The sequence below is a fragment of the Aspergillus japonicus genome (assembly GCF_003184785.1).
Source record: "Aspergillus japonicus CBS 114.51 unplaced genomic scaffold BO86scaffold_10, whole genome shotgun sequence".
Lineage (NCBI taxonomy): Eukaryota > Fungi > Ascomycota > Eurotiomycetes > Eurotiales > Aspergillaceae > Aspergillus > Aspergillus japonicus.
Window position 1 is genome coordinate 569,440 of NW_020291647.1, and position 63,128 is coordinate 632,567.

General features: G+C 51.8%; 21 protein-coding genes across 21 annotated transcripts in view; 10 read left to right on the forward strand and 11 right to left on the reverse strand.

The window, feature by feature from the left end:
- ags2 (alpha-1,3-glucan synthase Ags2) overlaps positions 1-494 on the reverse strand; it is a gene marked incomplete at its 5' end in the record, with an annotated part of 8,049 nt that extends 7,555 nt beyond the window's left edge. Inside the window, 2 exons of the mRNA XM_025675460.1 lie at positions 1-62; positions 141-494. The exon at positions 1-62 is cut by the window's left edge and continues 114 nt beyond it. Coding sequence (XP_025530077.1) covers positions 1-62; positions 141-494 — 416 coding nt within the window. The remainder of the gene's footprint in view (positions 63-140) is intronic.
- A 9,850-nt stretch (positions 495-10,344) lies between these two features.
- Positions 10,345-12,303, forward strand: BO86DRAFT_282698 (methylenetetrahydrofolate reductase (NAD(P)H) MET13; the record flags this gene model as incomplete). The annotated part of the gene is made up of 3 exons (XM_025667338.1): positions 10,345-11,168; positions 11,226-12,097; positions 12,155-12,303. Coding segments are annotated over 3 exons (1,845 nt in total), but the record flags the coding sequence as incomplete, so codon positions are not given.
- A 1,949-nt stretch (positions 12,304-14,252) lies between these two features.
- Positions 14,253-17,147, reverse strand: BO86DRAFT_408077 (putative NTP binding protein; the record flags this gene model as incomplete). The annotated part of the gene is made up of 1 exon (XM_025674318.1): positions 14,253-17,147. The coding sequence occupies one exon, from the start codon at positions 17,145-17,147 to the stop codon at positions 14,253-14,255; it is 2,895 nt and encodes a 964-aa protein (XP_025530079.1).
- Positions 17,148-18,031: 884 nt separating this feature from the next.
- Positions 18,032-19,437, reverse strand: BO86DRAFT_307636 (Nur1/Mug154 family protein; the record flags this gene model as incomplete). Its single annotated transcript, XM_025667744.1, has 2 exons — positions 18,032-19,117; positions 19,180-19,437. The coding sequence occupies 2 exons, from the start codon at positions 19,435-19,437 to the stop codon at positions 18,032-18,034; spliced, it is 1,344 nt and encodes a 447-aa protein (XP_025530080.1).
- A 273-nt stretch (positions 19,438-19,710) lies between these two features.
- BO86DRAFT_334086 (H(+)-transporting V1 sector ATPase subunit F) lies at positions 19,711-20,893 on the forward strand. Its single transcript, XM_025668844.1, has 5 exons — positions 19,711-19,865; positions 19,938-19,972; positions 20,036-20,069; positions 20,144-20,281; positions 20,375-20,893. Exons 1-5 carry the CDS (start codon positions 19,839-19,841, stop codon positions 20,513-20,515), a joined length of 375 nt encoding a protein of 124 aa, XP_025530081.1. The 5' UTR covers positions 19,711-19,838; the 3' UTR covers positions 20,516-20,893.
- On the reverse strand, positions 20,814-22,074 carry BO86DRAFT_387303 (ML domain-containing protein). Its single transcript, XM_025671552.1, has 3 exons — positions 21,663-22,074; positions 21,383-21,599; positions 20,814-21,313 (listed from the first exon to the last, which is right to left on the reverse strand). Exons 1-3 carry the CDS (start codon positions 21,872-21,874, stop codon positions 21,212-21,214), a joined length of 531 nt encoding a protein of 176 aa, XP_025530082.1. The 5' UTR covers positions 21,875-22,074; the 3' UTR covers positions 20,814-21,211.
- A 386-nt stretch (positions 22,075-22,460) lies between these two features.
- BO86DRAFT_387304 (putative peroxisomal 3-ketoacyl-coA thiolase (Kat1)) lies at positions 22,461-24,434 on the reverse strand. Its single transcript, XM_025671553.1, has 6 exons — positions 23,957-24,434; positions 23,797-23,892; positions 22,889-23,737; positions 22,770-22,834; positions 22,608-22,719; positions 22,461-22,544 (listed from the first exon to the last, which is right to left on the reverse strand). The coding sequence occupies exons 1-6, from the start codon at positions 24,059-24,061 to the stop codon at positions 22,506-22,508; spliced, it is 1,266 nt and encodes a 421-aa protein (XP_025530083.1). The 5' UTR covers positions 24,062-24,434; the 3' UTR covers positions 22,461-22,505.
- A 604-nt stretch (positions 24,435-25,038) lies between these two features.
- Positions 25,039-27,692, forward strand: BO86DRAFT_387306 (putative bifunctional fatty acid transporter/acyl-CoA synthetase (FAT1)). Its single transcript, XM_025671554.1, has 5 exons — positions 25,039-25,730; positions 25,790-25,945; positions 26,003-27,149; positions 27,228-27,377; positions 27,442-27,692. Exons 1-5 carry the CDS (start codon positions 25,445-25,447, stop codon positions 27,611-27,613), a joined length of 1,911 nt encoding a protein of 636 aa, XP_025530084.1. The 5' UTR covers positions 25,039-25,444; the 3' UTR covers positions 27,614-27,692.
- A 554-nt stretch (positions 27,693-28,246) lies between these two features.
- BO86DRAFT_387308 (MFS transporter) lies at positions 28,247-30,475 on the forward strand. The gene is made up of 6 exons (XM_025671555.1): positions 28,247-28,579; positions 28,645-28,679; positions 28,765-29,520; positions 29,579-29,703; positions 29,769-29,930; positions 30,003-30,475. Exons 1-6 carry the CDS (start codon positions 28,389-28,391, stop codon positions 30,327-30,329), a joined length of 1,596 nt encoding a protein of 531 aa, XP_025530085.1. The 5' UTR covers positions 28,247-28,388; the 3' UTR covers positions 30,330-30,475.
- Positions 30,476-31,831: 1,356 nt separating this feature from the next.
- Positions 31,832-35,277, forward strand: BO86DRAFT_446616 (sterol homeostasis protein ARV1; the record flags this gene model as incomplete). The annotated part of the gene is made up of 7 exons (XM_025676539.1): positions 31,832-32,081; positions 32,171-32,460; positions 32,524-33,100; positions 33,160-33,392; positions 33,833-33,904; positions 33,952-34,005; positions 34,058-35,277. 7 exons carry the CDS (start codon positions 31,832-31,834, stop codon positions 35,180-35,182), a joined length of 2,601 nt encoding a protein of 866 aa, XP_025530086.1. The 3' UTR covers positions 35,183-35,277.
- A 226-nt stretch (positions 35,278-35,503) lies between these two features.
- Positions 35,504-36,720, reverse strand: BO86DRAFT_357530 (V-type proton ATPase subunit E). The gene is made up of 4 exons (XM_025669706.1): positions 36,220-36,720; positions 35,987-36,070; positions 35,798-35,850; positions 35,504-35,699 (listed from the first exon to the last, which is right to left on the reverse strand). Exons 1-4 carry the CDS (start codon positions 36,228-36,230, stop codon positions 35,620-35,622), a joined length of 228 nt encoding a protein of 75 aa, XP_025530087.1. The 5' UTR covers positions 36,231-36,720; the 3' UTR covers positions 35,504-35,619.
- A 324-nt stretch (positions 36,721-37,044) lies between these two features.
- Positions 37,045-38,297, reverse strand: BO86DRAFT_307724 (BAR domain-containing protein; the record flags this gene model as incomplete). Its single annotated transcript, XM_025667748.1, has 5 exons — positions 37,045-37,077; positions 37,135-37,266; positions 37,323-37,884; positions 37,948-38,103; positions 38,263-38,297. 5 exons carry the CDS (start codon positions 38,295-38,297, stop codon positions 37,045-37,047), a joined length of 918 nt encoding a protein of 305 aa, XP_025530088.1.
- Positions 38,298-38,639: 342 nt separating this feature from the next.
- Positions 38,640-40,752, reverse strand: BO86DRAFT_387313 (uncharacterized protein; the record flags this gene model as incomplete). The annotated part of the gene is made up of 4 exons (XM_025671556.1): positions 39,706-40,752; positions 39,528-39,618; positions 38,994-39,467; positions 38,640-38,940 (listed from the first exon to the last, which is right to left on the reverse strand). Coding segments are annotated over exons 1-4 (1,282 nt in total), but the record flags the coding sequence as incomplete, so codon positions are not given.
- Positions 40,753-44,233: 3,481 nt separating this feature from the next.
- Positions 44,234-45,392, forward strand: BO86DRAFT_387316 (alpha/beta hydrolase). The gene is made up of 2 exons (XM_025671557.1): positions 44,234-44,764; positions 44,931-45,392. Exons 1-2 carry the CDS (start codon positions 44,384-44,386, stop codon positions 45,258-45,260), a joined length of 711 nt encoding a protein of 236 aa, XP_025530090.1. The 5' UTR covers positions 44,234-44,383; the 3' UTR covers positions 45,261-45,392.
- A 64-nt stretch (positions 45,393-45,456) lies between these two features.
- On the reverse strand, positions 45,457-46,890 carry pup2 (proteasome core particle subunit alpha 5). Its single transcript, XM_025671558.1, has 5 exons — positions 46,652-46,890; positions 46,582-46,594; positions 46,431-46,509; positions 45,956-46,299; positions 45,457-45,851 (listed from the first exon to the last, which is right to left on the reverse strand). The coding sequence occupies exons 1-5, from the start codon at positions 46,674-46,676 to the stop codon at positions 45,572-45,574; spliced, it is 741 nt and encodes a 246-aa protein (XP_025530091.1). The 5' UTR covers positions 46,677-46,890; the 3' UTR covers positions 45,457-45,571.
- Positions 46,891-47,173: 283 nt separating this feature from the next.
- Positions 47,174-50,007, forward strand: BO86DRAFT_357543 (gamma-tubulin-complex subunit SPC97; the record flags this gene model as incomplete). The annotated part of the gene is made up of 5 exons (XM_025669707.1): positions 47,174-47,555; positions 47,633-47,691; positions 47,773-49,620; positions 49,673-49,875; positions 49,926-50,007. 5 exons carry the CDS (start codon positions 47,174-47,176, stop codon positions 50,005-50,007), a joined length of 2,574 nt encoding a protein of 857 aa, XP_025530092.1.
- A 4,013-nt stretch (positions 50,008-54,020) lies between these two features.
- Positions 54,021-55,381, forward strand: BO86DRAFT_307713 (class I SAM-dependent methyltransferase; the record flags this gene model as incomplete). The annotated part of the gene is made up of 7 exons (XM_025667747.1): positions 54,021-54,140; positions 54,196-54,363; positions 54,418-54,483; positions 54,635-54,756; positions 54,832-55,070; positions 55,124-55,301; positions 55,351-55,381. Coding segments are annotated over 7 exons (924 nt in total), but the record flags the coding sequence as incomplete, so codon positions are not given.
- A 1,874-nt stretch (positions 55,382-57,255) lies between these two features.
- BO86DRAFT_357547 (KRR1 small subunit processome component) lies at positions 57,256-58,838 on the forward strand. The gene is made up of 3 exons (XM_025669708.1): positions 57,256-57,371; positions 57,466-57,738; positions 57,811-58,838. Exons 1-3 carry the CDS (start codon positions 57,312-57,314, stop codon positions 58,576-58,578), a joined length of 1,101 nt encoding a protein of 366 aa, XP_025530094.1. The 5' UTR covers positions 57,256-57,311; the 3' UTR covers positions 58,579-58,838.
- BO86DRAFT_15131 (uncharacterized protein) lies at positions 58,776-59,849 on the reverse strand. The gene is made up of 2 exons (XM_025666312.1): positions 59,679-59,849; positions 58,776-59,597 (listed from the first exon to the last, which is right to left on the reverse strand). Exon 2 carries the CDS (start codon positions 59,425-59,427, stop codon positions 59,014-59,016), a length of 414 nt encoding a protein of 137 aa, XP_025530095.1. The 5' UTR covers positions 59,428-59,597; positions 59,679-59,849; the 3' UTR covers positions 58,776-59,013.
- An 865-nt stretch (positions 59,850-60,714) lies between these two features.
- BO86DRAFT_408092 (uncharacterized protein) lies at positions 60,715-61,521 on the forward strand (the record flags this gene model as incomplete). The annotated part of the gene is made up of 2 exons (XM_025674319.1): positions 60,715-60,825; positions 60,949-61,521. 2 exons carry the CDS (start codon positions 60,715-60,717, stop codon positions 61,519-61,521), a joined length of 684 nt encoding a protein of 227 aa, XP_025530096.1.
- Positions 61,522-61,588: 67 nt separating this feature from the next.
- BO86DRAFT_15137 (nuclear transport factor 2 family protein) lies at positions 61,589-62,227 on the reverse strand. Its single transcript, XM_025666313.1, has one exon. It carries the CDS (start codon positions 62,147-62,149, stop codon positions 61,655-61,657), a length of 495 nt encoding a protein of 164 aa, XP_025530097.1. The 5' UTR covers positions 62,150-62,227; the 3' UTR covers positions 61,589-61,654.
- Between the last annotated feature and the right edge of the window lie 901 nt (positions 62,228-63,128).

Sequence of the window (63,128 nt, forward strand, 5' to 3'; positions counted from 1 at the left end):
GCAGAGTAGCCGTCCGATCCCCAGGGCTGATTCATCAATATAGTACCCGCGAGATAGATACCCTGTATTGCAACGTCAGTTCTTCTTGTGCCTCGAAGCAGAAAATACAGATTGTCAGTCGGTAGAAGAAGGCATCGAACCTTGATTCCCAAGCCTTGTAGGTAGTCCAACGTGTCTACCAGCCCAACCGCGTCACCACCATGGCGCATTTGAGTCGAGTCCAGGTCATGTTCGAAGAGGGTGCCGTTGATATTATCGTTCGTGGGGTCACCATTGATCCACCGGTCAATGAAGAGTGTGTAGAAAGGGAACCGCCAGTTCTTCGGAGAAGGTGTATACTTGTGGCCCGGCCATGACGGGGCTGTATACTCGGCCGGATTGGTCGTGTCGTTGTTCACGTTCAAGTTGTAGTCAACCAAGGATTCTTCATAGGGCCAGCCTGAGACTGTGGCTGCGAGCAGTGCTGCCACACAGCCGGAAAACCCCCACTTCATCGTCGACGGTTAATCGAATAAACCGTTTCCTTTTCCCGTTTGTTCTATATACTCGACATATGTCCGGAGCAATGAACAAGCCTGGTAAGAAGGAGAATATCAAGACAACTGCTCGGGTCGAGGGGTCTCGTGGCAGGGGGGGAGAGTCTGCTCAAAAGTATCGTAGCTTGTCTTCGTCCCTCTTTATGTTATTGGAAATCTATCCAAGAGTGATGATAGCGAATGAGAATTGAGAGATAAACAGGGAGGAGTGGCAGAGAAACCCACACTAGGTGCAGCTGCTGTGGCGGCAACGCAAGAATAGAATAAACATTTATGTGGAATTGAAAAAAAAAAGAAAAGGAAGAAAATGGCGAAGAGAGCAATATGCCCGAGTATATGTCCGATTTCTTGCAGGAAGAATAGATGTCCCAAGTGGATCTGTGAGAGGAAGCATGATTAACCATGATATACAGCCAGAGAGCGAGGAACCAATATCCAATATCGTCTGATCGAGGAAAAAGAAAGGAAGATCTTTACCCAGCAGACTCAAGCATCTGGCTGCTGCGGCTGCTTCCAAGCAAGCAAGCAAGCAAGCAAGCAATCAGCCAGCCAGATCGGCGGACATCTGGAGGGAGGCATTGCGGTGACCTGGATTGTGCTATGGGAGTTTGGGCCCATTTTCCCAGACCAGCCACCAGACTGGCTATGATGACTGGAGTCACATCATTCGTCATTGAACATGATTGAGTGCAGGAAGTCATTAGCTTTGATGGGAAGCTGGGGGGTGAGTCGTAGTGTAGTGTAAGTTAGTGGAGGATATGATCGGAGACACGAAGCGAGGACGAAGCAGTTTCGCCCGACTTTGTGTTCGGTCTGGATGTTGGTAGGTTGGTAATGTGTACCAGTAACTTTAGTAGTCGGTGGTTAAACTGTGCAGTGAGTAGGTAGAGTGTATGATATATGAGTAGTAAGGTACATGTACAGTAAAAGGCACCTAGTAGGCAGGTATGTAGTACTGTAGTACCGTAGGTCGCACTTGTCTGTAGTAGTATTGTAGTACTGTAGCTTTGTAGCTATACAGCTATGTGGTTATGTACTGTAATGTAGCTACAGTGGGGTATGTAAAAGTAAAACCGGTACTGGTAACCAAAACGGGCCGTTACCGAGCCCGTACCTTGCCTCTTTGGGGCCGAGTCGAAAAGTCAGTGCAGGTGGAGCGGAAGCGCAAAGACCACTAGCGCCATCTAGGCAGGGCGATCATTTTCAAGGTTCAACTCAACTTCTGTCAGACACACCTGAAATGGGAATCCAGAAAACCAGGCATTTCCTCTGATATATCAGATGCTTTATCCAAACTGGTCCCGATGCCTTGAACATGGACCTCGTTTTCACTACCCTCAGACCCCATCGTACATGCCGACCTCCCTTCGGTGTGTATACTTCGAGGACAATCTCATGCAAGATATAACGCACGAAGTGATAGTGCCTTTGATAGGACATGCCACCGGAGCTCACCCCAGTTCGTCTATCAGCAACTTTGCCGGGTTGTCGGTACGATAAGCTCACCCCGTTCGTTCAGAGCAAGGATAGGGATCTACGGAGTACATCCCACCTAGATGGCAGCGTCTCCTCACGACCGATCGAGAGTGTTCGATGCCTGCTGCCGATTCACAGTACGCGCGTTCAAGATTTGTTGTAGACAACAGCAAACGAACAATCCATCGATCCTTAGCTTTGTCTTCGAGTGCTCACCCCACCGAATTCAGTCAGACAGGCTACAAGTCACGTCGGATAACGTTCCACAAGGCAGTTCGAAAACCAAGACAGAGAGGCAAGAAGGAAAAGGTAACGACAAAACGGTAAACACAAAATAGATACATGCACGCTTCTGTCAAGCTGAGAGGGAAATATCGGCTTCTTCTGCTATAATTAAACTTCAATATATGCTGTCCACGCGGCGCAAACCTATCAGCAACAGCGACGTATCCACGCACCACTTTTTTCTTGCGACAAGTTGAAATTTCTAATCGGCAAGCCAATCGCGACTGTACGAAGCCTCCGAACATCATCTCACAATCTTACGCGATAGTGAGCTTCGTTCATCAAGGATTTTGCTTCCTAAATATTTCCTATCATCTCGCTGGCTTTTCTGAGTGGATAACATTCGTCTTCGGTGAGCTAGATCTCTGGGTACTGCATACTCGCCAGACAGCCATCGTGTAGACGGGGTAGCTCATAATGGTGTAACCGTTGCTCAACGGACATCCCGGGATGACCGAGAAAGAAGACGCGCAACTTGTATTGGTGATACGCCTAGGGTCATTGCTGGTATGCAAAGCCTCGGCTCGAGCATCAGTTACAATGTTAAGCAGATCCTAAAAGGCTTTTAGTGTTTTGGTCGATTTCTACAGATCAAAGCTCGGAGTAGTGGGCCCGTGTCAAGAAGCTCGACCATCAGCCACTGCAAGCGACTGCTACGAGCCGAACGTTGGAAGCGGTCGATCATGGAATTCACGGAGAGAAAAGCAATGACCTGAGAGCAGGAAGAAATCCATTTCCACGCGGTATCATCACCGAAGAGGGGGAAGTAGGAAACGGGGCGGTTCGAAACATGAGCACTACGTACATAGCGATATATATCGTATAAAATCGATCATTCTTGCTACGACGAACAACACCATTGTCCCTTGCTTGTCGACTTGAGAAGAGCAAAACAAGAACTGTGAGTACTTCGAGGCAGTGCTTCGTTTCCATGCTCCCTCGTCTATGAGCTAATGACCAGATATCTTCTACGTATGGTGGTAGTCAGAATATAGGTTCAAACCCTGCAAGGAGACTCAGCGGCGGGAGTCCCAGGAACCGGGCAAGGATTGGCTGCCCCTTTAGTTATCTGGTGGTAGTCGGTACGGAGGCTCCGATCCTTGTCAGTGAGGAGCATTTATGACGAATTGAAAAGCCCCTCGTCATTCTCCGTAGGCTTTAAGTCTACTTTGCGATCGCGGGGACTCTTAAGTTGTCGATTGGACCAGGATTGAGCGGCAACAAAATAGTATAGCATACTACACAGTGCAGTACAATAGTGGCCCTAAAATCAAGCGTCTTGGCCAGCGATGAAGGTCTTGTTCCAGGATTGATACGAATTTTCGTGTAACCCAGGAGCAAGGAAAACCCAATTGGGAGCGGGGGCAAAAAGTTTCCAAGGTTCAATCGAGAGCCTGAATGGCGCGTTATCAACTTCTTATAGTCTGGCCAAGCTGTGTATTGAGTTCCGGGTTCAAGGGCGGGATGCGGATGATGTGTCCAAAGTATGTCCCAAACGGTACCGTAGGAATTGGAATTCGCTCGGTTACAAGTGAGGTCGGAGATTTCTGACATCGGCCCATCTTCAAATATACTGTCTTTCCTTTCTCTCTACCCCCTTGCTTCGAAGTCGTTGGTTGCTTGCCTAATTTGTGGCGTTGGGACTTGGGACAACTGTCAAATCATAATGACATGTAACATGCACGGGTTCCACTTGTAGACCAGAACTCAACCGACTGCCCTAATGGGTACCTCAGTTTTGTACTTCGAATATCTGGTAACTATGGTATCGTAGATTAGTATATCATTGTGAGGGCAGTCCGAGTCCTGTGGAGTCACAGTGATCTTGTTAATTGTGTTTGCACGACAAGTCTAGCGAAGACGACTTGTCCTTCTATTTAAAGGCGGGTGGGGATACGAGGCTCAAAACCTCGGCGACCGTTAGCCCTAAAAGCCCAGCTCCGATCATCGCGGCTCAATTCGTCTATCTTAGGCTCTTATTGGATGATTAGCACTTTCATCTCATGTAGCTGGAGGAAAGCACCTTCCAGACCGCTTGTCGGGGCTCAGTACCACCTAGCTCTACTCTTGATATGAACCGTGATCAGCAATGTATGCAGCCTACCACCTCAGGTTTATCCCAGTTATCAGTAGTCTAAGCCCTCGCCTTATGCTAATGCTAGAAGTGTGATTCTCTCTTCCTTCCTTTGGTTTTGCTTTTGTCGAACATTCAGGAATTTTGCGTCATCGTGTTCAGTCAACAGCGCGGGCCTCATGGAGATACAGCGCTTGTTGCTCGTCAAGCCCGGATTGACTCAACGCTCAAAATCAAAATAGCCTCGGAACCCAGAATAACAAAACTGAGCCAGTTATATCTTCGAGCTGGATTGGTAGACCAATGGGAGCTTTTTCTCTCCTCATCAGGTAGGAAGGATTGGATTACACATTGCAGTGTTAGCACTGCACGGTAGAGGAGCTCGTGCTGCCCTTCCCATGCCCAGCCAAACAGTAGCAGGTCGCCCATACTCTGCTTCAATTGGGGCTCCCTATTGGAAAGTATTGTCCCATAGTTCATCCATATTGTGCGGAAGTGATTCCTTGCCAGAGACAGCAGTTCTGTGCCTCTCAAGCAAGAGCATGGTCTTTCTCCATTAATGTCCTAACAGCTGCTGTCAGGTTATCTATGGCTAAAGAAGCGGTCGGAACCTCGAATTCGATTCAGAGATCACCTCTCCATACCATAAAGTGACCAGGCGCAGTGGCAACCAAGAGGTCCTGTACGGCCATAATCGGTAACAGCTTCATCGCGTTTCCGAGTCCGGGACCAGGACTTCCGCATTGGGGTTTTATCGCAACGGTTCAACATGCGGTGTGATCAATGCTTATCAATAATTCCTGCACCTCAGGATTAAATTGCTGAGCGGTTGTTCTGCGGTTATGCGATATGCACAATAGTATAACGCCATCGGTGGGGAGGCGGGAAACTATTTAGCAGACTTTGCTGCTGCATTGCCGCTCCTGTGTAATGCGAAAGTTGCATTCGAGAGCTATGCTTATCAGTTCAAGATGAACTCTCAAAATAAACCAGATCACCCAGCGTGCAGGTGTCGGGTATGTCTCATAGGCACATGGTCGGGACCGGTGGAGTTTCGACAGTACGTATCATATGCATTGGCACTGCAGGCTCGCTGAGGCCTAGAGGGGTTTGATTTGGTCGAATGCGCATGAGCGTGAGCTTATATATCACTTTTAAGTGGATTTTACCAGCAAGATTATTTGGCTTAGCTGGTGATGCATATTGTCTGTGAAGCTCTCTTCTGGCCAAAGAGCGCGCTTGCCGAAAAGGCAGCAAAAGCAAGGCCCGATAAGGGGTGGTAGGAAGGTAATTCGCACCCTACCAAGACGTTCACTTCTTGATCAAAGTTGGTGTTCGGGGGCTCAGTTAGATGATCTTTCCGGCAAGTTGAAATACGGACAAGATGAGACTTCTAGGGAACTCTAATCACCCATGCATTCACCGCTACCGGTTCCTCGGATTCCCGAGAAAGAGCCATAGTGTGAATCCAGTGGCGGGCTTCGAGTGGGGCAAATCCTCATCTGCTCAGTGTCATTAGGCCTTTCTGTCTGTCTGCACAACATGGATCGACTGACTAGACATCAATTGCCGAGATGCCTGTTCGGGGATCAGTGCATATCGCTCGGACTTCAGCGATAGACTCCTGAGGCTAGGCTTCCAAGACACATCGCAAGTTCTGGCTATATCGTGTCAGTTGAGACGAAAATAGTGACAGAAGTAGGGATTGTCGCCCACATCGGAAAGAAGTACAGAAAGACGAGTTAGGAGAAGGAGAGCCGCCTGCATGGTAAAGTAGTCATTCCCAATGCTGGCAAATAAAGTTGAAAGATAGACTAGATTGATGATGGAGTAACAGAGTGGCCTCGACAGTCACACACTTCAAGGAACAAGATACCAGCGCTGGTGAGGGTCCTTGGAAAGAAATCCGGAGTGATTAGTGCGGGAGTACCGGACGTTACGTTCTGAAACCAATATACTGATTTGCGGAGTAGTGTGAACCCACGTCGGCCGAGTACAAAGTCAGAATGATAATGGCTCTCGACGGCAACTTGACAGACTTCATGGTAGTAATTGAGTAACTGTGGCTTGGAGGCGGATTTTTCCGTATGACTGCAATCGTGCTGCAGGATTCTGTTGTGACTCAAATGAGGGGATCTAGACAGGGATCATGAGAGCCTCTTCTCTTGAGTGACAATATAGCAGTCTGTAACAAGAGGGGAAACAAACGACAGCGGATTTAAACGGCAACCGCAGTCAGGGAACAGTAATACTATAGCTAGCTCTGTTGGTTCGATGTGGTCACGGTCTTACATGACACGCATCTGGCCAAGACCAGAGCTGCATAGCATGAGGTTATCTGGAGTCCCTGTTAGAGCAATAAGTGCTCAATCTATTGATCAGTTTCCGATCCAGACATATATTTCACAGGACTGTGGGGCCGGAACCTGGATTGATTATACCGGTAACTCGGGAGAGTGTCAACTTCGAACAGAAACGCGCAGCAAATTGAAAAAGACACAATATGAGAAGAATTCTTCTCACAGGTCTAATGACCGTCTTGTTGTGTGAACAAATCTACTTGCATTAGTGACAGGGCTTGGTGGGATACTGACACGAACCAAAGTCTAAAATAAGCAATGACTCGTCGGATACACCGAAAAAGCTGGAGCAGTCAGGCACAGAACCATGCATCCAAGTGCCATAACATATCGGAATGACCTGGCTGGTCTAGAATGGCTACGGCCGGAACAATCAGTGTCAGAGTATGCATGGCTGCAGCCATTGTAAGACGGCCCAGAGATTGAAAGAAGACACAAGATGAGACACAGCTGCTAGATAGAGCAGCGGGCGCATTAGTCATGGTTGAAAAGATCATAATGCTGAAGAAATGGAAGCGTAGACACAGTGTTCAACAGAAGAGGGAAGAGGCACTCGTGGGAAGCAGCCGGAGCTGAGATAGCAGCGGCGGTGCAATATCTGGCTGCTTCATTTATCCGAAAGGGTTTGATCCGGATAAACATGCACAATTGGGCTTGACACTATCAATGACAGTCGAGGTTAAATTCCTGCAATAAGGGCAGACCAGGTGGGGGCAAGAGTCCCGTGAAGGAGCCGAGGCTATTGATATTTGTGACCACATTATTACTATTTCTGCTGCTCTTGCTACCACTAATAGCAGTAGTGTTATCGAGATGGTGATGCTGACAGAGTCACCAGGATCGTAGCTACTAGCATTATTAGAGTCCCTTGTGTCGATGCTGCCATTGTTGCGGGTGTTATCATTTTTCTCTACTGTAGGGTGAGCCTCAGCATATTTTAAAAAGCGCCCAAGATATGAGTCTGAGTATATGCTTTAGTGTCCAGGTTGCTGGCTTTGTGAACCGCTGCAGCGTCATTAGACAGGAACCCCGATGGTAACTGTCCGACATATAGCCTCATAGGCGGCAGTGCAGTTGATAGAGGCTGGACGGTCTGCCACTGAAGAAGGCATGGTATGACTGTGATGGCTTCAGTGACGTGCACAGTGGTCATTGTCAGGAGAGAATTTGTCTTATGCTGAATAGTACAGGCACGAATGGGACTATAACCAAGGGAAGGGTATCCGGCCTCGAGACCATAACAAAAGAATTTCAGCCAACATAGCTAATCATGTAGGCAAAGAATTAGGCGACGAATGCGCTTCTTCTAATCGCGATGAAAGAGGAAGAGACGTGAACCCTCATATCTGACTGATTATCGAATTGGTACCATTGAACGCATAAAAATCTGGTTTATGCTCAGGCTGTAGTACCGTGGGTCAGATAGAGTTACCAATTTGATACTGAGATGTTCATCGCTTTGCCATACTCAGGCCCGATGCTTGAGATCGTACTAATTGAGACCCGAGAAGCCATTGCCAAATCTGCCGTTGTGCAATTAGAAGCCAGTCGCCTTCGAAGTTTGTGTTAACTATTCATGTTGACACGACCCGCCAATTGGTCCAGATGTGTGCTCAAATTTCGCTTCCAGAATCCTTCATCATGATATAAGAGAACCGAGTACCTCGTGTATGCTCGCGAACTCCTCAATATCAGAGGAGCCACCTGATATTGACATTTGATGCTCTTGTTGTATGCAAGTTGCCCTTACCGATGCTCAACTATCTTCTGAGTATCCACCTCACATTATTTTTAGGAGCTTCTGATGAAACCAGTAGCAATGGCATGGACAGATGGACAAGGTGGTACCGGCAACGTAAAGAACTATGGCCTCAGTCATATCACGAGGAAAGACATGAAAAGGAAAGGGATGATCAAGAATAAATGAGGTTGTCAACAAAGAAGGAACGGGCGATTGAACAGAGCACTTGTATTCAGCTCCTTAAATATAAGTGCCATGGGGGAGCTTGCGGCCAGGTGCCAATTCTTTTCATCTCTTGTCCGGCAATCTCTTCAACTCCAAACCACATAACCATTTCCTAGGATCATACATGGTGAGTCCGGAGTGGGTTCGAGTCATGGATGGGGTAGCCGGAGAAGCCGTCGTAGAGCCACCGTCAATTTTCCTAATGGACGTTTAGCACACGCGGGAAACAAATTTCATCAACTAGAAATATGTGTGAGGTTGTTTTGTCTCGAGTCGGGAAGTTCATGAGTCAATGAAAGTAGCTGTCTCCAATATAAGGAGGCAAGCACATAGATGCACTTTGTACCGCACGTTGTCGGTTCTTCTCCGAGTCGGACCGCTGAGAGAGCCGAGTGAGAGAACAAAATGAGCATTAATGTATTGGATATGGCAGTGGGACCGGATGGAAGAAATAAATGTTTCGCATCCAATGATGGGAAGAATCCTGTGATAGCCACAGGGAAGTCCGACAGTCTGTCACCGGTGGTAGTTACTATGTGTGTGCTACTGCCGTTTGGTGAAGATGACCGCTTTCCACAATGAGCTCACCGCCTTTGAGGCCGCCGGCCTTACTGTACAGCGACAACTGTGGTTACTCATAACTCCGGGGATTTTCTTATCGGCATTTAATGATCAATTTTCTCAACAAAACCATAAATATCCACAGACAGATAAATACTTCGTACACATAGGAGAGCTGGAAGATAATCTGACTGTCTAAGTGAAAGGCATCTATGACAATGGGTTGAATCCGGTGACATAGCCCTTCCTAGGGATCTGCATCTCTCTTCCCTAAGGAGTATGACGGAGTTAGGCCTCCTTGCTTATTAGACTGAGTCCTTCGTTCGGTGGGTATGAAACCATGATGGATGATTGAGAAGAAAAAAAGGCTCCGAATCGGTGGCTCTCCGGTTAAGTGGTTTAGTGATTTAGTGGGCGCCGGAGACCGAGAGCACGTGCCGTGGGCAGGCCAGCTCCGAAGTCCGGACCCTTAATAGTGTTAATAGTGATATTATCTAATTTCCCCCGGCGCGGCCACAGCACTGCAAAGTCCATCAAAGTCCACCTTCCCATCCACCCCACCTCCGTCCGCCGTCGCTCTGTTGGCTTGCTTTCCGCTGGCCGATTTACTAGTCCGGACTTTCTTCTTTCTTTCTCTTCTTCCCCTCCTCTCTCTCTCTCTCTCTCTCTTCCTCTCTCTTTCCTCCTTTTTTATTATTCCTACTCCCCTTCCCCTTTCATTTGCTACTCTATCTTTATTTTTTGCATTGCACGGGGGTTTGTTAGCCCCTCTTTGCTTGTGTAGCCCGCCTCCTCCGTCTCCGTTGTACGTGGTCTGGCATCCCCGGTGGAACCAGAGAGCCAACGTAACTACCATCTCTCGGACGGAATTTTAGAAAAATCACCCTGTGCCTTGCTATATCTCCGTCTGCGCGGACTACTTGGAATAGACCTCGAACTTGCTGTGTAAGTTGATTAACCCGAGAATGAATCAGCTCCCCTTCTCTGTTGTCCATGGATCTTTAGGAAGGATAACCTCCCGCATCGCCTCTGTGCCGCAGCAATCCTTCTGACTGAAGACATTCCCCTCACAGTTGACCCTACACGATGCATATCAAAGAGAAGCTTTCTCAGAATGAGGCTGCTGGGAGACCAGGAATCTCATTCGAGTTCTTCCCACCCAAAACAGCCCAGGGTGTCCAGAACCTTTACGACAGAATGGATCGCATGCACTCCCTAGGTCCCTCTTTCATCGATATCACCTGGGGAGCTGGCGGCCGCCTGTCCGATTTGACCTGCGAAATGGTCAATGTTGCCCAGTCGGTGTATGGCTTGGAAACTTGTATGCACCTGACATGTACCGATATGCCCGTCGAGAAGGTGGATGCTGCGCTCCAGGCCGCTTACAAGGCTGGCTGCACCAATATCCTGGCTCTGCGTGGAGATCCCCCTCGTGAAAAGGAAAATTGGGAAGCCACCGACGGCGGATTCCGCTATGCGAAGGACCTGGTGAGGCACATTAGGGAGAAATACGGCAACCACTTTGATATCGGCGTCGGAGGTTACCCCGAGGGTGCGGATGACAACCCGGACGTTGATCTCTTGATTGATCACCTCAAAGAGAAAGTTGATGCAGGAGCCTCTTTCGTGATCACTCAGATGTTCTACGACACGGACAACTTCATTGACTGGGTAAAGAAATGTCGGAACAAGGGCGTTGCGGTGCCCATTATCCCGGGTATTATGCCCATCCAGACGTATGCTGCATTCATCAGACGATCGGAGTGGACGAAAACGCGGATTCCGCCTGATTGGCTGGAGGCCCTGGAGCCTGTGAAGAACGACGATGCCGCTGTGAGGAACATCGGTAAGCGCCTGGTCGCGGACATGTGTAGAAGGCTCCTCGAGAGCGGTCTCAACCACCTGCACTTGTGAGTCACCCTTTTTCGCCTATGCATTTTCTAGTAAGATCTGACGATTGCTGCCAGTTACACAATGAACCTTGCTCAGTCAACACAATTGGTTCTCGAAGATCTCAACCTTCTACCGTCCGAGGAGACACCTCTTCAGAGAGCCCTGCCTTGGCGGCCGTCGCTTGGTCTCAATCGCAGAGGAGAAGATGTTCGTCCCATCTTCTGGCGGAACCGCAATTCTTCCTATATCGCTCGCACGCAGACTTGGGATGAATTCCCTAACGGACGCTGGACTGATTCCCGGTCGCCTGCCTTCGGCGAGCTTGACAGTTATGGCATTGGTCTCAAGGGTACAAACGAGCAAAACATCAAGCTGTGGGGACAGCCTAAGTCTATCAGGGACATTACCCATATCTTTGTCGACTTCCTGGAAGGCAAGTTGGCGCGACTGCCTTGGAGCGACAGCCCGATTACCACCGAAGCCAACGCTATTAAAGATGACCTTATCGAGCTAAACAAGAAGGGTATCTTCACCATCAACTCTCAGCCGGCCGTGAATGGTGTGAAATCCTCCCACCCGGTATATGGATGGGGTCCCAAGAACGGTTATGTCTATCAGAAGGCATACCTGGAACTCCTGATTCCTTCCTATCTACTTGATGACCTGATTGCCCGCATCGAGAAGAACGGTTACCTCACATACCACGCTGTCTCTAAGAATGGGAACCTGCGGACCAACACCAATGACAGCCCCAATGCTTTAACCTGGGGTATCTTCGCGGGACGAGAGATTGTCCAGCCTACCATTGTCGAGACGGTCAGTTTCTTGGCCTGGAAGGATGAGGCATACCGTCTTGGTGAAGATTGGGCCAAATGCCACGATGCCTCCAGCCCCAGCAGAAAGTTGATTCAGAGCGTTGTGGATGACTGGTGTCTTGTTAACATCGGTGAGTGCACTGCATGCATCCATCATATGGTGACTAGTACTGATACGTAAACTACAGTGAACAATGATTTCCACAACACCAGCAGCCTCTTCGACCTATTCAAGGATTTGAATGTGAAGGATCTCGACACCGAGATTGCGGTCGAGGACGGTGAAACCAAGGTTCATCAAAACGGCGTCACGAATGGAGTCGAAGCCACCAACGGCACCGTTGCGAATGGAACCAAAACAGAGCTTCCAGTCAAGAACTAGAATACTCTGATCTCCCTCTCCCAATGCCCCTTTCAACAGGCATATTGACGGCCTCACACGCTTAGTCTACGATCGTGCTATGTATTCTCATATGCATGCATCCTCTTCAACCCGTCTCACGACTACTTACTAATTTCAACACATGACGACTACAACTACACCTAATTCAACATCTATCTATTCTCAACGACTTACTCCCGCGGCTCGAGTCAGGAACACTCGGGCCACACAACAAGCAACTCAACGAAACGTTTAACGGCGGCATGAACCGAAGACCTCTCAACGATTTCTTCTCTGAGCGATTCTTATGATACTTCAACATGACATCTTATCTTCTCACTCACCATTATCTCTTAATATTTAACATATACCCCTCGCATGGCATTTTTTTGCGTTTTGCACAACAACCCCCCATCGAGCATGGAACCTCAACGTTTATTCCTGTTCATCTATTTTTCATGATAGAGCTCGAAGCTTTTGGAAGACACCAGTCTTCTTATGTCATTTTCACCTTCATCGCATTCAAAAGCGCCGTCTAGCAAAACAATGACTCTGCGGGCAAATTCCACTTTCTTGTTTACGCACAGCAACGATCAAAAATTCAACACAAAAGGTAGGGTATAACGGAGTTGGGATCCAAACTTGGGAAAAACAAAAGCGCATCCTTTTCAACATGGGATAAGGCAAGAAATATACAGGCGGAGTCAAGCTAAAGAAAGGTTCTTTTTCATTGCTTCTTATATTTACCCCCTTCATCAATCTGCGCACGATACAATGTTCTGGCCACTATCGATCACTTTCTGTTTTTCGCGTCTCATCTTATTCCATCTGCCATCTGTCCCTTACAAGCGAAGGATCGATTTCGGCTGTTCAAAAGTTCTCGTGCTTTCTTTTTCACATCTAGCGGCGGCGGCGGTGGTGATTGTGATGCCTGTGTGAAATCGGCCCACCTGGTGGTTGGGGGTGATGGTGGCCGATTGACATGGCATTGTTGGAGAAGGAAGGAAGGAAGGAAGGACCGGGTATGGCCCCGGTGGGAGGTCCGGAGAAGACTGTTTCATTCGGACTGGACTACGACAACGAGAAGGGAGGATATCCACCATTGCATTGTGTCTTCTTCTCTTGACTGGAATATAACATCCACATCAACAAATTATCTCGACTCAACTGTGTCTATGTATCTCATCACCGCCGCGTAGACAACGAATGGCCTTTCCTCCCTTATCTTGCACAGACGGACAAGACAAACGCTCTACGCTTGGAAACTCGGCACTAACCTTAGCGCTTTTCTCGCGGCGACCGAGAAATATTAGAGCCTTGGTGCGGTACGTATGCCATCTGGATGTGAGTACGCTGTTTGATGCAAAAAGGGGGACCGATGACTTGAGTGAATAAAGTAAGAATGCTCACAAACCTACTCAATTGCCTGATGGTAGGCGCACCTTGTTCCTGACCCAGACTGCAATAGAGTTCCTACCTACTAATCGGACACCAGAACCGGTTTACCTAGTTTGTTTCCAAAGACCACTACAGCAAGATGCACCCAGCAGCAGCATGAAGGAGTTTGTTCATATTCGGAGGATATAAATGACATCGTGTGGCGTATAAGAATGGCAGCAGAACGCACGGAACGGGGGGGAAATCTCGTAACCCGTGACGTGACACAAACTGACCGTGTCACCCACTCTAACAGACGGAATCCGTTCTAGACACATTGGCCAAACCACATACAAAGCAATTCCAAAGGAGAAAAGAAAAAGCACATCGCCGGCGCTTCTAATAACTCCCCCCGCCAAAGCACACCCAATGACGCCTTGAGACCGCGGGAAAAGACCACCTACCGCCCCGTATTTGTCTGTCCAACTTAATAGCATATAGTACAAGCCAGGCCCGGATGACACCCATCAACACAATGCCCGACCCAGGGCGCCGAAGAACCACGCAAACGGTTTCGCGAACCAAATGACCCATGTACTCACGAGGACGACGTACCCCGCTGCTCGACCGATGATCATCATGCAGAATCCCAGGGTGACAATGTACAGCGCGGCCTGGCAATGGTCGGTCAGCGAGCGGACCAGGTCCTTGCGGGACGGTTTGGGCCAGGCGCCGGTGGAATTGTATAGGGAGAGGAACGCTAGGAAATTCTTGAGCACGAGGAGGCAATGCTCGATCATCATGAGAATGCTGTTGAAGGCAATGCGGACCAGCATCGCTTTGTTGTCGCGATTCACCATCACTTGGCTGTAGAGTTGCTGGAGCTGTACTGCGGAGTCTATGAGGACGTCTTTGATAAGAGTCCAGATTGGCTGATCATCGTCGTCGGTTGGATCCTCCGTGCTTTCGGGCCGTTTCGTACCGCCTTCGGATTGCTTCGCGGGGTCCCCTAGGATATCAGCATTGAAGTCCGTGACGTTGAAATGAAACACCCCTTCTTCTCGAGGTGTCTCATAAACCTGCTGTCCGTCCAGTTCGGCCACTTCGAAGCTCAGGAGTTCTCGAGGTGAAAGCCTCTCCTCCGATCCGTCTCGACTGATAGAATTTTGGGGAGAGATTTCGGGGCCAGAGGATGTAGTCCCGATATAGGGCGATACATCTGGAACAGCTGATGAGCTTGCCACCTGGACCACATTGTCTTGTACCAATGATTTCTTCAGCTCAGGGGCGGGCTCGAACACGCTTCGTGATACCATGGGCGGTGTGTTTCCACTCCCAGGTGCCAGGCAAGGTGGGTGATTCTGTGGAGGATTACTTCGCGGAAGACTGCTCGGGCCTTCTATGGTAGCCTTTGACGCCCCGGACGTACGGATGAATCCACGTATAGGCCTTGGCTTGTCCGACGTTCGGCGCTCGGGTTCTGTGCCCCGAGATTTGATGGTGGGTATCTGTGTTGGTGATGTTGTCTTTGGGCTTACTGGGTTGGGAGAGGTCGGTTTGGAGGATGGTGTGCAAGTGGGATTCTGCCTTTCCCACGAGTTTTGCGTCACTCGTCGCAGGCCCGCTGCGGACGAGCCTGCCTGGGACTTTGTCCGTGTGCCTGTGATGATCTCTCCTGCGGCTCGAGATGTGGGTTCCTGTGTGCTCGGGGTCTTTTGAGCATGGGCCCTCAGGTCTGTCATGGTAACCATAGTGCGTGTGATAGTGGGTGTGATAATGAATACATCGTCGGACTTGCGGGGTGGCTTTTGCTCGTGAGACTTTGTGGTCGTGTTTCCCTGAGGTACCCGGTTTTCTTTCAGAGGAGGTTTCGAAATATTTCCTTTTGAAAGGTTTTCTGACTTCTGTGGCAGTCGACAATTGGTGTCCTTGCACATCGTCTTCGGCAACTGCTTCGAGCATTGGGCAGGGTTCGAATTCTGTGAAGTTGAGTTTTGGTCTTGCTGAGGTAGCGCTTTTTCTTGAGCTGCTGGTGTGAGGGCGTGTGTCGTGGCTCTTCTTCCCTCTCGAGGTATCTTGGATTTGGGGCCTGGAATATCGATTACCCTGGGGCGTTCGTCCGTGGTCGAAAAAAGCAAAATTTCGTCCGGGTTCTTGTCGTTCGGTCCGTTAATCTCCTTGCATCCTAAAAAAGAGCCGTCGGCGTTCGCCGCAAAAGGTGTGTTGGCCGACTGCCCAGGTGACTCTTCCCAAATCGTGCTGAACCGTGGCTTTCCAATCTCATCAGGACTATAATAACGAGGTGGTTCACCAGCGCATTCGTCATCGTTCTTCTCATAAGAAGGTGGATCAGGACTCGGCTCCTGGCCGTCCAAGCCAATTAGTGTCTTCTCGCGTTGGTCGTTAGGAATGGTCTTGTCCTCAGGAGTGGTGGTACGGGGACTTGGAAGCGTCTCAGGATCGAGCATTGTTCCACCCTCCTTGTGAACCCTCTCGATGCTCTGCTGGAATTTGGAAATCTGCTGTGCATTCAAATGCAAAGGATTGGGCTCTCTTGCTGACGGCATGTTTACAACAAACCGATCCTCCCAGTCGGTCACGGAACTTGCAGGTGCTGAAATTGGTGATATTGGATATGACTGGTCGGATGAGTCGGTCGTTACATCTGTTTTCTCGGATGTCGTTGGCTGTGTGGTCTCAGTGGTCGGCAAACTCGGCCCTCGTTCTCCAGTATTTGGACGTTTTCTTTGACCAACGGCCTGAGTAGTCTCAGATTTCCAGAAGCTTGTTCCTGGGTGAGGTCGATTGTCAAGGTGTAGGTTTGGAACATCTTTCCGCAAGCCGACAGGCCGTGTATGCAACTTGTCATCCCGAGGTATACCTCCCGTTAATCTCAGCTTGTAGTTAGCAATCTCTTGCCTGGGTGAAGTAGCCAATGACACGATCTTCCGATATGCCTCTTGATAGTATTCCTTGTGCTTCTCTTTACTGCGCAATGGAGCTGGTATTTCCCTCTCAAACCTGTCTCGCACTTTGCGCCAGTATTGATCGCCGCCTTTCTCGGGCTGCTTAGGCGCAGCAAGTGACAACGCCCCCAAAGATCTCTTTGGACGAATAGTTCGATCGCTTTCTTGTTCCTTGGTTTCGGTCACAGCAAGTCGCGTTCCAGCAGGTTCTTTGGTCTTGTCGACGGGGGATTTGGGGAGTGGGAGCTTGGTGGGTTTGATTCTCCGCGTGGCGTTGTCTGTCATGGTCTTCGGGTCTTCAGTCTTTGATGGTGTAGATTGTTCGATTCGCCGACCTGAGAGCCCTATGGCTTGTGCTGGGGGGTTCGCTGCGTCATGGGGTCTTGTGCGCTTGCCACGGGGATTTCGAAGGTGCAGCATGTTATCGCTGTTCGGTAGGTGGAGGGAGTGTTCCATCTTCGACCGATGCTCAATCAGAGGCACACCGGCAGCTTCAGGCTGCATCAATACACCGACCCATTCCCTCTGAAGTGGATGTGATGGCGATATCGTTGATTCGGGAGCTGTGCGAGGACTCGTGTGCGGTAAGGTGTACAGTACGATGTGCTGGACGAAAACGAGGCTCGACGGAGCCAGGCGAACATTATGCGGGAAAGGCTGGGGAAACCAGTAATAGACGCGTTCTGCTGAGGAAATGCTAAGGGATAACAGGCGTAATGATATGGGTGGAATGTTGGATGGTCAAGGCTCGCCTCACTGAAGAATGTGTGAATATAGAGGCAGGGATGGGGGGCTGACCAATGCGGAATGCGCAACTCAGACTTCTGATACCACTTGGCATGGAAGCCGCACGCAGGTCCGAGTTTCAGTATGCTTCCTGCTGGTCGCTTTAAAATGCAAATTGAGGAAACGACGAAAACTCGATAGCCTGGACACCCATCAAGTGATCAAGTGGAGTTCAGCGAAATAGTCATGCAATCTTCGCTGCCAAACAAGTCAAAGTGACCTTCACTCAAGAAAAACACGATAAGGCCAAGGAACAAACGGTATTCATGATTGCGGATGATCAAAAAGCATATTGTACAGTGGCTGGTTGTCGGCAACTCCATTCCCGAAAATGACTGGAAATCTTCAACGCCGCCTGAGAAGACCTGATCTCAGAAACAAGGAAAAATAATAGGACAATTAAAATCAGATGAGCGCACTGAACGCCGTACTTGATGCTTGAAGAATGCAAAGTCACGAGGATGAGCCATGACGAAAGTTGTTGATATGGTTTGTACAAGAAACACTTTTTGCTACCAATCTGGTCAAGTGAGGGTTGGGCGTATATCGAATGCTTACAACAAGAAATGAGTTGTTTCACGGCGTGCGCCAGGTTGGCTCCGCCTGGGACCTGGCGTGGCTGGACTTTCTCCCCCGGGCACATTGCTTCGTTTGAGTGGACTGGACTGCCTCTTCACTGCGCTTGTACCACGCTCTTTGTAGAAGAAGTCCCCGTTACTTTGAAGTCGGCGGTCTAGATTCGCCGAGACCGATTTCCTTAAGGGAGAATTGGCGTGAGAATAAACCCCAAGGCTGCCTCCATCGCCTGTAGTGGTTGGAGTTCGCCGAAACTGAGGCTGGCGAATTGATGCAACTGGGTTGCGGACAACTGGAGAAGCATCGCGCAAATGACTAGGGGTTTGGAGGGCACTTGAACGATAAGTGGGGCCACTAGGTGTACCCGCTGCGGATTGCTGTCCAGACGAGAATCCTTCAGGGTCGATGTGTTTGATATAGTTAGGGTTTGGACTAGTCTTAAATCCTCGGTTGATGACGAAAGTTGGCGTGAATGTGTCGACCTTGTTGTGCTTGATGTCGGTATCAGATTCCGAGAATTGAGTTCCAACATCCCTCATCAGAGGCTGGGTCCGAGGGTGCACATATTTGGTGTCATACTCGCGGAGAACCTCTTTATGAACCAGCATGTTGTCCTTCGCCTGCTGCGTGTAGGATGAGGACAGGAATATCATCTGCACTGAAAGCAGAGCCGCCAGAAAAAGAGTGGTCACAATGGTAACGCTGGGGCGGGGATCAGACACATGAGTCGGTAGGAATAACCAATAGACTAGAACATGGCCGGGGCTGAACAGGCAGAACAGTCGAATGCAAAGAGGGAGAGGGTCCCAGACAGCAAGCTCCCAAACATCGCGTTGAGCATCTGGATGCGATCTCGATTGTGCCGATCCAGACATTGCGTCGGCCAAGTACCGCAAAGGGGACGCAGTTGTAGGAGTTGAGTCGACTCGCACTCGGTGCGCCGATGGTGTTGCGGGGGCACGATCAATCGAGGCTTCGAAGAGACGATAAAGGCGTTTCCGATAAAAGGTATAGAAAGCATTGGAGGCGGAAAATAGCGTGAGGAAGTGTACAAGAAAAGAGGTCTATCGATGAACAGGTGAGCGCCGCTGTTCAAGTTCGAGCCATATGGTAGGATAGCACGTACCAACCAACTCAGCCAAGGTGTGTTCTCATCGTCGCCAAACACATCATCTATAGCTTGACTGCCCGTTGTTTGACTGTTGGCTCGGGCCACGAGGAAAGTCAGGTTCAGGAGCACACCGAGCGGCAATGCCCAGTCTTTCTCGAATTGATCCCAGTCATGCGTATCGAATTCTTCGGATAGCCACAATAGAAAGTCTAGAGGGTTCAGGTAGGATGCGATGCGCTCCGTCAACGGGCGACGGCGCACTAGCCGGGGCATGGCGGAGGCGGCAGGGCTGCTAGTAAATGGGGATTTTGATAGAAGTGTGAAGCCAGCTAGACATATGGCCGGAAGCGAGTAGCTGTAGACGGGGGATTATTGAGGAGCCAAGCTCATGAGATGATGATTGAGTCGAAGCCGCAAGTTTTCCTCCCGGTTGTAAACAACAATGAGGGATACGTGAGTTAACTAGCGGCCGGCCCCGCTTAGATAAGCAGACACCGGGGCTTAACTTAGTATGACGACGTCCGATGTGGATTGAACTTATCGGGATCGAGACTCAACTTCCGGGGCCAGCTGTGCATTTGTTTCCGCGGGCCTTGCTTGGATCATTCGCAACGCCAGACAAATCCGGCCGAGCAAGTTCATCTTTCCACATCCTCCCTCTCCACGATAAAACCATGTCGGCCGCCGCCGTCTCCTACAAGGTAACCCCCCTTAAAGCACCCCCGCTTTGTTGCTTGAGCTGGCCCGCATACTGACCTCCAACGGCCCGATAGGAACGGCAGTTCCTTGCTGTCATCGGCGATGAAGAGTAAAGTCCCTACCTCTCATCTAATACTTTCAAGTCACTGCGACTGACCGGACAACCGTGCAGCTCCGTAACTGGACTACTCCTCGCGGGTATCGGTGTACGTGGTACCCCTCGAAGTATCCGCCGAACATTGGTAGCATGCGACCAGCAATAACTGACCCTCCGTTGAAGCACGTCACAGATGGGCCGGACGCGCAACGAAACTTTCTTGTGGTAGACTCGAAGACGGAAACCTCTGCTATCGAAAAAGCATTCCACAGCTTCACGCAGGAGCGACAGGACATCGCCGTCCTGCTCATCAACCAACATGTACGTGATGAACAGCGTGTGTGTGATATTCGCACAACATTCAACAGCGATGTCTGGTCGCTGATATCTACTGTACTGACAACCTTTACCCAGATCGCGGAGCGCATCCGCCACGCCGTCGATTCATATGCCGAGGCTTTCCCCGCGGTCCTCGAGATCCCCAGCAAGGACCATCCTTACGATCCCGAGAAGGATAGCGTGTTGAAGCGGGTGCGCCGACTCTTTGGAGAGTAAATCAGGGACAGGAGGGACTGGAGGTTGTCCACTAGGCACAATCAATACAAGACTGGATTTTCGGCCGACCGTGCTGCATACGCTTCCACTACTATCTGTTGCTCCTTTACCTGGTCGCTCCCGCACTGTTATGGAGAACGAATGGCCCCAGAGCGGGAGAAAGATACCCATGATATTTGTTCATAGAATTACACCTCATCTGTCAATGTTGCAAGAGCGTTGCTGATATTCGGAACCGGTCTAATGGTATTAGTTTTCTAAACTCTGACTATGGGGTCTAGCAGTTTGATCTTTGATACACTAGCGGACAAAGTCTCCTCATTTGATCTTGGTACACATGCTATTAGTACTATGGTGACAGGAGGCCCAACAGTGAACGGTCGTGAAAAATATGACAGTATGCTATGTCTCTGAGCAAATGCTCCAGAACGCCATAAATAACAGAACGCAGGGGAGGAGGCCAAGCAGTAATGATCGTGAAGCGTAAAATACTAGCTAATGGAGCACTGGTCAACAACAGGCAAAACAAGTGGACATAAGAGCCTAACTTGAAGCACAAGGAGGTCACAAGACGGATGTAAGCTTGCAAAACGAATGATCATGGTCGGCACAGAAGCTCGTGGACATTTAGCACGATCCACAGCTAATATGCATCATAAGATGAGTGGTGAGCATCCCAAAATATGCTATTTGCATTTAGAAGAGAGAGCCCCGCTTGAACTCGATGTTATGGGCTTCGAGGCAGGTAATCCGCTCGTCATCCACAGACATGACATCAGCATGGACAGTGTATTTGCCCTATACAATTGGTGCCGTAGGTCAGTGTTGATTCGTAGCAGCTAGTTTCTCCATGGTTGTAAAACGTACCGGAGGGATCTGACTAGGCAGGTCAACCTGTTTTCTCAGGACCAGATCGCCCTTGTTCAACGGGCATTCGAGATCAACATTGGTAAGTTGATCGCAGAGATCGGCTCTCTGCCTGATCAGAGTAATCAGACCGTATTTGACCTCGAGCAGAACGTAAGCACCCTTCTCGACCGGCTCCTTCAATGTACCACTGGCCTCGATCGTAAGAGTACGGCCACTGCGAAAGGTTAGCGACGAATTTCACGGGGATGACAAGCGGCTATATCGCAGTACGACGTACGGAAGAGGAGGATTCGGGGACAAGTCGACTTTCTTGATTTCGAGGACGTCGCCAGAAGGATTGGCGCAGTATTCTAAGGGGTTGTCGCCTTTGACAGGAATTCCATTGGTACTGATCGGAGACTGCGAGTTGAAGAAGTCGATTGACCGAGCGGTAACGGTGAAGGGAGCGACGCTGAGGAGGACTGCGGCAGCAGTAGATAAGAACTTCATGGTTGCAAGACTTAAAGAAGCGTGCCGTGTTGTGACCCAATAGAGTGAGCGCGATGTGGGCGCTTGAAACGAAGTGGGCGGGTGAGGATAAGGTATATGCTGTATAGATTTCGAGCAGAAGAGCTTATTGGGAAGCAAAGCGATGCACGGTGAGGAGGCGAAATGGAGGAGACGAAGAGCGGTGTCATGGGACGTACCTGGCTTGGCAGCCGCCGATGACGACGGCTGGGGGGAAACCCACGTGACGGTGCCTGCGCCCTTTCTAGTCCTTACCTACTGTTATTATTAAAATGAATTCATGGCCGATCTATTTAAAATCAATTCAAATTCTCGCGAGCTGCTGGTTTCCTTGGGATTCTTGATGACCTCTTCAAGTCTATTGTAGTAAGGACTACTTGCTATTGAGTTAAGATACTCAATCTGGGGTTATCGACCCACCACCCATCGCCCCAGAGGGCGCAGCTTATCCTTGTTTACGCATATGCCTTGTACTGTACGTACATCAATCTCCGCAATGCTAAACTTTCATGATTGACCACCATTCAAACAATGGCTTCACTCTTGAGCCTCTGAGACTTATGTATTAAATGTATTGATCATAAATTGGCTATTTACAGGTCCAACCTTTGCTTCAATGCTCGGAGACAAAGATACCCGCCATTCCCATGCCCTAAAATGAAACCCTCGGTCAGCATTGAGCAGTAATAAGCTACTTTACTGGGGGTAAACTTACGGTTCCGACACACATCGAGGTCACTGCGACTCTCTTATTTTGTCGACGCAGCTCTGAGAGGGCAGTGACGACTTGGCGAGCTCCAGTGCAGCCCAGGGGGTGACCGAAAGCACTAAGATCGATTAGCAGCTGATGCATCGGAGAAAAGCCATGTTGACTTACATAGCACCACCTCGAGGGTTAACTTTGGCCTCGTCCAAGGCTAGCTTCTGCACACAGTACGTTCCCTACATGGCAAGTTAGTCCTTGATCGTGTTTTCATGGAGTGAAAGTGCCCGTACCATCGATGCAAAAGCCTCGTTGATCTCGAAAATATCAATCTCCTCCTTCGATAACCCGAACTTGGAAAGGATCTTGGGGATAGCGATGGATGGTCCGATGCCCATGATTCTGGGCTCCAAGCCGGCCACGGTAGCGCCGCAGAACTTGGCCACAATAGGTTGACCGAGTTCTTGGGCGCGGGAACGCTTCATGAGAATCAGACCTGCGGCACCATCGGTGATCTGACTGGCGTTTCCACCCGTGGTAGCGCTAGGTTTCCACTGGGGAAAGGCGGAGCGAATCTTGCCCAGCGACTCCGCCGTCGTGCCATACCGAATACCATCATCGCGATCCACAATGATATCTTTCACCTCACCAGTCTTGGGGTCCTTGATTTGAGTCTTGACGGGGACAATCTCGTCCTCAAACCAGCCTGACTTCTGAGCGTGTTCGGCTTTCTGGTAGCTCTTTGCCGCGAACTGGTCGTGCTGTTCACGGGAGATGTTGAATTGGGCGGCAACGTTCTCGGACGTTTGACCCATGGGCTGTGCATTTTGGGAAGCAATAGGGTGCGAAGTGACCTGGGAGGACATCTCAGGCGCGCCTCCATCAGCATTGGTACTCATGCTCTCCGCTCCAACCGCAATGCCGACGTCAATGGATCCAGCGATAATCTGGTTGGCGATATTCTGGATGGCCAGCAATCCAGAAGAACAGAAACGGTTGGCAACAGAAGCAGCTGCAGTTACTGGAAATCCTGCAGCCAATACTGCAGAGCGTGCGACATAGGCGGAACCGGGGCACAAGACATTTCCGACACAAACATCTTCAACGAGATTGGGATCCAGTTTAGATTTTTCGCGGATAGACTAATGAAGAATGCGGTCAGCTGATGGGCAAGTGGTGCAAGCAGACACAAGCAACATACTGTGAGCAACGAGATCAAGAGGTTGTCAAGTGTGGTGTCCTTAAGCCCGCCCTTTCTAGCTTTTGTGAGGGCAGTTCTGGCGGCAAATGTGATCACCTAAGATCTTCAAGTCAGCTTCGGTTTATAACCCAGGTCGCAAAGGGTTGTTGTAGTGCCATACAATATCGTCAGGGTTCTGGGACAGGAGCTTCTGCCTGGCAGAGGCAGCTGCCGGGCTGGCAAGCTGGTTTGCGATCGAGGATAACCGTTGCTGAGGGGAAGACATTGTGCTCGTTCTATGTCTTTCTTCTTTCCCGCTAAAGATAGAAGAAACTCTTTGCCAGACTATTGTGGGTTGCGGTAGGTATATGGCAGTCAGAAGTCAGAGCAAAGAAACAATAGGATGGTGATCCAGGCACTCATCCCTAGGAGTTGGGATTGTTTTATTAAGCTGGGGCAAACCGCCGCCAGACAAACAGCCGCGGCTCCAACAACCACAGGGAAAGCCAGATGCAGAAAAGCAGCCGAGCCGAGATCGGGTTAGGGAGTGGGAGCGACCAGTCTTGCAATGCCGATCGAGCGGGTCTGCTGTATCCAGTGTATCCACCTTGCCCCCCTCATGAAGTTTTCTCCGCCAACCTTTTACGTACAGGTGTGAGTTGGTCTGTGATGTGATTCATGGAAAGGCCGGGTGAGCATCGAGGCAGTTCAGAAGGCCGATACGCATTTCAAGCCGAGGCGTGAGTGGTTCGCTGTAGCGTGTGGTAAGATTGGTAAGAATGGTATAATTGGTAAAATACGGTAAGTCCCGTCGGCCTCGGCTCAGTCGGTTGTCGGTCCCTCCGCAATCTTGACTTGTCTCCTCTCCGGATTTCCATTCTCATTAGGAACTCTTCTCTGAGTCCTCCCCGCGCGAACCTGTCAGTTGCGGGTCAGGTTTCAAGGTTATCTTGTCAGATACCCCATGCAGCAAAATAATCCACGGGATTCATTATGGCCATTGATGATATAGGGATAGGAGAGGGCGACTTTGGCAACATGCCCCGACCCCGACGATCCGACGTTGATTATCAACCACTAACTACACCATTCGAGACGATAGAACTGGAGTCTGCCATCTCTGGCTCAGCTGTTGTGACGAAATGGAACTATACTCGCACTGCAGTCAAACAGTCAGATCATTTTATCCCAACATGATTCCATACAAAGCATGATCTATCTATTCCTCGGAATCTGCAGCAGACGTGCCCATGGACAGTGGGGGGGGGGGGTTATCGATGTTATCGATAACTTAGCCTGCATGGATCCGACTGGACTGTTAATTACCGCTTCGTTCTGAACGGTTGCTTAGATAGACTAACTCTGGTAGTTAGTTACAGTACCGCCGTACAGGCGAACGGCAGTTCCCAGCTGCTTGTCTCCCGACCCCAGATTCCGAACTTTCTGATAGCCCCATTCGTCATTCGGATGCCTTTAATTGTTAATTACCCCGGATCTTGACTTCTTGATGTTGTTTTTCTTAGAGAACTGGACTGTTCCGACACAATTGAGGCCCGTGTCATTGATACATAGCCTCTAAAACCATCAAACGCAGCGGTCACTGCTCAAGTCTCTCTCATACACATCCACACACCCCAAGCTACCAAGGCTGGGTATCATAACCGTCAGCATGGAGCTCTTCTCGGAGATAAGCACATCTTCTCTTGCTATCGCATCTGCCCTCTCTGTCGCGGCAGGTGCATACCTTAATGCCAAATACTCCATTGCCAGTGATATCTCGGCGCTGTACAAAGATAGATCATGGACAAATCGTTTGGGTCAACGCATCGCGCAGCTAGGCGATACGGCCACCATCTACAAGATGCTCGAAAGAGTCGTCGAAGTAGAAGGTCACGGCGCAGACGAGGCACTTTGGTTTGAGAACAAGACTTGGACATATGCACAATTGAAGGATTGTATGTGAACCCAACTATTATCACCGAGGTGCTTCGGTCCGGCTAACCTTATGCGACAGTGGTTGATCGATTCGCTGCTCTTCTTCACGCCAGGAGTATAGGCCCAGGAGACTTCGTGGGCGTCTTCACCACTAATTCCCCGGAGATGGTCGTGACCATCTACGCACTCTCGAAACTCGGAGCTGTTGCTGCTCTCATCAATACAAATCTGCGTGGTAAGGATACGTGATGAGAAAGTCTGATCGAAGTTGGGGCTGATTGTAGCTGGGCAGATGACACCTTCACTCACTGCCTCAGTGTCTCCGGCAGCAAGTTCATTATCTCGACACCCGATTTGTCGCAACATGTCTGCTCGGATTTACCACATCTCGCTTTCAACCTGACATCCTTCGAAGGAGTTTCTTCCGGTACAGCAGAACTTATTACATCAGCAGACTTGCAGCATTTTACTCCGACGGGGTTGCTCGCTGCTAAGAGATCTCCTAGTGACCTGAGCGCACTCATCTACACCTCGGGTACCACGGGCAAGCCCAAAGCTTGCGCTATTCGCAACATGATGGGGCTAATCACATCCAACCCCCAGACGGTCGATATCAACAACCGCTCCAAGTACTATCCTCTACGGACTTACTCCTCCCTTCCCCTCTTCCATGGAACTGCTTACTTTACTGGTATCTGTTATTCCGTTGGAAATGCCGGTACGCTCTGCCTCCGGCGCAAGTTCTCCGCTTCGCAATTCTGGAAGGACGTGCATGATGCGCGAGCCACACGCATTCTATACATTGGTGAACTCTGTCGGTATCTCCTATCGACACCTCCTTCCCCTTACGACCGCAACCACGCATGCATAGTCGCCAACGGCAATGGTTTGCGTGGAGAGATCTGGGAGCGTTTCCGCCAACGGTTCGGCGTGCCTGAGATCCGCGAATTCTATAGATCCACAGAAGGCGTGGCCAAGTTTGATAATTTCGGAGAGGGCGCGTGGGCCGCCGGCAAGGTTGGACATTCGGGCTTCATCAAGCGTGTGATGGAAAACGATACCTATATTGTCAAGTATGACACGGAGACCGAAATGCCCTACCGGGATCCTAAGACAGGCTTCTGCGTGAAAGCCAGACTCGGCGAGGAAGGAGAGGCGATCGGGCGGGTGAAGAGCCGCGGCCTCCTCACCGAATACCTCCACAACAATGAAGCTACGGAGAAAAAGTTGCTGCGCGATGTGTTTGAGAAAGGGGATCTGTTCCAACGCACCGGAGATCTGGTGGTTCGGGATCACGACGGCTGGGTAAGGTTCCAAGACCGCGTGGGCGACACGTTCCGCTGGAAGGGCGAGAACGTGAGTGCGGGCGAGATTCGAGATCACATCTGCCGGCTTCCGGTCGTCCACGATGCCGTGGTATACGGTGTGAAGTTGAGCGCGTATGTTATTGGATTCCCGGGGCGACTGCCATTCCTCAATCTGAATGTGCTTCCATGCTGACGAGTGGCTCTTACTAGGTATGACGGCCAGGCTGGTGCTGCGGGTATCACACTCGAGGATGCTTCACCTGCCACCGAGACAGAAGTCATGGCCAACCTCTATCCCGAGTTGAAGAAGAGGGGAGTGCCGTCTTATGCCTTCCCTCGGCTAATCCGGCTCACACAGAAGTAAGCTCCCCGCTGTTCTTCCAAGTTCATTGAAAGCAGGGAGTAGCCGCTGACATTCTGCCAGGGTGGAAACCGGAGTCACGTTCAAGCAAGCCAAAGGCGCTCTGACTAAGAAGGGATGGGACCCACGAACGGACTGGGACGGTGACAAACTGTACTGGCTGGATGGCACCCAGTACAAGAAGCTCGATGAGAAGAGCTGGTTATCTATAGAAAGTGGACAGGCCAAGCTGTGATGAGTGCGTGGGGCAGGAGGAGGCAGTCAGTTTTCTTTTTCTTCGAGGCTATTTGGGTGGCGTACTGTGCAGATCCGACCTCGTACTCAGATGCATAGATGCAATTATATAGTGTGGATAATAGCCGGTCTAGTCTCGAACAATATGATTTGACAACATCGATCGCCCAAGATTGGCTGCCATGCACCCATCATTGCAGGCGTAAAGACCCGGGGGAGTGGCTGCCTGAAAACGGAAATGTTTGTGCATGGGCGCCCACCAGAATGTAACCACTCGCAATGCGATCGCAACAACTCGCCATCGCCTAGGTTTTCCACTGCCTCCATCCTTGTTCGTTGACGAATTCTGCGGAAGGCAAATTTCAACTGAATCGACGAAATATCATTAGTGCCTTCGCATCTGCGCAGACTCTTCTCTCCAATGCTTGTTACGCTCAATTGGTCCAATCCTTCAGCACACCTGCAGTCAAGTTGCCTCTCAGCTTGGTCGTTGGCCTCTGGAAGAGAGAAAAAAGAAAGCCTAAACAAGACACCACGAATCCACTTAAAATCCTCCGTTGACTTACTCGTTGCCCTCGACCGTGCCAATCACCTTATCTGCTCTTATCACGCTTGACGATCTTAGACGCGGGGTTCCAGTCCCTCCAGCCAGTCAGTCGCCCGTATAAATTCCCTGCAGAGCGCACTATTCTCTAGCGCATTGAAAAAGGACAGAAATTTTCGTCCTGCGATTGAAAAACGAAAAAGAAAAAAAAGAAGGGGGAAAACACCCGAAAATGGCTTTAACAGGTGTTCCCGTTGACGATTCATCGTTGAAGCATGGACTGAAGCCGATCAATGTTGACATCGTCCATGAACTACAAGACAGTCCTACAGACAGCGGCGGCGAACAAGAGCAGCAGCGAGCACCCGACTCGTTCGACGCTCAGTATCGCACGACAAGATGGGAGATCTGGGCCTATTATGCGTGCGTGGAGTATGATCTCCTGGCGAATTGATTGCTAAACAAATCCTCCGGACCACTTTTTTTAGTTACTATATCGGTAACAATGGGTTATCCTTGTTCAGTGAGACTCTCTTCTTCCCCCAACTGGCGCTGCAGAAAAGAAAATCCCCTCGAGTCGTGAAGCTAACAGCGATGCACAATCCCAGACTTTGCCCCCACGGCGTTCCAGAATCTCTTATCGCAAGCCGCAGGCGATCGGGGGACGTTGGATTTCGCCGGCCGCCAGCGGTCGGTCAACAGTATCGTCCTCCTCTGCAACGGCATCTCGTTTGCGATCCAGGTGGTCGTCTTCCTGGCCATCGGCAGTTTCGCCGACTTTGGGAACTGGCGGCCGAACATCCTGATCGTGCTGTCGATCGTCGCGTGGGCGATCGGCTTTGCGTGGCTGGCGGTCCACGAGGCGGACAAGTGGAGCGTCGGCGTGGGGTTGTACATCGTCGGGCTGATCGCGTACCAGACGACGCTCACCTTCTGGACGGCGGCGTTCCCGGGCCTCGCCAGGAACACGGTCGAGATGCGCGATGCGGCGGAGGAATATTCCGCGGGGCGCATCTCGCGGGAGGAGTATGATCATGCGGACTCGATGAAGCGCACCCAGCTGTCCAATGTGGCCTTCTACGTGCAGTCGGTCAGCGAGCTAGTCATTCTCGCCATAATCGTGGGCATTATGTTCGCCTTGCACGTCAATGCGAGCGAAGCGAACAACAACTGGGGGTTGAGCGTTCTGATCGCCTTCGCCAGTGGCGTCTGGCTGCTGGTGTCGTTACCGTGGTTCGTGCTGGAGAAGCGCCGGCCGGGTCAGGACCCTGAGGGAAACAATATCATTATTGCTGGGTTGAAGCAGCTTGTCCGTGCGCTGAAGGATATCTGGACGTTGAAGCAGAGCCTGATCTATCTCGTTGGTATGTTCCATTGCACCTTTGAAATCAAGGTATTATGCTAACTGCAGTGCACTCCTAGGCTACTTCCTCCTGGGCGACTCACTGAACACCACCGTGACCGTCATCTCCACCCTGCAAAACAACATTGTGTCGTACAATTCTCTTGAGCTGACATATGTCTTGCTGGCTGGTATCGCCGCCCAGGTTCGTAAGCCCTCATGCCGTGCACACATGCTTAGGTCCAGCTGAAGTCTTAACAACATATCCAGGCCGTGGGCATCTATACATTCTGGTATGTCCAGCGACGATTCAACCTGAGCACCAAAACCATGTTCAACATTGTTGCCATCGCCATTATCCTCCTCGACGGCTGGGGCATGATTGGCATCTGGACGCAGAAATTCGGGTTCCACCATCTCTGGGAAATCTGGGTAAGTACATTTCTCCGCCCTGTCGAGGTCGCCCGCCCATACACTCGCTGACCAAGGTCTACTGGGGATTAGGTATATCAAGTCTACTATGGCTTCCTTGTTTGCCCGTGGTACAGCTACTCCATGATTATGATCTCCGAGGTCACGCCGCGGGGCCACGAGTTTCTCTTCTTCAGTCTGTTCAGCATCATCGGCAAGACCTCCTCCTTCATTGGCCCGTTGGTGTCGAGCGCCATCATCGACGCCTCGCCGACGGGCAACAACTCCACGCCATTCTACTTCCTGTTTGCGTTGAGTCTGGCCAGCTTCGCGGGGCTGGCGTTCTTCCTCGATTTGAAAGAGAGTCAGAATGAGCAGGTGGAGTTTCTGAGAAAGAAGCGGAAGGAACCTGTGCCTTGAGCATGCAGATCGATGGCTATTGACTCATTATCTGCCCTGGAAGGAGGCGTTGAGGATGTAAATGAAGTTACACCGAACAAAGTCACTGAGGGCTCAGATCCGAGGATCCATAGATGTAATGCAACTACGAATCTTGCATTGCACACCATTACTTCCAATCAGTAAGAAAGTACATAAAGATTGATGACATACATCTCCAGAAAGGACTACTAGCATCCTCATAATCCTAACTCTGAGTGCCGGAGATACTACACAGTAGCAACCCTCTAGCAGATTCCAACATGTCCAGTACAGTATACATGCCCCGCAAAGCGACGCCAAGCGCAGTATACATAGATAGGGTAAGATAGCCGGCCTCAGGGCTCGTTCCGGGTAGATTCTGCCATAATAAGCATAGGCGGTGAAGCGTGCAGCGGGATCCCCTACACCGCTCCACGGGACAGGCAGACCCATACGTTGCCGCTTTAGCAGGACATTCTGCCACCGCCCAAATCAACCACTCTGCCCGGTCAGTTTTTGGAGACTGGTTATCTGGATTTCCGGAGATTTTGAAATTTCTCGCTGCGAGGCTCGTTAGCTTCTGCCGGGTACGGCGGTCAGGTAGGCGGTAGGAGTCTCTTTTCTGCTGTTGCACTGTTGCCCAGTTGCTGTTTCTGGGCTGTTCATCTCCGTGAGTGCCCACTGCCCGCCCAGTGTCCAGTGGATTTTGGCGAGATTCTGCCGGGTGGGTGGTTTTGCTGGGCGGGGTACTGGTAGTGCCACCCCGGATTTCCTGCTGCGAGGGTCGTTAGGTTCTGCCAGGTAAGGCGGTAATGAGGGCGGTCTTTGAGGTGATTCTGCCGGTGCTCCATGCTTTATGTAGTAGCTCCTAACTTACAGGTTGTCACTTAGAATTATGGATAAGACTGCCACTTAGGGCTCAAGGGTCTTAAGGCACGTCCAAAGCTCAAGATTGCTAATGCGCTGATTTTGCTTCTCAAGTCATTCTCTGTATATGATTTTATAGATGATTGTTTAGCCGTTCTGTCCAATTCGTAGCTATTTTTCTCCACTTGAAAGACTGCCGGTTTCCTGCTGAATACTTGTGGAAAACTTGGGCATCGTCGAACACGCTGTGTTGGGAAGTATAGATTGTCAAACCAAATATCATTGATAACGGATGGCCCCTTATATGATAAGCAGTTTGCCCGCTCCACATATTGAATAATCTGATAATACTCCTGCATACTCCCGTCTTCCCCTCACGGCAAGGGAGACAATGTCTAGTTCCAGTCTTCCCCGCTGCAAGCTGTCGGCGATCCGGTCCAATACCATAAGTTGTACCCAGAGATATCAGGCTCCTTATCTTCTCTCAAGGACACTAAATATGCGCTACTGGATATGGGCGATGACTACGTACCAGTATAATTATCAGTTGAACAGGCGCTCTATCTATCGTCCACTTCCATAGTTCCATCACAGTTCAAGCATTCCCGGCACCTTCCCCACTAATCCATTCCACCATGGCCAGCCCATTCCCAGCGGAAACTAGCATGTCTTCGTTCTGGCGTTCGGAGCCCGATCCATTGGACAATCATCGTTCCACCGAGACCCTGCCCGAAACCTGCGACATCGCCATCATCGGCGCAGGCTACGCCGGCGCATCGACTGCTTATCATTGTTTGGAGCGTGCAGCCGCCGGGGGAAAGAAGCGACCGTCCATTGTCATCCTTGAAGCACGACAGGCTTGCTCGGGGGCTACCGGACGCAACGGTAGGAAGGCTTCGCTCATGGGGCTATGCCTGTATCATGAGAATCCGCTAATTCGTTTGGGGCTCATCTGCCCCGCTTCTTGCGCGCAGGTGGCCATCTCAAGCCCGATGTCTACAGCCGAGTCGGCAACCTGGCCAATGAGTACGGAGTCGAGGCGGCGGCCGAAGTGGCCGCATTCGAGATGGAACATGTCTCTGCAGTGCAGGCCTTGGTGGAGAAGGAGAAGATCGATTGCGATATGGAGGTGAACCGCGTCTGCGATGTGCACTTTGACCCAGCCCAGCTCGCCAAGGTCAAGGCGGGGTTTGATTCCCTGGTCGCGAAGGGGGTGAAGACTGTCGAAGATGTGAGCTTTACCGGGCTCGATGCTGCGGAAGCTGTGAGTTTTCGCAATCCTATGTCCCGTATGAATGCACATGCTTAGATCCGCCGACTTTGGCAGGTATCGGGCGTCAAAGGGGCTCGGGGGTGCTTCAGCCAGCGCACCGGGCGCCTCTGGCCGTACAAGCTTATCATGCACCTTCTTAGGCTCGCCATTGCCGCCGGGGTGAATCTGCAGACAAACACCCCGGTACGGCAGGTCTCCGATGACCGAGATGCTGATGGACGATGGACGCTCACCACTGACCGCGGCTCGATCCGCACCAAGACCGTCATCTTCGCCACCAATGCATACACCGCTGCCCTCGCACCGCAGTACAGGGACAAGATCGTCCCCGTGCGGGGATTCTGCAGTCGTATCGTGGTTCCCAACCCGCCTGCCGTGCCCATGGACCGCTCGTATACTCTGCGCTTCAACGCCTGGGACTACGACTACTTGATCCCGCGTCCTGACGGTAGTATCATCGTGGGCGGTGCGAAGTCCACCTTCTACAAACAGGACATTCCCAGTTGGTACCACAACACTGACGATGGCCGGGTGGTTGACGCTGCGGCGCGGTACTTTGACAACTATATGCAGCGGACTTTCCACGGCTGGGAGAATACGGGGGCATATACGGACCGTGTGTGGTCAGGAGGTAAGCCCTTGTTGATCGGCTTGTTGCGTCTTGGGGCCGTCCGGCTAATGTTTGATTAGTGATGGGTTATAGCAGTGATGCTCTACCGCATGTTGGGCATGTGCCAGGTAAACCGGGTCAGCTTGTCATCGCTGGCTATAGTGGTCATGGTATGCCGCAAATTTTCTTGTCGGCGCGAGGTATCGCACGGATGGTTGTGGATGGGGCAGCTTATGAGGAAAGTGGAGTTCCACGGCTGTTCAAGACAACTCCAGAACGGTTGGCGAGTGGTCGGAATGATATCCTGGCGTATGTGAAGAGTTCGGAGGTGGGAAGTAAGCTCTAGCTTATAGTGATGCTAAATGAATCATAGAGAAGCCATGAGGCAGCTAGGATGCAAGAATAGAATGGCTATCAAGCTGTCATGTCGGGTGAAAAGAGGAATTGGAGTCGAGCTGCGGAGTAAACAAAACCAGGGACAGCCGCTGCGGAGAAGTCCTTCACCGCCTTTGGTCTCCGCGCCGAGATTGGAGTTGATCGACTCTTTCTCCTTTTCCGTTTCCTCTCTTCCCTCATTCCTCATAGCATGTTGCACTTAAATCAACAATGATTTTATGATCGAATACAAATGACACGATGCCCATCTGCATCGAGTGCTCATATCCAGTCTCTCATCTGTACAGCACCTACAGCCGTGCTGATGACCGGTCGTTGGGTAAAGGAGTACGCTTGACTCAATGTCCGCGCTGCCAGCGCTTCGCCGACAAGTATGTCGAATACGACTTTGTCGTACTCTTTATTGATCTTGTCCTGATCAAACCACAGGTACTGACCCTTGCTCTGCAAAGTCGACCCAAAGCTAATTGTACCAGGTCTATCGCCATCTGCTCTTCAATCGATTAGGAGGCTATGACAACCAATTCGATGTAAGGTCACCTACTGTCAATAATCTCGTCACTTGATCACTGACGTCCTCAGCGCTCCATTATCCGTCTTGGGATTCTCTTGCTCCTATTTGATGTCTACCTCACCTGGGCACGCATCGAGAAATCGCCTTCCATCGTCGATACATTCCTTTGGCGCGCCCCCGTCATCGTCCAATACCTCTTCTTCCTCAGTCTAAACGCGCTTGCGACTCTTGCTCATCATCTCACCATCCGTCTCCTTGCTTCGATTCTCGCCCCAACGCCCCGGGGTTACGTCGCGAAGAGCAATACAACAAACAACACAGGGACGGAGACCTCTCATCCCTCCACCCCGGTGTTCCCGTCCTTCCCGGCCTCCCAACTCTCCCCGACTGCCACACCCACCCCTGCAACGATTCTCAGCCCACCTAAGCTCGTTCCGCAGGGCTCATCTTCCTCTCTCCAGGATGCTGCAACAACAACATCCAGTGGCGCCATCACAACGGGCAGCGAGTCTCAAACCCAAACCCCAACCGCCCACTCCCCTCCTCCGCCGCCGCCGCTCCGCCGCTCCTCCACCGCCCCCGCCCAAAACATGGCCATGAACATCCCCATGGGAATGAACATCAAACCGTTGCCCCCACCCTCTCCTGCAAGCCCTACCGCCATCAGCACCGCCCTTCTCGTCAGCAGCTGCGCGAAGCTATTCCCCATCCTCCTCGTAATCTGGGGCCCGGACGGCAGCGGCAATGCTTTCACGACCACCACGACCACCGCTTCGCACTCTGCCATCGATCAAATCGGCAGTAGTGCCAATCCCGGCTCACCCACAGCCCTCGACAGCATCCTCACACCGATCGCAACAATCACCGCCGCCATCACAACAGCCACGCAAACCCCGTCCACATCATCGTTATCGTCGTCGTCGTCATCACTCTCATCCTCCCTCCTGGACAGTGTCATCCGCGCACTGCCCGAGTCCGTTTCCACCGGCTATCTCGCCGAATTCTTCGATCTCATGGGCTCGCTGCTGTCTCTGGGTGCGGCGGACTCGCATCTTGTGCTACTGAGTAACATCGAGGCACTGTATATCCTGCTGGGATGCGGGTATCTGCGGGCCGTGGCGTTGGCGGTGACGGGGTTGGTGGCGCGGTGGTCAGTCCAGAGGGTGATCTTGGGGTTGGTGGGAGTCAGTTAATCTAGGCTCATGGGAAGCATTAACAGATCTATGCTTGTTCTTAGGTGTCTGCGTCCCCGCTGCTGTATACGCAGCATATACAGTACATAATACCCCCTCTCTCAAGGCGAGAAGAATGTAGGATACAATCATGATGCAATTCGCGAATCCGCATAAGTCAAAACAAACTTCAACCGTGCCAACGACAAAAAACCTTTGAACTATACAAAAGTTCGGGAAACATGAGACAAGCCCTTGTAAAATTCACTGGGGTATAATCCCATTCAACCCTCCCCGCCACCAGACCAAGACGAGCCCAGGGGCCCCCCCCCCCCCCCCCCCGTAGCATATCACCACGCCCCTAGACACCCTGCCAATCCACCACGACACATCATACAAAGCTCACACATCCCGAACCACGCTCCCCCAGCCCATACTCGCAAAAGAAAAAGAGGAATCTACTCGGGCACGCGATCAGGCCGAATATCCGACCGCTTAGGCGTGATAAGCGGATGCCACTGCGCGAGGAACGTGATGGCTAGACACCACAGAAGAATCCCCATCAGTTTGTGTTTTTGGGCATTAGGCAAGGCATGGGGAAATGGGGGGGCGGTGGGGGATGGGGGAAAGACATACCCCACATCAGATAACAGCATACGAATGATAGGATCAGGGTACTTCTGAACACACTGTTTCGGTCATATTAGTGTTGGTTTTTGGTTTTGGTCTTAGCCGATGGATTGCCAGTCTCTCTTCTCTCTCGTTTGGTGGTTTCTCTCTTTGGTGGTAGGATAGAGAGAGGGAGGGTGGGTGCGATGAACATACGTCTGATTCTCGCCCTTCGGGCTGAAGATCCACGCCAATACGGAGGCGATGACCACGACGATGAGGCCGATGATGATGCTCCATCTGGTTGATTTTGCAGGCATGGTTAGTGGGTGGTTCTATCCCGGTTAAGGGGATGTCCGGGAAGGGCAGGCAATCAAGCCGAGGGCTTCCAAGTACAAGCTTGCGACACCGTGGGGGGAAGATGTCCGAGGGGCCGGGGGATAACTCACCCGTTCGCCATCTTGACTATAATCGCTGCGGATGTGAGATGTCTTTTGGGGGTCAAGGAGAGGGTCTGTGGTGAGGCTGTAAGCACCTGGTTCGGTTGATCGATGCGTCTGTGGTGGATGGATGTACAATTGTTGTACCGTACAGCGTAGGGCCAGCCTATCTGTGTGCTTTGCTCTTTTGTCTTTGGGCGGTATCCAGGGATGGATTGATTCCGGGTGAGAGAGGCTGGCGAGTGGTTGGGCTGGGATTGTATGATGCGCTGTGGGTGTGGAGTGCTGTTGGTTATTTTGATTGTTCGAGGGGTATGGATCGCTGCTGCGAGGTCGGGGATCTCGTGTACGCTTGAGAGGTGAGGGTGGTTTGGAAGGCCAAGTCGGAGATGGAGATGCGAGCGATTGAGCAATTCGAGGGGCGAAGAATGGCGAGGAGTGGTTGTCGTGGCAGGCAGAGACCGACAGACCGACAGACAGGATGATGATGGTTATCGACAGAGAGGTGAGTTATCGGCGGAGCTTCTCCGAAGAGTGATGCTTGCTGCTTGCTGCCAGCTGCCAGCTGAGCGATGTGCCGGCCCACACCGCCTGAGCTCACCGCCCTGCTGGCCCGCTGTGCAGGCCTGGGGCAGATATCGTTGGCCTAAAACAACATATACTACAGCTCAAACTACAGTCACAATACAAAGTGTAGTCAATCTGATTGATGTAACCACCTATCAAGGGATATAAAACACTGTCACAAAGGCAAACAGGGGCTGAAGTAACAAGGGCTGCGAGTCCAACAGAGATAAACGATGAGACAAGGAAATTTACAGTTTGAGCTGCATTTCAAGCTCCCTCGCGGCTCTTACGGTAGCTAGCCTGTGTTGAGATGCGCGTCAGTCAAGCACCAAGATCATCCTGAGTTCGTGCACTCACCTCTTGTTCAACCTGCAAGCCGTCCACGACAGGAGCCAGCTCGCTGAGTATCTCATAGGCCCGCTTGTGGAACTCGAGCTGCGCTGCGATCAAATCGGCCAGGTTGCGGAGGGGCTCGGGGGTGTCGAGAACCTGTTGCATAGTCAGCCACCATCCGCCAAGTCACTGCCATAACCATATAAACATACATTCTTCATCACGCTCACGGCTTCCTCGGTCTGTCCGACGAACTCGTCCTCCGCCTGCTCAATCTCGGCGCGAGCCTCCTCGCTCAGACTGTCCCAGTCGCCCTTGACCTGGGCCTTCTTGGCCGCCTTGATCGAGTCCAGCATGAGGCGAGCGTTCTCGACGTTCTTGCGCGCCTTCGCCGCGAACATCAGGTTCGTGTTCAGCGTGGTGTTCCACCCAGCCAGGAAGCGCGACTGGATCTGGGCATCCTGGGCCAGGCGGGCCTCGCCCACCTTCTCCTCGGCCAGCGCGTACTTCTCCAGGGCGGTGGCCAGGGGGTCCTCGCCGTGAGCGGATTGCGCCAGGGTCTGGGATCCGGCGAGCGAGGCGCGAGCGATGGCGTGGTTGAAGGTCTTGGGCTGGGGCTTGGCCGAGGGAGGGGCGATCAGGGCCGCCTGGGCCTCAGCGGGCGACGAGGCTTGGGAAAGAAGCGAGACCTTCTCGTTGATCGTGCGACCGAGGTCGTTGAAGGATTCACGGATGTTGGGAGGGTAGTCGTAGGCTTCGTTGGAGTATTGGGAGCTGGAACGTCGGAACGTGAGCACGTGAGATCTCCCGGTCGAGGAAATAGATAGATGCCCTTACGTGACCTGAAGGAGCTTCTGGTGGACGATCTTCAGCGCATCCACGCGCTTCTCCAATTCAATGTACTCATCGGGAAGCTGAGTCCGGTCTTCTGCCTGGCCGAGTTGCTCGCGGATCATCTGCTGAGTGCGCTGAGCAAAGGGAGAGAAGCTCGCGCTGAATTTCCCATCGAAGCGAATTATTAGCGTGAATGTCCCATCGATAATGGCAGATCAAGCTCATGCTGCAGCCGCTCAGGATGAGGCTGGATACGGAATCCACTACCAACTCCTGGCACAAGCCACACTGAGGAGGTCCGATGATTGGTTATCTCACCTGAGGTTCTTTCCGAACGCTGAGAACTTGTCCATGGTGAAAGTCGGGATAATTCTGCTGTTAAGTCTCCAGTAGACCCGATGCAGGGGATTTTGTAAAGGAGTAAGATGGCCTATCTGTGGCTTGCAGAGTTGTTTTGAGATGATCGCAAGCGTCGAGGCCACTTTCCGTCGGTCTGACACCGCCTGGCCCCGCCACGGTTTCATGCCGGCAATTACGCTTCTGGAATAGTTCAAGTTCCCGCCTGACCTGACAAGAACAATCAATCCATGGGCGATAAGTTGGCAGCAGGCGGTGGGACAATTGCTTGCAGTAGCACACTAGGTGGCTGGGATAGATCATGCAGAGTCGGGTCTTTCACTACTAAAAGGCACTTGTTGATTGTCCATGAGTCATGAGTATTGGTTTATAGTCATCGTTGCTCGCTTAGTCGTCATTATCTTCGCCAAATGATCGTCAAACCGGGCTAGTCACATAATACAGAAAGAAACACAGCCAAGCTGTTATAGTACATGATAAGAAAGCAAAGGGGAGAGCAGCATGGGAAAAGAAGATCACAATCATAATAAGAAACACCGAAAGGGTAATCGATAAGTCGTAAGTCAGCGTCAAAGGAGCAAGAACAACCAGATTACGTCAATGTCGCCATCATCGCACGCATCATACGAGAACTGGGACCTGGACGAGCATTAGCATCTAAATAGAGGATTAGACCAGCATATTTTCCGTACCTCTGCGCTCTCTCTTCACTTCATGGATCTCCTCCGCAACCCCATCCCCAATGATCTCCGTGTCTCGGACATATTCTCCGCTGCCACGTCGCTCAAGCGCATATTCCCGCAGGTCTTCGTCACTGTCGCGGGGGCGCACCACGACTGCCAGGGGCCCCGCGTGGATCTTGCTAGGTTGCTCCTCGTAACGCTCATATCTGCGCACTGGCGAGGATCGACGACGGGGTCGTCCATGCACCGAAATATCTCGGGTGCGGGATACAGTCCTGGTCACTTTTTTTTCCAGAAGCTCACCATGAGGGTGGTGGTAATGGTGGTGGCGCGAATGCGATCGATGCCGCGACGGCGACGCCTCGATGATAAGAGTGTCATGGCTGGTCCGAGGGGTATAGGCCTCCATGGGAACTCGCTCCACAGTTCTGTCTCGACGGCGGGCACGAACTGGGGATGGCGAGCTGGTGTGGATAACGCGTGCTTTAGAACCATGCAGTTAGTCCCTGCTGCCTGCGGACTCGGGGCGAAAGGGTGACTTACTCTCGGTCAGGCGCTTGATCTCGCGACTTCTCCCAATGACCTCATCAATTTGTTCTTTGGACAGAGCCAGCTGAATGACAACCATTTTACCCTAGGACCACAGATATCAGCTTATCGATCGGAAGATAGACTCTAGGCATTCTTCTTTGTCAAAAGTGTGAAAGACATGTATACACACCTCTTCCTCATACGGGTAGCCAAGCTCGCGGATCGCAGTGGTATGAACCATCTTGCGGGGCATGCGAGTCTTGCCTTTCCGAGGATACGGTTTTTCCACATCGATTTCTTCCACTCGTCTCTCACGAAAACGACTTGCCGAGCGACGGGGACGTCCCACGCTCCGTTCGCGAAAGCCCCGGTACTCTTCCTCTCCATAGTCCCCTTCCGCAATGCTGATTTCCTCGTAGTAGTCGGGTTCGCGGGTTCGATGGTAAGATCCACGGCGGGGTGGCGGGCTTGGAGATAGTCTAGGAGGGCGGTCACTGTAGTAGTATTCGTCTAACTTGCGCGCGGGGATCCGATCAAATGTGTCCAGGGAGGATTGTCGCCGGAGAAGTCGAGGTCGAGGCAGAGGGCTCTCCGCACGACGGCGATCGTAGGCAACCAGGGGACCAGACGGGTGGATCAGATGATCGTCCTGGTAAACAATGTCGGGGCGACGAGCAGGGGGACCGTAGCGGTCTTGTTCCTGGAGGCGGTATTCGAAACGTTCATCCTCTTCGAATCGGCGGGGGCGATCAAGCACCGAGGGGGCGCGCGAACGGTGACGGTGGCGACGCTCCCGCCGCTCATGCGGGTAGCGGTCATCGTCAAGAGCCCCCGTGGAGCGACGGTAGTCGCCGTAGCGAGACATGTGTGATAGGGCGATATGATGGAGGAGAGGATGACTTGAAAGGGGACCGAAGGCAGATAAGGGTGACTGACTGTTGTGACTCGGGATGGAGTACGAAGTATGGATGAATGAGATGGAAGGATGATTAGATTCAACCGTGGGTGACGACAGCGGCTGACTTTTGGCGGGCCGCAGTTTAAATCAGATGGCGGGGCAGAATTGATAATCGATCGAGTCGATAAGGCAGTTGTTAATTTTCGGAAGTATGAGTATGGAAAGTGCTCTATGTCATAGAATGCAACAATGGAATAATTGTTGGCAGTGGGGAGAATCGAAGGGCTCTTATAGATTCTCTGGTCAATGTCCACTGTGAGGGGAAAGAGGGAATCGAAAATAGATTGAAGAAAATTGGTGGGAAAGAAAAGACAGAATTGAGAAAAGGAAACCGAAATACTGTACATACACAGGGAGTGACGTCCGGTGGAGAAGATTACCCTTGCGTATTGGTATGGTAAATCTAGCGATCCGCACCCCTCGCCCTGCGATATCTCGGCAGGATCCACGTGTAAGCGTCTCGTTCGAGTCGTTACTGAGTAACGGTGGACGGATTGCTTCAGCTGGATTGCTCGCCTTCCCCGTGCGGTAACCGCGTGTGCTTCTGATGGCCACTCCCTCACTCCCTCACTCACTCCCTCAGCTGTGTTGAAACTCCTCCGGCCTGTCCATTCCTGGTCTCTCACCCTGCAACTCATCCTCCACCCAGCCGCCTCGCCCTCGAGTCTGGTCCTTCCCATCAATCTTCACGCAAATCGCAAATCGCAAATCGCAAATCTCGAGGCGTAAGCAGTGCAGCGCATTGCTTCCGTCCAGCTGTCCGCCTATCAGTACATCATGCATCAAGCCCTTCGTGGTTGGGTGTAAAAGCCGCCCACTTCCAACCAGAGGCGGCTAGTCAGTGAGTCCAGTACAGTAGTTACTGCTGATTACGAACTGGTCGATAGATCCCAGGTCCAGAGGTTTTTTTGCCGTGGTCTACAGCGAACTAGGTCGATCCGAGACAAGGGTCTCGACGCTCCTGGTTTCAACCCAAGTATTCCAGCCAGACAAGCATTACTCCGATACGGCAGTGCTTCCTCTCAGGACGCGGTTACTGAAGCTCAGTGACCACCAACCACCAATCTAGCTGTTACACAGTAGTAGCCTTGCAAAGACCACGTGCCTACGACAGGGGCAGAGGAACTGTTGTATGTATGACATCCCACGTCGATTCAGCCGCCTTCCCAGAGACTGTTCTGTGCAACATTGCCGTCTGTTTTCCGAAGCAATAGGAACAAATTCATTTCATCGGTTGGGCCTCAGGTTGTTCTCTTTGCAGCCGTGAGTGGGGGACCTTACCAATTGGCTGACTCGAATGGGCCCGTCTGCCTTTAATGTGCATGAGACTGGCCATGATCAACAATACCTTTGAACTATAAACATCGAGTACTCAAAACAAGTCGCAGAGTGGCCTGACCTTGGAAGTCAATCTGGACGCCTCTACTCTGTGTTTTCATCGCACACCGATACTGATGCTCTACCAATCACACTTTCTGGGAACCTCCAGACTCACTTGGTTATCCACATAAACAAACCCAGTATTGCCGTGGTTTCGTTGGCGTTGCCATATTGTTGACTTTCGCCGATCCACAGCGGGTCAGAAAATGGTCGAGACCGGGGCGACTGGGCAACAGAAATAGATCCTCCAGGCTTACGACAGTGCTTGGGTAGACACCAATGATAGTGGAGTTGGATAGAGGCATCCTCGAATTGTAGCCTCGGCCGGGCAGCGGGGAAGTAAGAAAGGGCTATCTATCCTCTGACTCAAAACAAAGGTCTCGACACTGCATCCGGAAGATGAGGTTATAATTAGGGACATGACATGAGATGAGCTCAATGACGCAGCTCAAAAAGGGTAAAGAGGATGCAGGCATTGACGGAATTGGTATGCCGCTCTAAATTTGCCGTGTCGTCTTTGACCCCTCCGGATGTCTGCAGACTCGACGTTAAACTACAATCTCATCCAGGCGCATGAGCCATGAAGAAAAACAATGGACAGACCAGCGGAGGCGCACACCCACTCACCCCATCCCAGCCTGTGGCTTTTCTGCACTAATGCCGAGCCAACAAGAACGGAGCCGAAGCTAAGGCACTGCCAACTGTTGTTCTGCGCCAAGTCTCCGTATAGGCATCTCTGCACGATCCAGTCTCCGTCCCTGCGCGCAACAGCTCCGATTTATTGTCTCAGCCAGGTCTGGCCCTACTGCTTGGTAGATCCGATCAGGCAGGAGATTAATATGCGATCAGGGCTTGCTATGCCAATTTCCGCGATTGGGAGCGAGTCGATTGTTGTGATTGATACACAACGCAGATAACATAAGCTTAAAGGTGCTTGGTAATCAAGCACCTGGCATGAGTCCTCGATCACTCTACCCCATGTCTGACTCTGATTCGATCCAAGTAGCGGTTGAAGACTTCCTCAAAAGTCGCTCATTGTAACCGAAGAACACCTGAGCGATGACCTCGCTATTCCTTGACTACAGCTCACATTCTTCCTTGCAGACAAACAAAGAACATCCTTGTTCTGACCGTGCATGCGAGATCCCCAACAATGATATCTCCTGATTGTCGATCGGAATCTAACAAAGGATGTGGCTATATCAATAGGTCAGTTCTCAACTCTCGTCGTTGTCCTAGTCATGCTAATGATGATCCAAGCTCCAGGGATTAAATGCATGACACAAAACCTCGGGCCACAATAACAACATAAGCCACGATTATCCCACACCTGCAGCAATATCTCCTGTTTCGGGATTGTACTTGTCTTCTTACATGGCAACAGCGACAGCATCAATCGGCAGGTACAAAAATACTCGGCGCGCACCGGCCACATAAGCCGACAACAAAGATTCGAAGACCTGGCCACCAAACCCAGACAGTCTAGATTCGAAAGAGGCCTCGAGTTGCCAACTAAGTCGAGGCCTCGCAAATCCAGCCCGGTTTACAATCCAGGCCAGGTAATCGGTGGTGCAGAAACCACCGCGATCGTTTCTAGATCCCGGTTGCCAGCGATCAGCGGCAAATCAGGTTATATGTGCATGCATATATCTACCTCGTATGCAAGCTGTGCGTCCGGCAACCCACCCGAGGAATCAGATCTTGCCAGCTGGTTCGGGGACCGATTTATTAGGTCCAGACATCAAGAGAGGAGGCGGGAAAACAGGCAAGGATCTATAGCGGTGGTGTGGAAGCACGCTGTACAGGCCACTCAGCCCTATAAGTGCGAGGGAATCCTTGCTGGAGTGAGTGATGAAGTCGGATGGAATGGCACCGCTTGGATGACACACGTAAAGCAGGAACGGAGAGCCCGACGGTCCGCGGTCCATTGCTTGTAGACGCGAAATCAGCTTCCACGTCGCCTCTTCGTAACATTGATATCGGTGAGATGCGCAATGTCACAGGCTGTGACTGGACGAGGATTCTCCATACTAAGCTTTACCCAGAACTCCGTGAGCTCGGTTCGATGGTAGTGCTTACGCGAGAATGGACCGTGTCAGCTTACTCTGAGCTCATCAACCAGGGGGAATAAGATAGCCCTGTCAGCCCTGTCTCATTGGTGATCTGCTACTAGCTAGTCTAGATAGTCACCAAGTAGTGGCCTGCCAGGTGAGGAAAGACAGATCAATCCATTCTACTGGATCACATTTGGACTGCACGTCTCCATCCTCAACCACCATAGCGTATAGAATGTTCAGACAGAGAGCCTTGGCTTTAGTATAAGGTGAAGCGATCGATCAATCAATCCCGCCACAAGCAGCCTGCTCTCCATGGCTGACATCCCACCTCCGAGACCGCGTATTCATTAGATCCATTCTCCCCTCCTCCCAATTTCACCCTGTCTACAGACGATACCGTACATCCACCCACCTCCCGCCCCACGACAACAACCCTCCTCCCCTCCTCCAAAATAAACACCCAGCGACCAAAAATGCCCACCCCCACAATCCTCCTCATCCCCGGCTTCTGGGAAGGTCCCACCGTCTACACCGAGCTGGCCACCCTCCTCACGACCGCCGGCTACCCCGTGGAGGCCCCCGCCCTCCCCAGCACCGGCACCCTCTCGCCGGGCAACCCGACCATGAAAGACGACATCGCCGCCCTCCGCGCCGCCATTTCCCGGCTCGTCGCCCGCGGCGACTCCGTGGTGCTGGTCCTGCACTCGGCCGGCGGGTTCCTGGGCAGCGAAGCCATGCAAGGCCTTGCTCGCGGCGAGGGCGGCGGCGGCGGCGTTATCGGGATCGTGTTCCTGGCGGCGGCGGTGTTCCCCGAGGGGTTTGTGCATGCGCCGGTGCCGTTTGCTGTTGTGGAGGTTTGTCTTTTTTTTTTTTTTTTTTTTTTTTCCCTCTTCCTGCTCCCTCTCCCTCTCCCTCTCCCTGCTCCTGTGTCATAGTCATCATGTCAAGGGGAAGAAAAGGGGTTGCGCAAGAGCGTCTAGGGGCCAGGTTTCATACCGTGCTAATTTGAACGAATGCCAGGGCGGCGCATCGTACTGTGCGAACCCCGAGGAGCTGCTGTTCGGGGATCTGGAGGAGGAGGAGCAGAGGAAGTGGGTGGCGGTGCTCAGGGCCCAGCCGGCGCGGGGGTGGGATGGCACGGTCGAGTATGCCGGGTGGCGGGATGTGCTCAGTGTGTATCTGGTTTGCGAGGGGGATCGGGCTTTGCCCGTGGGGTTGCAGGAGCAGTTGGCGGCCACGGCGGGGAGTCGCGTCGAGCGGTGCAGTGCAGGCCATGTGCCGCAGGTGGGCCAGCCGGAGAGGGTGGCTCAGGTCGTTTTGGGGGCCGTTGCCGAGTTTACGAGGTCGTGAGTTGGGGGATGGCTGCTATGGGTGTGTTTAAGTATATAGCATATGGTGTAGGCTGGGCGTCTGCGGATGATGCCGCCCATGTGACGCTGACGATGTCGTGTAAATACCATATGGCTTCCTCGCCAGGACCTAAATTATCCTATTCGTTATCAATAGGATCGATGCAACCAAGTGATATATAGATCATTAGACAAGTCATTGTTCTTTTCTATGGGTTTGGTTTGGCCCAACAGAGATCCCTCCAAAGACTAAGGTACCATTGCCGACATACACATTGGCCTCATTGAGATTTCCATGCATTATCCTCTCCCTCATTGGTTCCCGCCGAGTTGCGCAACAGCCCGGCCCATCTCCTCGTCGTTGTAGATGCGGAATCCCTTCTCCTTGGTCACGCTGGCGAGCTGGACGTTCTTCGCGTCCAGCTTCTCCTCCATGACCTGCTTCAACGTCTTCAGGACCAGAGTCTCTGCCTCCGCCAACGTCAAGGAGCGGTGGTATTCGTTCTGCAGCTCCGCCTGCGCGCCCTCGCTGCCGGAGCCAATCGCCTTGGCATCGTATCTATAGAATGTACCCGACGGCTCGGCGTGGTATCTAATGAAGACAGAAATTAGTAAAGCCAGACACACGCTACAGCGGCCTGCTGTTTTTTTTCCAGCGCCGCAAAGAGACAAGATCCTATCTCCATCATCACGTACAGTTGAGGTCCATCCTCATCAATGCCGGCGAGCAACAGAGCGACACCGAAGGGTCGGCTCATCACGCTCTCCTCGTCATCGCCCGTCTCTCCGAACCGCAGCGCCAGGTCGCAGATCGCCTGGGTACAGCTCTCGACTCTGAGGGGTTCCGCGTAGTGGAAGGCGTGGTTCTGGCATTCGACGCGGGCATGCTCGATCAGGGACCGGGCATCTGCCTGCAGGCCGGACATGGCGCAGCCAATGTGCTGGTCGACTTCGACGATCTTCTCAACGGAGGAAGCCTCGAGGAGGCTGGAGGTGACGCGCTTCTCCACGCCCAGAATGACACCTTCCGAGGTCGCTACCTGGTTCTGTTGTTAGACGGGTCCATTCCATCACACATGACTAGTTTCGGGAACCGCATGACGAGACACGCTCGTATGACTGGGAGGCATTGACAAGTCGGGTCTGTCGCAGGAGGGATGGCTGAACGTACACCGATCGCAGTGGAGCCCAGTTTGATGGCTTCAAGAGAGTATTCGACCTGGAAGAGACGCCCCTCCGGAGAGAAGGTGCTGCGAGGGTGACGGGGTTAGGAATCCGCAAAAGATCCAGCAAACTCGAAAGGGAGGTGGCAGGGCTCGTACTTGATTCCACGGTCTGCGATGAGAAGCTGTTAGATGACCGCATCAGAGGGGAGGGTCGGACGGAGCTTACCATATTCCGATCGGGCGATGAACATGATGGCTGTGGGGGAGGTGTGGAAGAGATATGCGGACTCAAAAGAGAAGATGGAGTCAGGTCTGGAGGATAGGGCGAGGTAGAATGGAAAGCGTGATAAGTTGTAGGGTGTAGGGATGAGGTGGAGGAGGAGAAGATGTTAGCCAGCTACTCTTGGGAAGCTCGGGGCGAAGCTGTTGCGGGCTACGCAAGTCCGGCGAGTGCCTGGCGGAGAAGGCGGGAGTTGCTGCCCCAGGCCACAACCAGGCATCTATCGATTGTTTGGAGCTTGTCGGATTGCGTACCAAACTTCCCCGACTCCCCAACCTTCCCCCTCAACGTATAATTGCGACCGTGTGCAATTCAATTTTTTATCGCTTTTCGTGGCCCTTAGCTTCACGAAGAAGAGGAGGAGGAGGAGGAGGAGGAGATTTCTCGTTCTATTCTTAATCTCCCGCCAAAGCAAACCAGCCCCCTTATGCTGCATGGTCGACCCGATTGTTCTCACCCTGCGGGAGCATGTCCGTCAGTGACCGTCGCGCCAACTACATGAGCGCACCACGACCCCGCGTTGCTTCGAATCGCGTCGCTGATCCAGAAAGAGCCGCCTTGCGCAGCGGTGCCTCTCCATTGCAGCAGTCGGAGCCCATCTCTCAATTTGTCGGCTCGTCCAGCCCCAAACCCAGGATCCCTCGCGAACAACAACACATGGCGACCGACAGGCGTGCAGAGCGGATGCCGGGCATCGCGAAAGAAAAGTCTCACGGTCGAACAAGGCATGCAACGAAGGAATTGCCAGCTGGGCATGGCAGAGGGCTCGAGCGCTCACGGTCGAAGCGAGTTAGTCAAGCCGATGGCGCCAGTCCCAATGCTCGCAGGAAGGAGAAGCAGCCGACCGAGGGTCAGTCAATCTACCCTCAACATGCTCGTTCGCAAGTCGAGAGTCCTCTTCATACGCTGACTATAGACCACCTCCAGCTCCTTGGAACCCGCAAGCTTCTCTAGTGCCCCATTCCACCGCGCCGTTGGCCTCTCGTGTCTCTGTTCCTCCGCTGGCATCCGCATTGCCTCCATCGCTACAGCCTCCGCCATTTCGCGAGTTATCTCCGGACGCGCAGGAGAAAGCAATCCTGGAAGATCTTCTCTTCACTTTCATGGGATTCGAGGGCCAGTACATCCATTACCACAGCTCGTACGACCCGTCGGTGGAAAAGGATCGGTTGACAGGCCCCATCTTCCAGCTACCGGCTGGTCTAGACCCTACCTTGAAGGATCTCACCCTATCAACGCTGAAGATCGCGACGCATTATAGCGCGTTGGAGTCATTTGTCGAAGTGCAAAGTCGGGCGGAATACGGCCAAGTGAGCCATGCTATGTGTGCTACGATCCGGAAATTGTTGAAAGAGTTTCTGGTGCTCGTCGCGCAGCTTGAAGGTGAATTGCTGAGAAATCCCAACTTCACATTGCATGTTCTACACTTGCAGACCATGCCGACTAGCCAATGCTTGGCTCAATTATATTCATTCGGTCAGGACCTACTCCGACGCAACGGGCTCCTGGACCAAGACCTCGATGAGACTATCGATGACTTCGACGACGTCGATAATATTCTCGAACAGTTGAGGGAAGGCGGAGACCTTGTCCCAGGTGCGATGTCCAGCAAGAAGATATGCAAAGGCGGCAATGTTCTCCGTCTTCTCACAGAGCGACTTGCAACATTCTCAGGTGACCCCACCACGAAGGCTCTTTTGGAAAGGTTGCTGCGAGACGGCAGCCGGCCTTACATGACTATGCTCAACGAATGGTTACATCACGGAGGGATCAAAGACCCACATGGTGAATTCCTGGTCAAAGAGCAGAAATGGATCAAGCGCGAAAAGCTTGAAGAAGACTACACAGACGAGTATTGGGACAAACGTTATACGATCCGCGACAACGAGGTGCCGCCACAGTTGGAGACGGTCAAAGACAAGGTTTTATTAGCAGGAAAGTACCTAAATGTCGTACGAGAATGCGGTGGCGTCGATGTCAGTAAAGAGGTCAGGGATGTGCCCAAGACTCTCGATGACCCTCGCTTTTTGGAAAATGTCAACGCGGCTTACACATATGCAAATGCCTCGTTGTTGAACCTTCTCCTGACCAAAAACTCGTTGACTACCCGGTTCCGTTCTCTCAAGCATTACTTCTTCCTGGATCGCTCCGACTTCTTTTCCTACTTCCTCGAGCTTAGCGATTCTGAGCTGCGCAGGCCCGCCAAGGATGTCAACGAGAGCAAGCTCCAGTCGCTTCTCGACTTAGTCCTACGTCAGCCTGGAAGTATTGCCGCTCAGGACCCTTTCAAAGAAGACGTTAAGGTCCGGATGAATAAGGTCGGGCTCACGAAGTGGCTGATGCAGGTCGTGAGCGTCTCCGGTATGAACCAAGATGATCCGGAGGCGGCACTCGAAAAATACCAAGCCCCTTCCACGCAAGCTGGCGAGACTGATGCGAAGATCAATGGATTCGATGCACTCGAGCTCGATTATCTGGTCCCCTTCCCGTTGTCTCTCGTTATCAGTCGGAAGACAGTTTTACGGTATCAACTTGTCTTCCGGCACATCCTGTCATTGCGCCACGTTGAAACTATGCTCGGCGCATCTTGGCTGGAGCAAAGCAAGGCTGACGCCTGGCGACACAAGTCCTCTGACCGACGATTGGAGACGTGGAAACGACGCGCGTGGACCCTGCGCTCGAAGATGCTGTTGTTCATTCAACAGCTTCTGTACTTCTGCACAGCGGAGGTCATCGAGCCCAATTGGCAGATTCTCATGAATCGGGTGAATGGAACCGACGCGGATGGTTCGGAAGTCACCGTCAACGGTACCAAGCAGGCCAACCGTACGGTGGATGAACTCATGCAGGACCATGTGGATTTCTTGGATACTTGTCTCAAAGAGTGCATGCTGACCCAAGCCAAACTACTGAAGGTCAGTCGAGCATACCCAGGCTGCCCCTCCCGCTTGCTCACAGAATAACTAGGTTCACCATCGCCTGATGATAGGCTGCAATACGTTCGCTAGCTGGGCCGACGGCAACCTCAATCGCAACCTTGCCTTGGCCGACCCCGACTTGTCTAGGACAATGGGCCGTGAATACGATCCCACGCGAGTTGATAAGATTGACGAGTCGCTCAAACGAGTCGAGGACCATTTCAGCCGGCATCTGCGGATCTTGATGGACAGGTGAGTATCAAGGCCAAAGAGATGTGGCGATTACTGATATCGGCCTGCAGCTTGAACTATTATGCCGCCACCGAGAGCGTTGTTCTTCTGAAGCTAGCACACTCCCTGAGTGCGATCAGCAAAGATTACTGAGCATCCTTCGGAGTGCACTCCTCTTCCTCTCTTCGCCTTGTGCTGCCTACAGTCGAGTCCAACGCTCGCGGACGGAAAGTCCAACTCGCACACAGGCTTGTCCACTCACGACGCATGCATTTTCGCGATCGAACACCCCAGCCATGGCCTTGCCAGCGCACCCGCAATTGACAGACAAACCCATCCACCTACAGCGGTCGCTGTCACTCCCAACTCTACTCCGCCGAGTGAAGATGTGCCGGGAAACCAAAAGCGAAGACATCGGCTCGACAGCCCCTTCGCACCGCTATCCGGTTCGCACATCATCGATCCGGCCGCTCCTCACCTCTCCTCACCCCCCATCTTTCTCCTAAATCATCAACAAGCCTTCGCAGCTCTTCCCACGAAAACCCCCCCCCCGAATCCCGGAAGGTGTATATAGTCCACCAAACGACCCCAACGGCCATGCAATGATGCTATTCCCCACGAACTCCAGAAAAAGAAATACCCAAACCCCCCCCCAGTTAGTAGTTTAGCCGAGTTGCTTGCAATGCCATGAATTGAACCCAGCTCAGGATTTTTGGAACTTCCGAGATGATGAATTCAAGGTGTATCGTGATTCTCTGCCTACAAGTGTAACCGGCAATAGTGAGGATGGTGTTTGTACATGTGGATTCTTCTACAAATTCTGACAACTCCGATACTTTGTGGTTCCACCCAGGAATCATAGACATGGATATTAGCGGAATCAGGGCAGAGTGACTGAAGCTCATTCACGAACATCCCAGAATAGAACAAAAGATCCCCTGGATTGCTGGTCTACTTTGACATGTCAATAAGCTGGAAGAGCAGAGGTTTTCCTCCAGAGCCTACTGTAAGTTCCATTCAAACGGAGGTGCTGGTCTTTCGGGTGCTGCCACTTCAGGACTTTGGAGGCCCGGGCCTTGATGCCTAGGGTGTTCATTTCGGAGGACATAACTTCGTGGGATTGGATTGTTGTTGGAGGAGGTTAGGTACCTAACTATGGAAATGTTGATGGAGTTATGGATGAGGTGTCACGCATTCTGTGACCGGATGAAGGGGTCGTGTGGCGTGGATATGTGGATTGTTTATTGTCTTGGGGGATGGGTTTGGGTCAACGTAGAAATGCTGGAAAGGAAATGCTTTCTTCACGAGCATGATCGTCATCCGACCGAGACATATAAGCATAAACTGTATGGAGTAGTAACTCAGGTGCGATTAGTCACTGTACAGTACAGTACAGTATGTAGTATTGCCATCCTGACCACTTGTGGTTCAGCGAGCAAACTGAAACATAGCTGAGTTGTGTTCACTGCGAAAGAATACGCAAGCATGGAATTTGGGCAGAACGGAGACCAATACGGGATGACACGAACGGAGCGCCAAGCCGAGAATAACACGATGGCCAGACTACAGAATCACGAAGAAGGAGGAGACAGTCGGAGAGAGAAAAACAGAGGGAGGGGATCATTTCATCGTCTAGATAAGTCCCCGTTGACTTAGCGGGTCCATCTTCCCCCCTTAGACTAAACTACCGAAGGGCGCGACGGGAAGACCTCCAGCTTCCCGCAACTGAACCATGGTTCTGGGATCGCTCCCAGACCTGTAGCACTGCACTATACTGTAAGGTTATCTTGTGCCCTTCGTCTCTACTGCGTTAGTACGTACCATTTACCTCCTATGTACCGACAACATGGATGGCTCTAACTTCCAATCTGGCCTGACAATCCTCTTGACGTGCATGAACTCCCTTCCCTGTCCGTGTGCACAGAACAGTAGCCCTGCTCGGTGTCTAGCGTAACCCTAACGAGCCATTTGGCACGGTCCATTTTCTTCACCCCCCTTCCCACAGCAATTGAGCAAAGCCACCGCCGTGTTCGCTGCGCTGAGTGCCCCGTCTCAGGTGACCAGGCATAGCGGAGTCCATGCTTCGTCATCGTCTTGTCCGCGGCCCATCTTCATGAGTAGGGCTTCATCAGTAGGACATCCCATTGTGGTCAATCGGGCCGTCGACCCTGAAGAGGCTGCGCTAATGTGGCCAGTCGCTGTTCTTTGCAGCCGGCTTTATGCCATTCATGGTAAGTTTGAAGAGTGCACGTTCATTGGAGGCCCCAGTCGAGTGTCTCTCATTGTGGATGTGTTGGAATTAAGCCACCCGCTTAGATGACGCTATTGGTCCATTCTTCATGGGTAGTCGCATCCCAGGAACTTTACAAAATCCTGACGTCGACCTGGCCACCTTAAGGGGCTTTCAGTCTCGTTTGTCGTGTGTTTCCAACACCGAGTATCGATTTCCTATTGATTGAGCGACTCAGGAAAGGAGCGGTGTAGATGTGAATAAGGTGGACTGAAATGGAGTAAAACTTTGAATGAGAGGGGAAAATCCTCACATTCTACTGACGTTAATCTGAAGAGACTACGGATACCTATATTTTAGTGGCCCCCGTAAAAGGCAAAAATTGTTGACCTGGTGATCACTTACCGTGCCTGTGCTTAAGATCGAAATCATCAGTCCCTCTCCTCCCGATCACCTTGGGTAAGGGCCTTCATGGTTTCATGACCATCTGATCCCTGCTGTTATTCAAACGCTGAGCGAAGCCACCATCATGTTCGATATAGTGGCCGGCCAAAAGTCCGCGCTACTGCGCCAAACCTCTCCTTGGCTGTGTGCACGTTATGCACCCAAACAACCCTGCGGTACCTCGTGCATGACACCAAGACCGTTAATCCGGACTGCTTTCTTGGCTTCGAAGATTTTCTAATCATCACTTTCCTCCGGGTTCCGATTCTTCTTACTTCTAGCCTTGGATTCTCAATGACCCCGGAAAGCAAGACATGCATCCATAAATACTGAAGGTTTCTCTTGTGGAAAGTTTCCTCGGAGATCGGTCGCCTCAGTAGCTCGCTTGCATCGGTCTTCAACAGACTAGTTCTTCTGTTTAGTCCGCACACAGGCTGGTGAAGTACTCCACCAAGTCAACACACTGATTGTTCGATTGGCACCTTGCTGGTCCTGGATGGATATGATGAGTCAGTTTTAGAGGGGGCTGTTCGGCAGGGGGCAGAAAGGTGTTAACACAGGAAACGGAGGATGGTCCAGGAACCCGAGTAAACTGATTAGGCTCGGTAGTATTGGTGGTACTCTCAATCCGTGATTTGACAGGGCCAGGATGGCCTGGATCCTTCGCTTGAACTTTGTACTGGCATACAAGCGAGCCACTGTGTGACCGTGCCGGTTGGTCTCCCGGGCACTGAGAGATGGACAGGCGGCGAGGAACAGGCACGAGGAACCTTGCCAGACTGGCCGTCTGCTTCCATAGGGTGGGATCGGAAGTACTGGTGACCCCTCCAAGAAGGCTTTTCCCGGCCCCTCCCTTCCCCTTTCCACCTTACATAGTTGTGTAATCGTTTCGGCTCGCGGTGTCAATTCTGTTATGTCATTGAGACAAAACGCCGAGGTCTGAGCCTTCATTGAGCATTGACAACGTGTACTGCAGAAACGAACGGAGGATCTTCGTTCAGTATCCGACAGGCTGGATGGTGTGTTTCAGGCTTTCTCTGCCAATGATTTTGGTTCTGGTCCTCATCAGCACCAAGCCTGACGCTGGGTATCGGGCTGAACGGGCTTTCCCACCCTCCGTACATTAGTACGAACAATGGAGTCCCGCATCCCAATACTTCGCTCAGCTCACACATAAAGGGCAGGATACGCACCTTTCCGGCAGGATCAAGAAGATTTCCAACGCGATTTTCTTTCGGCTGCCACATCGATCACTTCCTACCACCAACTTCGAAACGCACTATATATGTCTCTTCTTTTTCAGGTCCCAGTGTACACAGCCGTACTGGTTGACGGGGCACACCCGTTGTCATCCCTTGTTGACCCGGACCACATCGGAGAATAAGACCTGCTCAAATCTGCCACAGGCTTGAGACATCAAAATGACGTACGTAACCTGGTACCACAGCCTGTGAGTTTTGCATCAGAAGCTAATCCTTATTTGTCTTCAAGGAGTCCCGACTCGCAAACAGAGGACCTGGATGCCAAGTTTCTTCAGATCATCACAGTCCTTGATCGCGATTTCCAGAAATATTCCGTCGAGCACAAAATCTATTTCCAGCCGGTTGACGATGTATAATCACGACCTTCGCCGCAAGTCCGTATGTCACTGACTTCGAACCCCCTAGGATGAAGTGGAACGTCTCGAACTTCAACACCAAGTCTTCAATAAGGTGTTTGACGACCGGCTCATCTTCCCACCCCTGCCGAGCGACAACCCCGAAAGGATCCTCGATTGCGGTCACGGTACAGGAGCTTGGGCGGTCGAAGTAGCGGAGCAATATCCACAATGCGAGGTCAGGGCACATACGGCAGCTTCGACACTCAGTTTCGCTAACCGCTGTGTGAAGGTCATTGGGATCGACATATCGCCCCAGATGAGCCCTGATTATGCCCCGGACAATCTATGGTTTCAGGTACGGCTCCTATCCCCGAGCCTGAAGAAAAGCCATTCGGCACAGCAGTCGTTGAAAAGCCCTTCTTCCGTCTGACAAGCTCTTTTGGCTTGTTTACCAGATACATTCCCATGGTGCTTGCCTTAGAAAATGCTAATAAAAGACGTCGTAGATCGACGATCTCAATCGCCCCTTTACTTTTCCCTCGAATCATTTCGATCTCGTTCATTCGAGGATGCAAGCGACAGGCATCGACCGAGCCAGATGGATGTCTTATATTTGGGATATCAAGAGGTCTGGCATGTGGCGGGACGGTCATTGAATCGGTGATGTTTTGACGCCATAAGCTGACTTATGTGAGCAAACTAGAGTTCTGAAGCCGGGTGGCTGGGTCCAGTTGGTGGAGATGTACTTCAATGTGCAATCAGACAATGGGTCCCTCACCGAGGAGCATGCGTTGAGACAATGGAGCACCAAGTTTATGCAGTCGTTGGATGACAGAAAGGACCTTCGTGTAGGAACGCGCTTGAGAGACCTTTTGGTGGCAGCAGGAATGGACCAGGTGGACGCAAAAATGATTCCACTTCCACTCTCTGGATGGTCCAATGGTATATCTTCCGATGCATGAGAGTCGTATATCATGGAACTGATACCAGTCTAGATCCAAGAGCCCGAGAGATAGGTGCAGCCAACCTCAGATGTACTAACCAGTTGCTGCCAGCGTTGGCGTTGTATCCGATGACTCAACGCCTGAGAATGCCTTATGAAGAGTTCGAGCAAATGATTTCCAGAGCACAGGAAGAAGCAGGAAGACCGGGCCTGAAAGCCTACTTTCCACTGTAAGTAGCTCATCTTCAATGCGTTGCCGGTTTGGCGCTGACGGTTCAGTTATGTTTGTATCGGGAGGAAACCTCGATAGACATTCGGAACTTCAGCCGTAATGTTTGTCAATGATTCTGCTCCGGTCCGGAGCTGGTCTCAAGCCGTTTGTTGTACTCCGAGTTTCCATGGACGGACTGGTCATTAGGGGCAAGCCTTCGCTGTTCGCTCAGACAATTTGATATACTGGTGCTAGTTAAGCAGTTGAATAAAAGACTCCAGATTGAATTCGCCCGTGCTTTTATCTCATAATTTGAGTCTGAGGCTTTGCATGGATCGTGAGGCCTTGGAGTGATCACGAGCAAACACGACGTCGATCTCTTCTGGCGCAGGTGAAGAACTGACTATTATCATAGATGTTGATCTATGACGGGTGACAGCTCTTACGGGGTATCCGTGAGTCTGAAATGGAGCGTGCTGGTCGATACAGATGCTCGCTCATACGAGGGATTTCATTGTTGAATACACACTCGAAAGCCCTTTCTTGTTTAGCTTGACTGGAATTGAACGCGAGCAGTGTGCACCAAATCCGCCACTGCCAGATGACTTCGGTTTTCTGCAACCTTGCTGGTCGAAATTGAGCGAAGGGACTGTGACAAGTATGCGCTGGCAGAACCACCAGCTGGGCTGGGCCAGATTGGGCGAAGTCCATGAATATGAAAGGACATTGAGCACGCACTATCTTGAAGTGCGCCAGTGGAGATCACAGGGCCCACCTAGTTTGAATCATATTGATTCTCAAGATTCTTAACGAGAAAGAATGACAATGGGATTGCAATGGAGACTAGGGAGAAGTCCAAGGAAGGGGAGGAAGAGAAGTAAGCGAGGGAAAAGGGAAAAGGGAAGGTTCGAGGACTGTTTGGCGCTTCGGGTACGGAACTTGGAACCAGACACACGGGATCGCCTCGCTGGTTTGAGGATTCGAATGGTGCACTTAACCAAAGTCCTCCCACGACGTTGACAACTTGACAGGTCTGTTTTCTCGTCCGCATACCCCGCGACCCACATTGTCATTAATACGATTAGTGGCTCACTGCCCTTGGGGGCTTGATCAAGATGCTGGGTATTCGAGCTCGTTCTCAGGCGATTCACCAATAGTTAACAAGGCTCGCAGCCCAGCAACGACAGTTTCCACAAGAACAGGAAGGCTAGCTGAACTCTGCAGCCTGCTGGCTTACTCCTGAGTCTACTCGTGCATCCAAAGCTCAGCTCCAAGCAATGCCTACCCCAATCGATCGATTTATGTCGACTACACTCGTGAGCCGATCTCCCACTTTTCTGTGTGCAGACGCCCTGTACAATATATGTTCTACTCGAAGCTGTGAAGCTGCCTGAGCATCATTGGGCGGCTCAATGTGCATGGAATAGCAGCCAAGGAACCATTTCTTCGCACGAGTCATTGGACCGGGTCTATTGAGGCCGTTATCGATTTCTTGCCGGTCTGCTGTGCCAATAAGTTTCGCACGGCTCTGGTCCTCTAGAAGTGCAACGTCAAAACATACAATTGGTGCGATGGATTACAGTAGAAGCCTTGCATACTGTACAGTGCAGGCCCAATGGATACTATAAGCCCACCTCGACGGCAATATGATACATCAGGGGTGGAGATGCGCTCACTGTGCGGATGGGAAGATCTTGTCTGATCACAGAGCCACATCTGATCCGGCTCTCAATCTCTGTACTCCATACATACGTATACGTAGTGATGCGATGTAACAAGAAGATGGCCGACGAGCATGGGTTTGAGTTGAGCCTCGATCGATCGCTCTAGGCGCTCCGGAGCCACTGTCTGGATGCCTGATATTTGCCTGAAATACTCGGCCATCAATGCACCCCAAAGCGGTAAGTGCCCGCGGGGCGGGAGCGCCTCAGAAAAAGTTGGCCGGCAATTCGATCATCAATCATTCTTTCCATCGAATTGCTGATCCATCCAGAGTCTTCCTCCCTGTTTGTCGCAACAAGGACTCAACATGCCCTCCACATACAAGAGAGATAAGCCGTGGGATACGGAGGATATTGACAAATGGAAGGTTGGTGCAGTGACCCCAATGCAAAAAAAAAAAAGATTTTTTGGGATGCACTAGCGACAAAAACGCCATGCTAACCTTGCAAATCTGCGACTAGGTCGAACCTTTCAACGCCGAAGACAATGTCGCTGGTAGTTTCGCCGAGGAGTCTTCGTTCGCGACTCTGTTCCCCAAGTACCGCGAACAGTATCTCAAGGAGGCCTGGCCCCTGGTGACGAGATCCCTGGAGAAATATGGCATTGCTTGTACCCTCGATTTGGTCGAGGGTAGCATGACGGTCAAGACGACGCGGAAGACGTTTGATCCTGCTGCCATTCTCAAGGCGCGCGATTTGATCAAGCTTCTGTCCAGAAGTGTTCCGGTGCAACAGGTAGGAGATATTTTCTCGTCGCCGATGCTACGTACAGAAAGAAACTTCTTGCTGATCGACATCATCCTCCAGGCCCTGAAAATTCTCGACGACGAAGTCGCATGCGACGTTATCAAGATCCGCAACCAAGTCCGCAACAAGGAGCGCTTCGTCAAGCGCCGTCAACGTATCCTCGGGCCCGGCGGCTCCACCCTCAAGGCGCTCGAGCTCCTCACCAGCACCTACATCCTGGTACAGGGTAACACGGTCGCCGCGATGGGACCCTACAAGGGGCTGAAGGAAGTGCGCAAGGTCATCAACGACTGCATGGCCAACATCCACCCGATCTACCACATCAAGGAGCTCATGATCAAGCGCGAGCTGGCCAAGGATCCCTCGTTGGCGGAGGAGTCGTGGGACCGGTTCCTGCCCAACTTCAAGAAGCGCACTCTGTCGAAGCGTCGCATGCCGTTCAAGGTCACGGACAAGACCAAGAAGGTGTACACGCCTTTCCCCCCGGCCCCGGAGAAGAGCAAGGTGGATCTGCAGATCGAGTCCGGCGAGTACTTCCTCTCCAAGGAGGCCAAGGACCGGGCGCAGAAGGAGGAGATCATGGAGAGACAGCGAGTGAAGCGGGAGGAGAAGATGAAGGAGCGCGAGAAGGCGTTCGTGGCGCCCGAGGAGCTCGAGGAAGCCGAGAAGGCCAAGAAGGAGAAGAAGGAGAAGAAGGAGAAGAAGAAGCGGAAGCGCGAGTCGGAGGCTGCGGAGCTGGAAGCGGACGCCGATGCCGCGGACCGGAAGGAGAAGAAAAAGAAGAAGAAGAGCAAGTCGAAGGAGGAGACGTCGGATGGAGAGGCTTAATCTGGCCTCGTCGTCTCGTGGGGGGTTTTGCTCGGTGGTTCTTTTCTTCTTCTTCTTGTCAGTGTGTGGACTTTCGTAATATGGCGCTTAGGCATAGCATGGGCTGGAGTTAATTATATGTTTCTTGACTCCCTTCTATCTTTCGTGAGCCAGGAGGGAAGGGATATCAAAAGCTTGAATTGAATGGATTGATTATGGTGGTTTGACTTGATAATCTCGAAGGTTTGGGCCTGTCCCATACGGAGGAAGCGCCACAGCCCCCGAATCCTCATTCTAGTGAGCTTGTACTGAAAGTTCAAACGTCCCTTCATCCACGTTTGATGATGCTGTACTCGACATGATTTCCAACCCGACATAAGCTATACTGTACTGCACACCTTCCCCAAAAAACCACTCTCACTCCCATATCCGCCCTCAATCCCCAAAAGAAAAGAATCAGCCATTCAAATCCCGTACATAAGTCACCCCGGTCGCCGGATCCTCATATTCGCGATGCACGCGCCTCGACCCATCCGCCCGCTCCTCCACCTCTCGCAACTGATACCCGCCCCCAGCCGTCGCCGTCTCCTGCCGATGACGATGCGACGGCATCGCTTGCTCCCGTGGGGCGTCGTCATAGTACGCAGAAGGCTGGTACCGGCCACCTGCTGGGGCAGAGTCCTGGACGGAGACATGGTCCGCGAGGCGGCTTTCGTCGTCCTCGTCTGCGGGCATGGCGGCGCTGCGGACGGCGCGGGCGCCGTAGTCGGTTGTTGCGTCGTCCGGGGCGGCGGTGGTGTTGTGGGCGGTGGCTTCGTCTTCGGCATCCATGGCGGCTATGAGGTTGTAGATGGGGCTTGTTTCGGTCATGTTGGTTGTAGTGGTCTTATCTTCTGGGATCTGGGATTGGTAGGTTATGTGGGGATTGGGGGTGTGGTTGGTTGCAGTGGTGAGGTAGCGGGTAGTGATATATAGTCGGTATGGTGTAGGATCGTGGAGGGGGGGCTACTGTGAGAAATTATTGATTGCTGTATGATTCACTGATTCATTCAATAGGGGATATTCTTGAGTTCACACTTTCAGAGTTCAATGTATCATGGTATTTGTACGAGGAGTTGTACCTGGGTCTGACAAGCAAAGCAGCTTTCACGTCATGTTGCCACCATCGGTTCATCTTGATGTAATCGTTCTCGGAACTTATCGATTGGCTCTTGCTCCACGAGATATCTGCTACCACAGAATAATTCGAGAGAAGGGGGGTTTATAATGCATATAATGTTAGAGACCAAGAGCTTGAATGCTTATTTGTATATCTCGTAGTTGGATAGCATTGAGCTTGTCAGTCTGCGGCTGAGCCTGTCCGAGCCAAGACTGTAGTTTCCGACTGAAGACTCATATACCACAAGTACTGGTTGACTGATTTATACCTTAGTTACTATATAATCACTGACATAGTTCCTATCATCACTTGATTCAATAATGTATCTATCCACTGCAAACGTGGACCATCTGTGAGGGGAACAGTAGCACAACGCGACAGCTAGTACAGGAGAAGCATAGCCTCACCTAACTCGTCCAGTAAGTATTGACTAATGGAACCCAAACCATATGGCCGGTTCTTTCGTCCGGAGAATGTGGGGTCTATTGACTTGAACACCATGCTCTGGATCTGCGAGGAATGCCAACAACTGATTTGACAAGTATCCGTTCCAATGCGTGGCAGACTTCAGTCAAGTGAACCATCAGCTATTAGTTTCAGAGAGATTGAAAAGCAAATATCACGTACTCAATACTATCTCTAAGTCCATTCTTCCTCCAGTATACAGAGATCCCTAACCCGCTACACGACTAGAGACCGACATGCAGCCGACTTGCATTATTTACATTCCTCCCGAAATGCAATCTTATGCCACAACAACATCCAAAGAATGGCCCAGACACCCCCGGAGCAAGTATTTAGCAAGGAGGCCCGTTCGACGCAGCCCAAAACATGCTCTGTTCCTCTGCCCGTTCGTCGTTTTTGGATTTGTATTCTGTCATCATCGAGGTCTTATGCAATAGCACCACCATGTGCCCCCACCGACTCCTACACATTCCAAGACATCTCACCCACCACCGCAGGCAACCAGACCAGAGATCCCCGGCCGCCCGACAGCCATGAGGGTCAGCTCGCCCTTCAGATCCTCGCCCAGCAAGGCGAAACAGTCCCGCCTTCATGATGAGGACGGCTGCTTTATGCGTGGTCTCCCGGAGACACCACCGAACCCGGTACGGAAACTACACAGGTTGCAGCTTACGGCGCAACTTCGCTATTCAACAACCATCTACTCTTCTTAGACAAGACATCTCAGCATTTGCTCGCAAGAAGACACTAACCACAAGATAATTCAGCCCCCAGGCCGCAAACGATTCAGCCCCATCAAGACCAAAACCTCCAAGAAACAGCTCGCCCAGCAACAGCACTCCCTGTGTCCCACCCCAGCGGCAGCAGCAGTCACACAACCCCGATCCCGGAAGAGCAGCAGCTCGTATAGAAAGCCGCTCCTGAGCCACCAACAGTCGCGAACAGCGTCCAATTCCACAACCCACCACCATAGGATCTACCTACCGGAGAGTATCTCATTCACTCACCAGCAGCGGCACACGCTGTGCGCTGAGGACGAGAATGATAACGACGACGACGAAGAACAAACAGAGGAGGAGCCGTCGCCGTGCGTGGAGATCGTCTCCCGCAAGGCTACGGCCAAAAAGCTCGGGCTGGCGTCGCGGGTGAGGCGGCGGCTGCAGTTTGCGACGGCTGCGTCGGCGATGAGTAGTCCAAAGGGGTGGATGTCGCCGAAGAAGAAGAAAAAAGATCGGAAAGAGTCGATGCGTAAAGGGTTCCAGAGGTTGGACACGGCGGAGGGATCGCCGGAGGATGTGTTTCGAGATTATCAGAGGGAAGGGTTGGTTTGTGGGTCGTAATGTCGGTGTGTTTATTGCGGTTATAGTTGGTGGGTTGATGGTGTGTATACTATGGTGGGAAGTGTATCAATATGAGGATGGATGATATATGAAATTATCATGTCCCATCAGTTAGTCCGGGTACGGATACTTTCTAGAGCAGCGAAGCAGAACCCCAGCAACGCTTGACCGTACTGTCTGCTCGACTCCAGCTCTCGTGGATCCGCTGATTCACATCCACCTTGCCAAGAAACTCATGATTGAACCCGTTGCAAGTTATATGCTTCATCTTTCCACCGTCCATGTCGTACAGTGCCCACACGGTGACTTTGATCACGTCTCCGGCTTGTGCCTTGTGGCCGTGGACAGCATGGTCTGTGGCCTGGACGTAGCGGAAATATGTCTCCATCACGAAGAAAATGTGCCCTTGGTCAATCATAACCAGCATGGGAACGACAGTCTCCTCCGCAGTGGCATGAAGTACAGCATAGTGATTCATGATGCCTGCGGACCCCACGAGGGTTCCCACCTCCGGGTCGGGAATGACAAGACGGACATCTGGATGGTAGAAGGAGTGCTGTTTCTGGTAGACTTTAGCATTGAAGGCTCGGATATACTCGAGGAACTGTCTTAGCGATAGAGATGCCATGATTCAGTCTGAAAGTGTGACCCGGGAGAGTATCAATGGCAAAGTAGATCTGCGTCAAGAGTTATCCTACCCTCACGTTGCTGGTGAGAGTTGATCTTGTATTAGCCTTATAGTCAGCTGCCAAGGTACTCCTATTCTACCGCATGCATATCGATTGCGTGGACAACGCGGGGTTTGCATCGGTTTGTGGTCTCGTACGTCGGCTCCATGGATAGCCTCTCCACCTGCCGGTAGCAACAGCTGGGGGCAGTAGATGATCATCCCGGTCAACAACCAAGAAAATCCCCACACGCCGAGTTCAGTCCGTTCGAATAATGTGTGGTGTGTTGGTCTGACCAGACTAGAAATAAACCATGGGCATGTCTCTTGATGCTTGAAGTGCTTGAAGTAGGTCAGAAACGACAGCATCCACTGTTGCTCCCTGCAAGCCCGTCCACTGGTCAGTTCGTGACAGGTTCCAAGCCTGGCGTTGTTGCTGACATCGAGCAATTCATGTCAGGTCCTTAGAACAATTGATCAGAGTCTAGGTTTGATTCAGATTGGGGCCTCCAATTTCAGGGGGTCGTCGTGCCGAGTCTGTGGTTAGTTGGGTTGGGAAGAGCAAGAATAGCGGGACGAAAGAAAGCTACTGGTCTAAGGCAGACGTACGCCGTATTCGAGTACGCGATCGACCGCATCGCACGTTCCTTTCATCCTCCAGGCTGGACGGATCCACATCGGACTGTCTCTCCACACGAACGGTCAAATTACCTGGGACTCTTTCGATAATGCCACTACGGCCAGACCCGCTTTTCTCCCACACGCCTGGCATACTCCGTACTCATCGTAAATGATCAGGTACTGTACCTACCTACCTAATAACCTACCTACATACAGCAACGTACCTATCAATGACAGCTCGTCTAATCTCACTCTATGTCTTACTTTTGGTGCCCAATCACCGAGCTCCATTTCATGATACTCCTGTTCCAATTCCAAT

What these genes read in the sequence shown, in the direction of transcription:
- BO86DRAFT_334086 (XM_025668844.1), top strand. Translation starts at nt 19,839, where the DNA reads ATGTCGGCCGCCGCCGTCTCCTACAAG. An exon ending in TACTCCTCGCGGGTATCGGT is followed by an intron (nt 20,070 to 20,143) that starts GTACGTGGTACC and finishes CCTCCGTTGAAG; the next exon opens with CACGTCACAGATGGGCCGGA. An exon ending in TCCTGCTCATCAACCAACAT is followed by an intron (nt 20,282 to 20,374) that starts GTACGTGATGAA and finishes ACCTTTACCCAG; the next exon opens with ATCGCGGAGCGCATCCGCCA.
- BO86DRAFT_387303 (XM_025671552.1), bottom strand. Translation starts at nt 21,874, where the DNA reads ATGAAGTTCTTATCTACTGCTGCCGCAGTCCTCCTCAGCGTCGCTCCC. An exon ending in TCCCCGAATCCTCCTCTTCC is followed by an intron (nt 21,600 to 21,662) that starts GTACGTCGTACT and finishes AACCTTTCGCAG; the next exon opens with TGGCCGTACTCTTACGATCG. An exon ending in TGCCTAGTCAGATCCCTCCG is followed by an intron (nt 21,314 to 21,382) that starts GTACGTTTTACA and finishes CCAATTGTATAG; the next exon opens with GGCAAATACACTGTCCATGC.
- BO86DRAFT_387304 (XM_025671553.1), bottom strand. Translation starts at nt 24,061, where the DNA reads ATGTCTTCCCCTCAGCAACGGTTATCCTCGATCGCAAACCAGCTTGCC. An exon ending in TCTTGATCTCGTTGCTCACA is followed by an intron (nt 23,738 to 23,796) that starts GTATGTTGCTTG and finishes ATTCTTCATTAG; the next exon opens with TCTATCCGCGAAAAATCTAA. An exon ending in AACCCTCGAGGTGGTGCTAT is followed by an intron (nt 22,720 to 22,769) that starts GTAAGTCAACAT and finishes AATCGATCTTAG; the next exon opens with TGCTTTCGGTCACCCCCTGG.
- BO86DRAFT_387306 (XM_025671554.1), top strand. Translation starts at nt 25,445, where the DNA reads ATGGAGCTCTTCTCGGAGATAAGCACATCTTCTCTTGCTATCGCATCT. An exon ending in ATATGCACAATTGAAGGATT is followed by an intron (nt 25,731 to 25,789) that starts GTATGTGAACCC and finishes CTTATGCGACAG; the next exon opens with TGGTTGATCGATTCGCTGCT. An exon ending in CATCAATACAAATCTGCGTG is followed by an intron (nt 25,946 to 26,002) that starts GTAAGGATACGT and finishes GTAGCTGGGCAG; the next exon opens with ATGACACCTTCACTCACTGC.
- BO86DRAFT_387308 (XM_025671555.1), top strand. Translation starts at nt 28,389, where the DNA reads ATGGCTTTAACAGGTGTTCCCGTTGACGATTCATCGTTGAAGCATGGA. An exon ending in GAGATCTGGGCCTATTATGC is followed by an intron (nt 28,580 to 28,644) that starts GTGCGTGGAGTA and finishes CACTTTTTTTAG; the next exon opens with TTACTATATCGGTAACAATG. An exon ending in ACCATCTCTGGGAAATCTGG is followed by an intron (nt 29,931 to 30,002) that starts GTAAGTACATTT and finishes ACTGGGGATTAG; the next exon opens with GTATATCAAGTCTACTATGG.
- BO86DRAFT_357530 (XM_025669706.1), bottom strand. An exon ending in CCGAAGGGCGAGAATCAGAC is followed by an intron (nt 35,851 to 35,986) that starts GTATGTTCATCG and finishes TGACCGAAACAG; the next exon opens with TGTGTTCAGAAGTACCCTGA. An exon ending in ATGCTGTTATCTGATGTGGG is followed by an intron (nt 35,700 to 35,797) that starts GTATGTCTTTCC and finishes TGTGGTGTCTAG; the next exon opens with CCATCACGTTCCTCGCGCAG.
- BO86DRAFT_387316 (XM_025671557.1), top strand. Translation starts at nt 44,384, where the DNA reads ATGCCCACCCCCACAATCCTCCTCATCCCCGGCTTCTGGGAAGGTCCC. An exon ending in TGCCGTTTGCTGTTGTGGAG is followed by an intron (nt 44,765 to 44,930) that starts GTTTGTCTTTTT and finishes AACGAATGCCAG; the next exon opens with GGCGGCGCATCGTACTGTGC.
- pup2 (XM_025671558.1), bottom strand. Translation starts at nt 46,676, where the DNA reads ATGTTCATCGCCCGATCGGAATATG. An exon ending in TGGGCTCCACTGCGATCGGT is followed by an intron (nt 46,300 to 46,430) that starts GTACGTTCAGCC and finishes CAACAGAACCAG; the next exon opens with GTAGCGACCTCGGAAGGTGT. An exon ending in GATGAGGATGGACCTCAACT is followed by an intron (nt 45,852 to 45,955) that starts GTACGTGATGAT and finishes TGTCTTCATTAG; the next exon opens with ATACCACGCCGAGCCGTCGG.
- BO86DRAFT_357547 (XM_025669708.1), top strand. Translation starts at nt 57,312, where the DNA reads ATGCCCTCCACATACAAGAGAGATAAGCCGTGGGATACGGAGGATATT. An exon ending in AGGATATTGACAAATGGAAG is followed by an intron (nt 57,372 to 57,465) that starts GTTGGTGCAGTG and finishes ATCTGCGACTAG; the next exon opens with GTCGAACCTTTCAACGCCGA. An exon ending in GAAGTGTTCCGGTGCAACAG is followed by an intron (nt 57,739 to 57,810) that starts GTAGGAGATATT and finishes ATCATCCTCCAG; the next exon opens with GCCCTGAAAATTCTCGACGA.
- BO86DRAFT_15131 (XM_025666312.1), bottom strand. Translation starts at nt 59,427, where the DNA reads ATGACCGAAACAAGCCCCATCTACAACCTCATAGCCGCCATGGATGCC.
- BO86DRAFT_15137 (XM_025666313.1), bottom strand. Translation starts at nt 62,149, where the DNA reads ATGGCATCTCTATCGCTAAGACAGTTCCTCGAGTATATCCGAGCCTTC.